This window comes from Ixodes scapularis, unplaced genomic scaffold (genome assembly GCF_016920785.2).
Source record: "Ixodes scapularis isolate PalLabHiFi unplaced genomic scaffold, ASM1692078v2 PGA_scaffold8__174_contigs__length_109621045, whole genome shotgun sequence".
Lineage (NCBI taxonomy): Eukaryota > Metazoa > Arthropoda > Arachnida > Ixodida > Ixodidae > Ixodes > Ixodes scapularis.
Genome location: NW_024609883.1, coordinates 73,187,589 through 73,259,183, shown reverse-complemented (window position 1 = coordinate 73,259,183; position 71,595 = coordinate 73,187,589). Strand labels below are relative to the sequence as shown.

The following is a 71,595-nucleotide window of genomic DNA, read 5'->3' as shown; positions in this document are numbered from 1 at the left end:
GCAGCTTTTTGGGAGTTACAAAAAATGTTTCATTTTTTTTATACTTTTAGGATTCACTGTGTGCCTTCAATGACCCACGACTTTGATTAAATTTGATGGTCGTGTCTAAACCTTAGAAAACTGCCTTGGAAAAGAGAGTGAGCGCGACTCGATCGGCAGTTTTCGGGCGGAAAGAAACCGAATTTCGAGCTGCAAATTTTGTTCTAGGTAGTTCGGCTCTCATATGTCACATAAAACTAAAAACCTCGGCGAGCATAAATACCCTGTCAGTGTCCCTTTAAAGGGTCCCTGAAAAGAAAAGTTTTTTTTAAACAGTCTGGTTGGGACACGCAAGTCAAAAATCAAATCTTATGCCAAAAAAAAAAAAATAAAATTTTTCTAGAGCAATATTGACGGCGGGAGTTTATTTGAAATTTTGTGTGCAAAGCCCATGAAGTCACGGGTCATTCCGGAATAACCATCTCGGTCGTGAAGGCAAAGCCGGTCCATTTCTACTCCATGTGCCCGAAACGCCAAGAGAAAACAAGTGGAAAGGAGGTAACTGCCGACTAAATGGCGTCTTGTGCCGTCATTATTGGTCTAAACGAATTTTTTTCGCATAAACTAATCTTTTGACACGCGTGTCCCAACCAGACTGTTCAAAGACTAACTTTTTTTTTTTTCTTTTCAGGGGCCTTTTAAGGTGGATTGCAGCAGATGCTACGAGCCAGCACAACTAATTCTGTGCTGAGAGTGTGTTGGGCGACCTTCCGGCTTGGCGCAGCAATGCGCAATGTCCATGACACTCTGGCCGGGCGTGATGGCTTCTAGCATCAGCTGCGCTCCATCTTAATGCGAAATGGAGTGTGATTACTAGTAATGCATTACCGGTCAGTTGTTACTTTTTCCAATAGCTTTGAACTGTAACGTGCTACTCTTTATTAGCGGTACTTTGTAACTGTAACACTTGCTTTTTTTATTGGGTAACTGCAACTTTTAAAGTGATGTTCTTTAAAGCCAAGTTCCATGTTCTTTAAATCCGAAAAAGAGGGGGGGGGGGGGGGGGGGGGGCTTGCTGTTTATTCTTTTCTTGCAAATTTGATGTTATTCATTGTCTATTTTTGCTGTTGACCGTAATGCATGCAGGGTTTCTCAGGGCTTGTGTCATAGGAGTGACAGCATATCTATAAGACCCATGGAGTGCTAAATGGCACACGTAGAAACACTTTTCAAAGGAGGAAGCAGCCTTGCAAACAGATCAGTGTAGTCTGTATTCAAGAGAACACGAAATGAAGATGTCAAGACAGGTTGTTTGTTGTAAAACTGGTGTTTTTCTTGTTAAAAAAAACTTGAATTTCTTATTTGCTTTTTTCCACCGATTTTGAGAAACACTTTTTAAGGGTTACTTTTCAGTGTTTGCCGTCATACCAAAAACCTAGAACTTTACCTATAGTACATTGTTTTGAAATAACCTTTTAAGCCACCCTGGGGTGCTGCCGTTTTGGTGCCTGCCACCTGAGCCTTTTTTTCCCTGAACACTCATCATAGGTTAATACTAACCCTCAAGGAGGGAAGCACCTTCAATCTGTTGAAAATGCCAAAGTATGACAGGTGAGCAGCAGGTAACAAGTGATGAAAATTGCTCATCTGGACAAAATGTTTTTGGAGTCGAAATCGAGAGAAACATTTTTATTAGGTTTTCATTTGGCTGCCCTTGCAACAAACCTTACCTTGATCTTGTGTTAAACAATAAAGCTATTTGTACTGGACCCAGTGAAGTATATGTGATTGAATAGAGGTGGAGCCATTGGAATGGAAAGGTCAAGGTCCTGTGTAATTCAGTTCACTGACCATTGCAAGAAAATGTAGCATCCGCTGGTGGATTCTGTGACCTTTTGCTACAGCAATTATTGATTATGTGCAGGTTCCTGGACCTCGAGACCGGTGGCCTTGGAGATGTCAGCAAGGCTACGGGGTGATTTGCTCACCGCGAGGCTGTGCAATTTAGTGGCATGGAACTAGTGCCTCATTTCGGAGATCTCCATGGCGAGTGAACAGTGTAAGGCTGGTGGGGCAAGAAGTTTATTGGAAGGTTTTGTCATGCCATGGTGATCAACATTCATGACAGGTTCATCTGCCGAACTAGCTATGCAATAGAGGCAAGCCTGCTAAGTCACTGGGATTAGTCGTCAGTGTGTGGCGCAGAGGACTTCTAGGGACAAGTCCAGGAGACGAACATGCAATATTTATATTCTGTCTATATTTTGGTGAACCAATGTTACTGTTGACATTTAAGTGTGGGACATTTCGCTTCTGCGGCAAAAGATATGTCAGGCGTGTAATGGGGTCCCACAAAAAATACCTATGCTTTGTCTTGAGCTATGTTCATAGAGACATGGCAAGGGGGGGCCAGAAGACTGATGAAAGTTGTGCCGGTGATGGTCACAGTTTGGGAGATGTTGCGGATGGCTATGTGATGGGGTGCTGTGACCTTTGATGGACAACTGTTTCACTGAGTCAAACTGTGGCAGTGTTTCTGCTATCTTGAGAGGCAGCATGGTAACGCATCAACACAGTGACAGATTTTACTTTAAACTCAAAATGGGGCACAGGAATAAAACAACTTGCTTGCCTCATCGAGGCACGTCTTCAAATGTGAACTAATATCTTGTCTTTTCAGTACCACCTTTTCTTTCTTTATTTTTTTTCTTCATATTTTTTTTTTTATGTCTAGGCAAAAGAATCATGTTAAGGTCCGTTCACACTCTTGCAACCGAGTACGACCGAAAGACACGAGACTGGTTTGTAAGCCTTTTCGGACCTCTTAGGACCGGATGCGCTGCAGTGGAGCTGGTCCTAAGACGAGACTTGTTAAAACCTCTTAAAATTTCTTGGGACGAGAGAACACGCTTTGTAATTTTCCAAGAAAAAACCGACCTGTGAATACACCTTTGACGAAAACTTTAGATTGCTACGTGCAGGCGTTAATTTTTACAGTCCATTTTAGGTCGAGCCTGGCGGCTTGGACCACCCTTTATTTGTAAAAGGTTCATAAAATTGTTCATTGCAAACGCATATCACCAATCTTAATAATTAATGAGTCATATTTTGACCAGTGGAAAAACCACATCTTTATTTTCACTCGATTTGGGTATGTTTACGATAAATATTGAGCGAGTAAAATACAATTAAAAAATTGGGTTTGTAGAACAAGTAATAAATAATGGGCCAATTGGTTACGGACGCCAGCAATTGACTCCGTAAGTGTGACGTCATGAGTCCAAACAAACCGTTGCTAGGGTCGATGTTGACAAATACATGTGGCTAGGTTTCGCTATGAAAACCCGACTGTTCAAAAATCAGGAGTAGGATTTAAACTTCTAAAATCACAGATATAGAAAGCTTGTATGTTTAAACAGAAGTGTGCAAATAATCGCTTGTTTCTGGAATAATTACAACTGCAACTTCCGGTCCTCAAGATGCCTGCAGCGGACTACGAATACAAGAAGTATGCCGTCTGCCACAAGCTGGCACCATCGTTTGAATCGTGTGAATAAAGACTATATTCTGATATTGTATTTGTTTGAAATATAATGACTTTCAGACACTTATAAGAATTCATAGTGGGGTGCGATGCAAAATATGGTTTATTGAAAGTCCGGTCGTCGATCGAGATGATCGTCTGCTAAAAGATTGCATTGCACCTGCGAGAAAAGCACTTCAGGCAACCGATTGAGATCCCAAATATTTTTTTTTTTTTTGCGGACTCGCGCTATGTAAAAGTGCTTCATAGCTGGTTGTAACCATCCCATGAAGAAAGGTTCTTGCAGTTTCTTCAGATTCCCGCAATACCCCAAAGCGTGAGAGAACTGGATAAAAACCATAAGGTGAGTACATGTAGCACTGGTGGAAAGTTGCCTCGATGTAAAAAAAAGGGCCAAACCAACCAAGAGCATGTAAAACCCATATTCTGTTCGGTCATATTGTTTGAAAATATGGCGGTATATTTATATCTTATTACTATAATATTGATAAAGTAGTTGCATGCAAGTAGTAGTGAGAGTAAAATCCAGATCAAACTTTCAGTAGTCTTAAAGGCCCGTTCACACTCTTGCGACCGAGAGAGACCAGACCGGTTTTTAAGCCTCTTGCGATCTCTTGGGACCAGCTCCGCTGCAACGCATCCCGTCCTAAGAGATCACAAGAGGCTTAGAAACCGGCCTGGTCTCTCGGTCTTCCTCGGTTGCAAGACTGAACGGTGCTTAAGGCCTGTTCACTCTTGCAATTGAGTACAACTGAGAAAGACGAGACTTGTTAAAACCTCTTAAAATTTCTTGGGACGAGAGAACACACTGGCGCCATCTGTGCGGCGACTTTGGAACTGCATTTAACAAAAAGCGAAGGTTTTGCGGTATTTCCGAGGTCAAATGTGCGTAATACCTTTAAGAAAGGCTTGTTTAAAACGTTGACAAAAGTTTTTCGAGCCAAGAAAGATAGGATAATGCGCGACAAATAGAAAATATGCCGGACCGCCAAGTTTACACTGCTACGCAATAGATGGCGCCAGTGTGTCTTCTCGTAAGAGGATTCAAGAAACCCAGTTTTAAGAAGTTGCAAGACTGTGAACAGGCCTTAACAATGTTATGGTAAAACGGCGTTCAGATGTATGCCTGTGTCCATGCGCTATCCGGTTATTTTGTTTACGCTTATATATCTACCTTTAATGACTTTTTCTTTTTTTTTTTTTTTCATTGTGCTCTTCATGTGTTCTCCTGTTTGGACTAGCTTTTTTTAATTTAGTACAATAATAATAATAATAATAATAAACGACTTCCCTCGAAGGTGTAAGATTGCTGGCCTGCACTACGCCGGTAACGCACCTCGGGTCGTCGTCGTAACTGATTTGATTGACGCGGGTTGATTTTACGGCATTTTCGCGCCGCCGAACAAAGCTATATTCTTCACAATGAAAAAAAAAAAAAAAAAAAAAGGCACATTGCCGAAGCTTTTACGGTCATGATGATGCACTTGTTTTCGTCACTGGTTTACAGAAGCAACTCAATGAAGATGCCCGCTGCAACAGAGGTAGGCCAGCAAATCTATTGTGTCGTCTGCTACCAAAGCAAAGCGGAATGGCTTTCCCCGTCGCAATACGACACAGAAACGACAAGAACATCTTCATAATTAGATATCAAGAAGTTAGATTGCTCACAAAAAATTATTTACTTGTAAGCAAAAGTTTAGCCTCATGTGGAGTCTGCATGCATTAGTCTATAGCAACGCCCCTAGCAACGGTTTGTTTGAACCCAAACGACATGTTGTGACAGTTTCCCCGCAGACGCTGGAGGCCTTTCAAACGAAAAAAAAAAAACGGTCGTTTTCACCAACTTGCAGCACGCTGAGGTGTCCAACGTGGAGCTGTTGCACTGGAGCTTCCTGGTCGCCTTGGAAATGGATTAAAAGTATGCTGTGTCTAAAGGTACGTCGGACGTATCTGGAATGGGGAGTCTAAAGGTACGTCGGACGAAGCCGCAAGTTCGAGTCTAAAGATACGTCGGACATATTGTAAGCGCCCCAATTCTGTACAAGGAATTAGAGATCGGAGACATGCGATGTCTGCTCTCCATCAAGGCCGAGCGTCTGAAACGTCGCTTGTTTCCTTTCCCCTTTTCTTTGCTCGTCTTATCCACGCTTTTAGTTTTGTGCCCACCTTTACGTGCCGGCAGCACACCACCTTCTGGTCCCCAGCACCCGGTTTCGTCATCAGTTGGTAGATGGCGGCACACAACGGCACTTGCGCTACCGCGCAGGCGCCTTAGAATATAGGCACAGGTAAGACGTTGTGTGCTCTGTTTTTGTTTCGTCGCCGTTCGTTCGACTCCGTCGTCTGACTTGCAAGCGCACCTCGTTTTTGTTTTTGTTTACGCGGTTTAGCCCATATGTTCAGGCGTTCATAACTTTGCTGTCCACCATGAGTGCGAAGAGGACTTTGTACACAGTGAAGTTAGAGCGGACGGTGATCAGGTATGCGAAAGACAACGGTAACCACGGCACTGCAGAGCATCTGCGATATCGTGTGATGCGGTGGAAAAGACAGCGGGTGTAGGTATTCAAGGGCGTCGCGATCCGTAAAAAGTGTTCGGGACGGCACAATAATGCAAAAGTCGACATTTGGAAATTGAGAAGAAAATTCGTGAGTTTGTTTGCAGCTAACTGGACGGGGCCACCGAGGACTCGTCGAGTCGTACTGAGAGCAACTGGTTGACCGTGGTGCGCGGTGAGAATTGACGGCGAGCAGGTTAATTCTTGTCGGGGTTATTTTTATTTGTTCTGCGACTTTTTTCTTATGAATTTCCTATAATCAATTGATATTTCTTGCACAAATGTTGTAATTACGGAGCATTTCATGAAAGTAAGCACCCCCCCCCCTCGTTGCACATTGCGGGTGTGAAACGAAAGGAGTGCATAGAATGAACTAATTACAGTAGCAATGAGAAATAAAGCTGGAATGAAAATTGACAGTGGGGTCTCAGTGAGGCATGCTATGACCCGCTGTGATACAACCTTTCCCTACCGCGTCTACGTCCGACGCATCTCCCGGTTCAGCGCATGTCCGTCATGCATCTTAAAGGCCCGTTCACACTCTTGCGACCTCTTAGAACCAAGTTCCTTGAAACCTCTTACGACGAGAAACCAAACTGGTGCCATCTATTGGGTAACAGTGTAAGCTTGGCGGTCCGGCATACTTTCTATTTCGCTCGCACATTATCCTTTCTTTCTTGGCTGGAAAAACTTTTGTCAACGCTATAAACAAGCCTTTCTCTTAGGTATTACACACATTTGACCTCGGAAATCCCGGAAAACCTTCGCTATTGTAAAATGCAGTTCCAGGGACACCGCATAGATGGCGCCAGTGTGTTCTCTTGTCCTAAGAAATTTTAAGAGATCTCGTCTCTCTCGGTCGTACTCGGTTGCAAGACTGGGAACGAGCTTTAAGGCTTCAGGGTCTGGATACGTCCGATGCACCTTTAGGCTCCTTGTTCCGGATACGCCCGACATACTTTTAGAGTCCTCGTTCCGGATACGTCCAACGTACCTTTAGACTCCTCGTTCCGGGTACGTCCGACACGTAGCTTTAGACACAGCGTTAAAAGTATTGCTACGTCTCACGCGTCCATCAGGTTGAAAACACGGTAGGTACCGGGAACCCGGGGTGCTATGTTGCGCTTTTTGCACTCCCAGGAGACTTGGAAAAGGGAAGTGACGTCAACGACTAGAGCAAATGCAGATTGGATGTTGACAGAAGAAAATAAAATCAACATCCAATCTGCATTTGCTGCGTTGTTGACGTCACTTCCCTCTCCCTAGTCTCCTGGGAGTGCAAAAAGCGCAACATAGCCCCCCTGAGCACCGGTATTAACGTGTCGGAACGCTTAAACGCCTGTCACCCGTCGTACCTAAGTAACTGAAAAAGAACAGTGATCATATTCAACTCGCATGCGTCCTAATAGGCGCCCAACTCGGTTAGAAAGTCTCAGCGCACCTCCCGCACTTGGTAGCCACGACCGCATAGTAGCTCAATATCGTAACGTGATAAGCGAAGCACTTTCACGTAGCCGAATTGAGGTAAGAGATCTTCACTATCTTCAGTTTTAATTTAACGTTTCGAATAATTATGTTCCTCGCACAAGCTCCGAGGCCTGTACGCGTGGAATGCCCAATTCGGCTTCTTGAAACTAGTAGTTCCATACGACGGTGTAATGTTCTTTTACAACGCCTACACACATGTAGATGTTACATGCTTACTGCATTCGCGGGACACGGGTCTACTTACCGATCTCTGAGGGCTGTAGGTGCGACGACGAAGATAACAGCGGCGAAAGGCGTCATCAAAACTTAGAACGCAAGGAAAAAAATCCACGGTGAACCGTTACAACATGGCGCCGGGACGTTTGTAAACATACTCTCGTTACCGTGCGCTGGTTCCCCACCGGTTTCGAAACAAAAATGTGTTTAGCATAGTTAAAATTATTTTCGCAACGTAGATAGCTTGATCATTTGAGTATATATATTGCCATTTTTTTCTTTAAGTTAAATTGAGAGCTTAATGACTTCGCAATGAAGCACACTCTCATACTCTCGCAGATCAGCATAGGTTTGCTTCACCGAAAGACACCGCTGTATTGCAGGGAAAGGTGCTCGCTGGCATTTGCACAGGTGAAAATGTCCTGTCCAAACACCCCTTCGGACAATACAGTAAATATGCACTGTTAAGGTACTGGTTGTGGGGGTGGCTTGTCTGTGGCCAGAAAGGCACACAGGGTCAGTTGAAAATGATTATTATGGAATAAAAATAATGGAAAGCAGCCTCAGACACAAGGATGAAGTAAAGGCGCTAACACGACAAAACAACGGATGACCTTCAAGTGTAGTTTATTTTATGAAAATGAAGCATCTAGTCTTATTACATTAACACAAACATGCATGCCAACCAGGCAGCTGGCAATCACAGGGATAGAGCCTTACAATGTGGCAGTGCTAAACTCCAATTTATGAATAAAGATTTTCTTTTTTTCACTTTGTTTTGTAGCAGAGGCTGTTTCCCATCATGATTAGTTTCGCTCTTACCAACTAGCCCAATCTACCACCCTACTTCAGCTCATTATGGGGGACTAGTTACACTTGAAGGATCTGCAATGGCAAGATGAATGCTAGCGAGTTCATTTCATTGCCAGAAAATTGATGGTGTTGTCTCAAATGGTAACAATGCACGCTCATGAATGAACTGTGTGAGACCATCAAAGTGCAGGCAGTGACTCTACTTGATATCTGGGGACTGAAAACAACTGCCTCAGGCTACTCTTAGAGGGAACCATAGCGGTGATCAAGGAACCGGTACAGCAACACGAGCCCAGATTACCTATGATATGTAGGTCTTCCATTCCCTTTGTAACAATATACAGGACACCAGATTTTGGGTCAGTACTTGTATTTCAGCATCGAAATACACATAAAAATATATTTCTGGTCTCGCAATACATTCAAGGGAATAATGTATCCCGTTACATTTTCAACTGGGCTTGCCATGTCATCGTCCCAACTACCAAAATAGTTATCTTCTCCAAATGCTTTATCAGCTTGCACAAGCAGCTGACACCAGTTGAGAACAAGCTAAAAGGTTGTGAGGAGATACTTCGTAAAATGGCAGGACGGCGGCTTGTGATACTACAAAGCCAGTTTCTTTTAGACAATATAACATAAGATTATCATATCAACCAAGTAGTATGCCTCCACTGTGTAGCCCTCGAGCTCGGTCGGGGATGCCAAGCTTCTTCGCTTTGCACTTGCACGCTCGCACAAAGCTCCACCGCTTCGCCCGACATGCTTGTATGAAGCTTCATACTTTAGCACTACAGCACTATGGCAAAGCATCTTAATATTTGTGGGGGGGGGGGGGGACTCAACATTTTGCAGACCTATTTCCAGACTTCGAAAATATTCAAAATTACCAAATAATCCTATTCGATTCAAAGTATGAATCGAATACGGCATTATTCTATTCAATATCTAAAAGTTATGAATATTTGCACAACCGTAGTCTTCAGCATTATTTACAATTTACAAGGAAGCTGGTATCATGTCTACATTTCACGGGATCTTCCGGGGTCTTTTGTTCAAATCGCGATTATAAACTTTTCGACTTTGACCCAATGGAGACTACCCATCTGCACACTCCGCAAGGACAATTCACTGAGGTGGTCATTGGCCATCATTGATCGAAGTCTGTGTTATGTCAATTTGGGCCTACTGAGAGAGTGTTCACCCCTGAAGTTCGCAACCATAAAAAAATAAAAATCTAAAATGGGTACATGAACACCTAGAAATGAGCCTCGAAGCTTTTCTCAGACTACAGTTTTGGAATGTTTCTTACAGAAGCCTTCCTTTTTGGCAAATAAAAGAAACTGTTCTAGTTCATCGGGGAAATCGTCCGACAGACCAGATTTATCCATTGCCTGGAATCACCACTGTTTCAACGAAAGTGTGCCGTGGTCGGCAATAAAAAGTAATTTGTAGGCAGACTTTGCTGTAAGCAGTGAAACGAGTTTTAAGTGAATGCAGAAGGTTGTCAATCATGCCAATATTGGTATCACAGTGGAAGTTCAGTGAGGCATCTTGAGGGTGAAGGTTGCCATTTGTGCCGATCGGTTTGCTTTCTTTTGATAGTTGCTTTGTATGTAGTTCCCAATGTTTCCTTCGCTGCCTGTTTCATTTCATTGAATCTTTCTCTTAGACCGGATACATAATCACTCAATAATTTCGTCAGGTTTACAGCTTTATTCAATGTGAGTGTCTGATTATGTAGCGTTCTTCTGATGGCATTGAAGCATTGCAACACCCTGTTCATGAACTAAGCTATAACTGTTGCAGTCATACCCATAGTCTTCAACCATAACCCATGTCTCTGCTAGTTCTTCCTGACCTTCAGACCCTCAAGGCGACCCTAATTTCCTGAGCGAACAGAGCTTCATAGCATCCGCTCGGGCTGACCACCACGTGTCTTGGAGTCGCATGGGCATGAATACCGTATCAATCCGTTTCAAATCAAGCCTGCAGAATATTCCGGCGAAGGGTAGACGCAGAAAAAACATTTATATACGCTGTACGCAACAGTTAACACAGGCCACTCTGCGTGTTCTGTGTCGAGCGCTCTCGTGCCAACGCCAGCTGCTTTTGATTCAGCAATGGCCAGCGGTTGTGATCAACCTGGCCGTGTTCCGAAATTTACCCAATCTCACTTTAGAGTAACATTTTCATACCTTGGTGTTCGAAAACCTTTTTGCGTCCAGCGTTGCTCAGCTTGAAATGTCACGTGATATGACCCGCAGGAGTAGCTGGGATCCAGTCGAGTAAGGTTTGGAACACGCCCCCTGTCAGGGGGAGATCCCCTCACAGAGGGCCCTATTCATTTGAGCAGTTAAATATGGGTAATCTGGGCTTGCCCCTGAAGCGACAAAAGGAATATGGTGAAATGCTGGCCTGTTACATGCAGGCGCCAATTGTTCCGTTTGATTTTAAAGCACTATCCGGCACCTTGACTCAATCTTTACAAACAAGTGTTCTCAAACTTTCTAGTGACAAGGAATCCTAGCAATCTTCAAAAGGTGCTGCACCAAGCACGTCATGCTTCGCACCATCGTGCTCACAAAAGTTTCAGTGCTTTGCTCCGCCACGCATGCATCACGCTTCACCGCTATACACCGGTGCGTTGCGGCGGTGTATAGTGGTGAAGAAATACTTTGAAAATATTTAAAGTTGCCGAATACTCCTCACCAATTCAAAGTGCGAGTAGAATATGGCGTCATTCGCTTCAATATTCTGAATTTTAGAATATTTGTACAACCCTAAAATATGTCGTAAAGTAACGCTCAGGCACCCTCTACAAATCCGGAGATCATCGCAAAAAAGTGGGAGACTGGCACTTGATATGCTATCAATGTTATCTATATTTCCACTGTCCATATTTTTTTAGATGTTACAACATTTAGGGGTGGGTGCTTAGTGGGGAATCGGCGGATGCTCGGTATTTCATGGTATACATAGCATTTGAGTACAAATATACAGTTCCTCACTTTCCCATAAAAAAAATGAAATATATTTGGGTGCTTGCGGAATCCAAAAGACCAGCCTATGGAACCCGGTTTGGGAACCCCGGGTATGTAATCTGCACCAGTCTGTAAAGAGCTTCTCAAAGCAATTTTTAAGAAAATAAAATTTAACCATCTAGAATGGCCTAATCTAAAAAAGGCTTCCAAATATTCTGTTTGTAGCATTCATAATTAGGCACTGAACTTTTCGCTTGATGCTTTGATTGACTTTGTTTCTTCTTATGGGAAAAAGTGCACATCAACAATGACACTCAGCGACATGGTTCGCAAGCTACCCAACCAATGGTGTGCGAGCCCCCCTATCAAGGACGGCGCCAAGGGAAGGCGAGGGGTGGAGGGCGCCTCCCCTAAAATTTCTTCTGCCGCCCCAAGGTGAAGCAGCTTTGTACACAAATAATTGCCTATGACGTCGGCTTGAAAACCCAATGTAATGAGTGTCCAGACTTTAGAGCTGTTCCTGCCTTTTATTATTTATATTATTTTTTTTTTCTATTAACTTCCAGCCACTGCAAGTCGTACCGTGGGCGAGTAAGCTATCTAGCGCCTTAGAAAAAGCAGCTCCCCTTTGTGACGCCTGCTGGCTTTTCTCTCCGCATTCCGCTGTGTGGCGCTTATCTTCAGCGGAGACCGGAGACGTGAACGAAGGGGAGCTTAGTTAAAGTCAAGGTCAGAGGAATTCCAGACTGTCTAAGAAAAGGAAGCAAAACCTGGTTGTGAGTCATGAGCACAGGGGGCAGAGGTCAATGCTGTAATAACCCCCCCTCCCCGCCTCTTCCTTCTCGTGTCTCCTCATTTCCCTTTTCAATGAGCACACCGCATAAGCTATAAGCTATCTTCGAAAAGCCCGTGGGCGACGGCACCTCAGAGCAACCCCCCCCCCCCAATTTGGTTGGCCTCCCCACTGCCCCCACCCATTATGAAGATGCTGGTGCCATCCCTGCCCCCTATAGTTGAAATGATATTAAAACAGCACAAAAAAAAAAAAAAGACGAAGAGAACACACACACAGCACTCACTTACAACTGAAAATTTTTCTTCTGCATGGTACAGTAAGTAAACATAAAAAGAAGCAGATAGATATTATTTCAAAATGACCAACCAACTAGCCCAACTACACAATTTGTTGCAGCCCTTCTATGGCCCTGAATTCATTCCTTACCATGAGAAAAGTGATGATGTTTCAAGCATCTCTGCAGATCCCTTTATTTCTAAAGCTATTTGGCATATACCACAAAATCCCGAGGTATGTACTTCCCAGTCAGCAACATTCACTTGTATCCCGCCACAACTAACTAGCCGCATTTGTGCCAAGGCCATCACTGATCCCAACACTGCTATTACTAGAAGTGGGCTATCTTTCAGAGTTTAAAAAAATAAAGCAAATCAAGCCAAAAATAGGGGTGGGCTACCTCTTGAGATTTTACAGTAGAGCATTATGACACATCAAAATGCAGGCACTGAGATGCTCTTTAGAAATAAACAAACTGAATTAACGCATCAGAAAGGTTCTATTGGCTGGAATTGCACATAGGGGAAAAGGGACACTAACTGCCGAATTCACAAACCTTTATTCCAATGGAGGCAATCCCCCCCCCCCCCCCCCCCTTTGTCAAGGAAGGCACAAGGGACGGCACTGGCCAATCGCGAGGACGGCTAAGCAGCCTAGGCCGCCTATCCGTCGTCGCGACTGGCCAGCACCGGCCCTCGCACCTTCCTTGAGGAAGTGGAGGGGTGCCTCAATTGGAATGAGGTTTGTGAATTTGGCGGTAACTTAGCTAGTGCTAGGGTCCGGCAAATTGGAGACATACACCTCCCCACTGGCCACAGGCTCCACCTGTGGACTTTGAAACGTCAGAATGGGGCACAGCACCCACCAAGGATAGAATTACCATAAAGTTTTGCGAGTGCCTTGCCGAGCGCAAATGCAAGGCGCTGGATGCCGCGGACACGGCACACGTTGTACTGGTCGGTAGCCAGCTTGTCGAGGTTGACAATGTTGCCTCGGTTGAGGAACAGGTGCTGAAACATCAGCGAATGAATTAAATAATAGCATAAAACAAAGCTGGGTTGTGACCACTCCTTGGAACCACACAGGACACATGTGTCTAACTTGGAAGCAGTCAATAAACATTATAGGTTTAGGTAGGGGTCAGTATTTTAGACCTAATTGTGCAGCTATTTTTTTGTGTGTGGATGTGTGCGTGCAGGGGGTGGGGGTTGTTAACTCATTGACAATGTTTTATGGGGCTGGTTGCTCATTATTGGGGTCCACCTTCGTTTAGTCAGGGGAGGATCTAACTGTAAACACAGACATTAAGGTGCAGTACTTGGGCTCGCCTTCTGAGTTAAATTTCTGTTTTCCTTCGGGACCGGTTCTCGTGTGCCGAGTTCACTGTGATTTTAAGAAGTGACTTGGACAGTTTCTTATCAAAAATGTTTCAGAACTTCCCAATGCATAGAGGCAGTTTCAAACTCTGTCAGAGTTTAAAACTGCCTTCTATACATGTTACTTTCACAAATGGTATACTCTTTTTTTAATCTATCTTGTTATATTCCTGACATATTTTCCTGTTTTTTGGTTTTTTAAACTTTCAAGGAACTTACTGTCTACAACTGTATCCATCGCTGAGTGCTCATAAAAGAACAGGTGTAATAGAATACATTTCGCTGAAAAAGAAAAAAGATAAATTTTCTGGTGTATATTAACTGATAAAAACCAAATATTAGATTTCGAAATAAAAACCGATAAATGTAGGCCGAATTCGAAAAAAAAATAAAAAACGAAAACTCTGATCTTGTTTAGTGTTTTCGAAGTTAATTTTTTTTGCTCAAATTCGGGGGTATTTCTTTTTCAATGTTTAATTTTTCCCACAGATTCTGTGTTTTTGTGTAAATTGGTTGAAGTCATAACCAATTTACACAAAAAAAAAACAACGAATCTGCACAAAAAATTACCCCTCCCCCCCTTCCTCCCAAAAAAAAACAATTTGAGGAAAAAAATACTCAGAAAACACAGAACCCAAGTTATCGGTAGGTTGTGACTTTCCAGTTTTAACCTAAAAATACTGAGAAACATCCGCCGATGACGAAAATGCAAAATTGGTTATAACAGAAAAACACAGTTTTTGGGGACGATTTGGCGCTAGGCGATTACTATTTTGGTTGAAACCCCGAATTCTAGGCATTTGCTGAGCCTGTTTTGCTACCAAGAATTAAGCAAACTGGGGTCTCCAATCAGTGGGATCGCTGACCCTGGAGGACAAGGGCCCGAGACGTCAGTCAGACGGTTACTACCAACAGTCACAACGCCCTTGTTGATTCATGTCAGAGGACGGCAGATAAGAAAGCAACTTGTCCCAAACCAATTTTTTTTTTCACCGATCATCTCTGTTTTTAGCGTCTACATCAGACAACAAGTCGAAAGCAGGGTTGTGCAGTATCGCAATACAAATGTATTGCAATAGTACTTCAGAAATACATTTAGTGTCTGCAGTTCTCTATTGCAACACTTTTTTTTCACCAGTATCTGTATTTCTGTATCGAAATGCATTTGGGATGTTTCTCGGTACCGCAATACAATCAAGACGGGATGTATTTCGTTACATTTCTTGAGAAATAACCCCCACCTCTGGATAAAAAAGATGACAACTTTTTTGTTTTGCTAGAGAAGGCCAGAGGGCATTATGAGGGGTATGTTGTGCCTTTGCTATCATGCGAGCCTAGGTTTGACCAGAACTATTTGTGTCGGACATTAGCAACCCCTTTCTTTATTCTGCAAAACTGAAGAATGTTTTCCACCATGCTTCTGCCCCCCCCCCCCCCCCCCCCACACACACAAAAAAAAAAAGTCTGGACGTCTTTTTTTTTTTTTAAGGGGACGCGGGGCATTGTTACTATGCTGACCAAGGTTCATTCAAATTCCCAGAAATATTTGTCTATGCGACCTCTTCTCTATTCTGCGAAGATAAGAAATGTGCTGTGAGTGGCACATTTCTTAAAGGGTAACTGCAAAGAAAAAAAAGTTTTTTTTTAAATAGCCTAATTGGGACAAGCATGTCAAAAAACAATTTTTCCGCGAGAAAAAATATTTTTAACAGCAATATTTATTGCGTGAGACTCGTTTTAGTTTGCGGCTATTTCGTCTGTTTTAAATCGCGCGCCACGAAGTTGTGATTATGTGACGTCAATCCCAAAAGGTTCTCATTGGCTAAGAGTTTGATTGACAGCTTAGGTCTTGGTTGTTAAACCTTTGTTATATGTTGCAATTTCCTTTTGAGCGGCATATTTTTACGTTTAAAGAATAACCCATGTGATGAGAGTTATTATTCTTTACAAAAGGTTTACAAGACGGGCACTTCCGTTTGGATTCATACAAACAAAAGCTTCGCCATTCTTTCATGGCCGCCGAAGTCTGCTCCCGCCTGTCTCGCCTACCTCGACTAATCGTTTCGCCGAAGTGATCAGTGTTTCGTCGTTTCGTGCTAACCCAGGTGCTTGAGTGAGACTTCTTGAAGTGAAGTAGTGTGTGTTTAGCAGCTGTCGCAGGTGTTAGTGATAGGAAGCGACGCGGGGTTTTGGCATTCATAGCGCGGTTCTTGCGTTTTCCTCTTTGCTTGCTTAGCGTGCTTTTTTTTTTTTTTTTTTTTTTGCTTGTTTGTGCGTGCAAATGCTGACTTTTCGGAGATGTCAGATGCGTGATCCCGACAGTGAGCCTTCCAGCAGCCATGTCGCCCCGAAAGGAATGCTATTTGGCTGGAGGCAACCGGGCGTTCGCGTAGCGACCAACGTGTCTAGTTCTCGTCATATCGCTCTGGAGGCCGTCGAGATTCGCCCCGTGTGCACCTAACGTCCGCGACTAGACAGAAAATAAAAAAAAGCACTATGTCCACTACATAAAAATGGTCTCAGTTCATGCATCTGTAGGCAGGTACGAAATCGTGCCCAAATTTATTCACACCGCAAGATGCAACACGTCGCTGTGCAAACGCAGTCCAACACGAAGCATAAAAACGGCAGATTTAGGACAACAATGCGGAGTCCATTGTTCAATTAAAACGACGTAATTTTGTGAAAACGCCCGCAGCTTTTTACTCACGGTATGCGTCGGGAAACTTCCACATTTTGAAACAGAACGAGGCAGATTTACTTTTAAAAACGCTCCCAGCGTCCTCCCGGACCAATTTGACTGGATCAGCTGACGACGACGGGACTTAACTGGTTGAACGTCAACCCCACAACAACCAATTTGCGCTCCGTGTTAGCACCGCATTACACACACCACAAACGTTTCAGCTCTCGCATCGCCGTGTTGCACCAAACAGAACGAGATCGCCGAAACCAACGCAGCGCTGTCGTGAACCTTGGCTCGTGGTTGCGCACTCGTGGATTCTGTGACTCCCTTCGCTTTCAAAGCGCGCACGACGATTACGAACGATACTTTCCATCTTCCGGGAACATCACAGGGGCACTTCTCCGGTCACGTCTTCGCTACATGTGCAACATGTGTTCGCAAACCGCGTCAAACCAAAAAAATACCGCGGCCTGGCGTGGTTGCCAGATCTTGCCGGAAGTCGAGACGCTGCGTCGTTCAACTCCGCAACGCAAGGAGAGTGAGGGGCGGGGCGTACTCCTCTTCCGCAGGGGTCGAAAGAGCGGGAGTTTCAAATGTGGAGAAATTCTGACTCTACTAAATTACGTCCTGTGGCGTAAATATTGATAAAAAAAATAATTTTTTTCGCGGAACATTTGTTTTGTGACATGCTTGTCCCAATTAGGCTGTTTAAAAAAAAACTTTTTTTTCTTTGCAGTTACCCTTTAATGAAAAAATGTGGTTCCCAACTGTGAAAGCAATGTTTCTTTGATTTAATATGAACCTGTATTCCTCAACAACTGTTGAGCAGCTATTTTTTTTTTCTTTTGCCAACATGACGTTGCGTTTGAATGGGCAACGGCTCACAGGTGGGCTATTTGAGAAGCTCCTGCTCCTCAAGTGTAACTGAGTTTAGCACTTGCATGTTTTTCTTTTGTATCGCTTCAGTGTAAAATAACAGACAAAGCAAGAACGATTTTTATTGCACCTCCCAACTAATTTGTTGCCTATGATATGACAGTTGGCACCTCAAGCAAATTGGAAAAATGTATTTCAGTATCTGTATTTCTGCCATCCCTAAGAGGTATTCCTGCATTTGTATTTCCAAATACGTTTTGCTCCTTGTTAAAACGCATTTCCGATGCATATCAGAATAATTTTTACAGATATATTTAAGTATCACTATTTTAGCTATTTTTATGTATCCCAGCATTTGTATTTCCAAGTACATTAAGTATTTTGACCCAACCCTGGTCGAAAGACACCAATGTTTGAAAAATAAATAAACAATGAAAAACATCCGCCGATTTTTCTCATAAACAAACACCGGAGGATATACGGCCTAGTTATAGGTTATTTATATTTACTAAGTAAAATTCATTTTGGGTGTGTTTGTGGTATAAAAATACAATCAAAACCCAATGTAGCTCCTTAATGTTTTCAATTAATCAATAAACTGAAAACAAAAAATAAAGCCTTTTTTTTTTTTTTTCTTTAGATGAGTGGAGACTGTTGTGAAGAGGCCACTGAGGCTTTGTTACCTTGCGGACCAGGATCTGATCAGAGCATTTTGTTTTTGTCCATGAGGACCCTCAGGGTATAATTAATTGATTATGTAACCTCTTAACGGCTTATGAAAAGCTCAGCTTGCCATGAGTTATGTGCCATTTTGTGGTTTATGACGAGTGCACCTCATCACGTACTGCTTTGTGCCTTTTGCAAGGTTTGCAACAAGGTCAGTGAATAAAAACAGTATGAATTATCTTTATGATAGAATAATAAATAAAAGAAACTTTCGTATAAGGTCTGCTTAAAAAATGTAAAGCATTATAAGGTTAATCAACAGGCGATGCTATTTTCTATTTTAAAAGAATAACAAATGTTTTCCTTGAAACTTCATCTAGATTCTGAACATCTAAGGCACTGCAAGCACAAGCTTTACAGGTGTGCTCTGCACTTTCGTGCCATATCGATGGATGGGAGCAGAGTTTATGCTTTCAAATACTATCAATAGATAAGAGAACAGCGATTCCTTCCATTGTGACGTCACAAGATCATTACTGAAAAGGCGACCTCACCAAATCAGAGCATGGAGGCACCTCAAGATAATTTAGGAGGACCAAAAACTGATCTGGAGATGAAGTTGGCATTAACAATTGTGCAAGCTGGTTGACCATAGTAAAAGAAGCAATGCGTAAAGCATGGACAAAGATTAGAAGACAAACAAACCACAGAACACCATTTTTATCAACACCTGTCGAGAGCGTATTTACAGCCGCTAACATAATGCTCCACAGCCCTCCACCCAAATCGACAGGTGCTAACTGATTGAACATCACTTGAAAAGCTCATCCACAAATGCAAGTGAGTTCAGCAATTGTTCTTTTGGTCTGTGTTGCTTGCATACTATATGTAAAAAGTAATATACATGGCTGGAGTGATCTTTCTTGATATCGTTAATACCTGGTTGTCAATAACACAGAAGACGACATTTACAATATCTCAAAGTATGTATAACGTGATACCAATAGCAGAGCTAGCTGTAGAATTCTCTGGAAAGAGTGGCACCTGCACAAGGCAAGCTTGAAGGTTCTGTCAAACTACATTAGTGATGGGTGTTACCTTGTAGAATCGAAAGGTGCAGCTTTGTTTTTGCAAAGCATTAGCAACCTGTGTCAGGACGCAGATGGCCGAAAGCAATGTTTGGTGCTTCTGTTGGGAGATGGAGCGACGTGCTGCAATTAGAAAAACTCGTGATGGTGAGTCCGACGAGGCTGAAGATAATCTTGCTGTAACACAGCTTTCTTCTAATATTTTCACAGACGTTGCTGAGCGAGCGCGTACGTGGCCAAATGGTTACTGCACTTGATTGTAGCGCAGAAGATTTGGGTTTGATTCCAGGCAGTGGAATGTTCTTTTATTTATTCTTTCTACTTGGCGTTCTCGCAAATTCGAGAAATTGCTTGTCTGGCCGAGTTACGAATATTCTACGCACTGAAATGTCTAAGCCGAATGTTCCAGAGACCCACGCCAGAGACCCACGCGACTACAAAAGGGACTCCGCATGGTGAGCTAAGTCAGACTCTTCCCAGCGCTCAATCCTGCTGTTTTGACGCCTGCGACGCTAGCCTTTCTCTATTTTGTTTTGGGCACAAGTTCGCCCCATTAAGCGTTTAGTTTCTTCACTTATTCGCCGCCTCACCATTTGTTATTTGTGACAATACAGTATAGCCATGCACGCAGACATAAAAGCCACAACAGAAAAACGCAATTGGGGTCGACACACCCTGCCGTAGACCCGCTGCTCCACAGTGCAGTCTACTTTCCGTGATGTGCTCTGCCATCTCTCAACATGAGAATGAAATACAAGCCTCGGCCGTCAACATCAGCATTCATAACTGAAAATCTTGCATATATTCTTCCGATTTTTCGAACAAACAAATCAGTGCCTTTAACTTTCACATGGTAACATCCACCACTGCAATACACCTGTGACAGAATATGAAGCTTGCTACACCCAGACTATAATGTTTTGCTTCATTTTATAGCAAACCCCGCTACTGTGGCAACCTACATTTTGGGATCTGTTTTGTTTCATCGACAGACATCTCATCGACAACTTTTAATCAAACGACATATTGACATACATTTCGTCGACACCAGGGGCGGATGCAGGAATTTCCTGAGGGGGGGGGGTCAGGTGTCGGTCAGCGTACCATATGTTTAGGGACCCCCTCCCCCTCTCCTTCGTTTTACGTCCTAAAATTTACACAAGCAGAAATCAAGAGGGGGGTCAGGACATCCGGACCCCCCTCTAAATCCGCCCCTGGTCGACACTGACATGCCATCGACAATCGTTACGCTAACTGTACGATGTTGTGATGTTTCGTTGTGTGTGTCACTGGGGCACGCATTAACTTACCTGGCCCGCCCGTCTACGTCATTTGCAGCAACCGTCTGTGGCGGCTCACTACAGAAATATTAACACACCAGGCCTGTCGTAGCAGTTGTTCAGGTATAACAAGAACAGTTTATTGCGGGTTAAAGGCAATACGTGTAGTCAGCGACACACAGCCATGTCCTCGCATGGTTGTGCCGTTCTCCCCCGTCCACTGGCCTCCCGGAGCGAGAGTACTCCGCGCGTAGGCGCGTCACGGCACAGCAGTCGGCGGTCGCTCGCAATGCCACTCACGACACCCCCCTTTCTTAGGAGTAGGGAGCCGCGCTACAAGTCCAACCTGTACGGTGGTCTGCTTGGTCGTCCGCTCCTAGTGACCGCCGTTGGCTGCATGTGACTCCCGGTGCGTCGTGTTAGTCCTGTCGATGTGCTTACAATGTAGGACCTTGGTTGGGCTGCTGGCCGTGTCACTGTACCGCAGGATGCCGGACCACTCCGTTGCTTTTTCCACCTTCTTGATGACTCCCATTTCTTTCATCCTTTCCAATTCATTCTCCACTTGTGAGAGCAGTGGAAGAGGAACTCGCCTTGGGTATGTAACGGCATAGGGCTTGGCGTCATCCTCACAAGGCCCACCCACTGATCTCCACTAGGGGGGGCTGGATGTATGCGCATTGAGCAAACAAGTATGAAGCCACTGGAGGTGAGCAGCTTGTCCCGGAAGTGAGTGCTTGGCAGGCTTTGTAACCCTTCCGAGTGCTGGTTCGAAAAGCGTCGAGGGCGCTGGATTTTCGCTTGTTCTCTCAAGAGAATCTGCTTGTTGCACAGTAAGAGTGCATGCAGACCCGAGAAGTATCATGGGAAGCCATTCAATGTAAACATTTTGAGATTCTAGTTGATCAAGTTGTGAATATGTCTCAAGTTCAAATGCCTCATTCTCAGGATTTAATCCAGAACGGGAGCATTAAAACCCAATCAAAGAAACAAAAAAGCATGGTCCAAAATATCGACTGAATGCACTAGGAAGCTTCCGGGACAAGAATCGAACTTCCGGTGGCTTCACTTGCGCCAGGCTCGGAGAGCAGCTAAGCGCCATCCAGCCCCCTTTAGTAGAGATCAGTGGGCCCACCCACTCGACCTGCTTCGCGGCAACATTCTGCGGGGAGTCACTACAGAAAAAAAGCTTATCTGAGCTGTCGATGAAACGAACTGTCAATGAAACGTCGTTCAATGAACTGACTGCCCCCCATATTTCAGTATCAGGATTTCTCCTTCAAACAAAACATATTTAAAGATACTTTGTCACCCATTTTTTTCGTCATACATATTTGAATTGTTTTGCAATGCTCCTTTTATAAATGTATTTTAGTATCAGTACTTTAGCTGTCACTGCTGTGTATTCCAGTATTTGTCATTTCAAATGCTTCTTAGGTTATATCCGCCCAACCTTGTCACTCAATGAACAGCATTCCAGAGGCATGTCACATGTCACATGTAACTCAAAAGGAGCATGTCACATGTAACTCAAAAGGACAGTGCACCAGGGGTGAAAGTTCCATGTACTTACGTCAGTCGACATTCACGATGGTAACGCCGAGGGCAACACCTTTTTGTACTAGTAGGCGGTTCAGGGACAGCCTCTCATCCTCCCTGGCATGCCCGAAAGGCCCACCTCGTGGCACCAACATGAATACGAGCACGTAGCTCGTCAAGCCTTTCAGGGTGGTCACAAGCTCCTGAAAAGTGGAAAGGACATTGACTTATGCAGAGGACAAAGCAAAACTACCGTAAAATCCCGTAAGAATGTCCACCCAAAATGAAGAGATAAATTGGGAAAAACGTGGGGTGGGCTATCTTTGGGAATGCGACAGCAAAAATTTATTTAAAGAAACGCGATAAGCAACTGGGCTATCCGCTACAAACCACATAAAACGGGAACTGATACCGCGGATTGCGGACACGGCATATTTGCGTTTTATGATGTGATGTTTTATGATATGAACACGTAAGACTCTGCTACGACATCCTAAGTCATGGTAAAAGGGGTTGAACACGCAGCAGATTCACTTTGCCGTGTTTTCAGGATTCTAACGCGCAGGCTGATTTAGCTTTCAGATATTGGCCGGTTCTACCGCGCAGGTAAAGTAATGAAGATTGAACACATACCTTATAGACGGGTTTTATGAAACGAACGCCAACAAAAAATAAATGCCGTGCACTAGTCGCCGTTGTCACAGTGCGACGATGTTTCTTCGCTGTCCACAGAGGTGAGTGCGCGTCGTCGGCTTTGGGAGGGTCGTCTTCCGAGCACGCTTTGCGAGCTCGTCGGGTCGCTGGGATTGCGAGGCCACGCAGTGCTACTCCGTTCGTTTTGCCATGACTCCCGTTGAAACAGTTCAAACCTGTGGTGCCTGTGGTTTAACCTGTGGTTCAAACAGTTCAAACACGCCGCTCCGGCAACCTGAGAACCGTTGAAAACAGCAAGGCCAGGGTGGCGCCAGTGGGCAAGTCAGTCATGATGTAGGATGGTCGAGAAATAAACCAGTTAGCTGAGTTTGAGACGTCCCTTTTTGTGTCTGATCCTTCTATTAAAAAGTTTCCAATTTCTTCGACCACAGTCTCAGGTGTTATATGACATGATTATCATCATCATCACTACCATTAGAACGGATTCCCTACGAGCGGTTTTTCCCTACGCTGGCGTTGTCCCCAGATCTAGGCACGGGCAGATCTCTGGATAGGCGCTCGCGGTGGGCGCCCCACCGGGTGGGGAATACGAAACTGCCCAACCACCAGATTTCCGAGATTTCGACAGAAGGGAAGTTAATGCAGCGTAATGACTTTATTGCTTTTTATAAGCGTTAGAATAGCTCAGAATTTAGTTTACAACGTTAAATTATCACTGTTTATATTGCTGAGAGTTTTCACTCTTCGCGTTTACCATGGCAACGTTGCTTTCTTTCTCTCGTGTTCTGTCGCTCTCTTTTGCGATCGTTCACTCGGGACCCCGGGTGTCGGCGCACGGGATTTGCCACTCCTCCTCACCCACCTTTACCCCCCTGGTTCTTAACGCCAAAATAGAAGTCACGTGCAGTTCCTCGAGTGGCCGCTGCGGGAGAAATGGTGTCGTTGTGTTCGTCATTAGCTCGGTGCTCGGAGACAGCTTGGGGCCACTTTTTCAAAGCTGTCTCTATGGGAGTTGATACCGTTCTCGACAAACATCCAAAATAATATAAACAAAGCGGAAGATTTTATTTAATACTATCATATTATATTGCAACATTATTTTGTGCACTTTGTAGAATTTAGTGAATTTAAAATCACAAAAAGTTGAAACACTCATCAACGTGATCTGGCAACCATGGCAACGCTCCGAATCTTTCCGAACTTTTCCGAATCGCTTGAGATACGGCCATTCGCGCCATTCGGCTGATTCGGTCATTCGGCTCCGAGGCATCCGAGGCGTCCGAGCCGCCGAATCTCGATATCTGCGTTGGGCCGCAGGAACCAGGCACCTCTGCCTCTGCTACCTCTGCCAGGCACTGCAGCTGACTGCAGTGCAAAGTGCTGCAGTGTACAAACAGTACAGAGCTCGGATGGGTCGAAAGCAGGCTCCCTATGGCAAGCGAAAGCGTCGGAAGGTTTGGACACGGCCACTCGGTTGGAAGTCCCAGATTGAGAATACTTGTAAGCGACCGTCGGTATGTCCCGTGGCAGCGGTGGTCGGACACAGTGAATGGGTCCGAGCACGGCGTCACGCGACAAACCCAGTGATTGAACATGTGTGCGCGCCGAACGATGACATGCGCTCGTGTCCAGTTCATTCAGGTACTCAATCTCGGCCTGATCTGGGTAATTTTGGCGTCTCAAGGTTCTAACGGTACTAATGCGCCAGAACCAAAAGTGGGGCGTACAGTCGCGGCCCTTAGCGCGGCCGTTCAGGACTAGGGAAATGGTCTTGAACTGAGAAATGGTATCTTGGTGCTCTATAATAATCACATGTCGTTAGTATATGTTCTGCTTGCTAAGCCAAATAAATATTTGCAACTTGTGAGAATATGTTTGCGTGACGATTTACCGGAATTCGCTCTCCTGACGGATGTTAGCGAATCTTTACGTCCGTGGCTATGAAAATTCGGAGGTCGCTTCGTTAGCGAGCGCAGTTTCCGCGTGCAGGCGATATGAATTCGTGTTTCGGGCGGGAATATTCACTGGCGACCATACCTGAGTCTTTTACTGCTTATGGCAAACTTCCACAGTGTGTTTGCATCATGCACTTTTAAGGTTGGGGGTCCTTACTAGCATATAAGTGGGAACCTGTTCTAAGCTTGCGCAGTGAACAGTAAACTCAAATATGGTGTCCGATGAATATATTCAATGGACACCATATTTGAGTGCACTGTTCACTAGGCATTCTCAGAACAAGCTCACACTCTAGGTTCCCAAGACTGGCAATCTCAATGGTGCGCAATGCATGTTGCAACAACCTCGTGGAAGCTCGCTGTCAGCACGCGCTGAGCAGCTATGCACTCAGCTACCACTGACAGTCAATACCCCCTACAATAAACATGTCTGTCTGATAGCAGCAAACAAAAAAAAGAGAAAACAGTGTACAAATGACGGACCTCGTCGGCTTGCCACCTGCTCATCCAACTTCACTGCTCACTTCTAGGCCGCAATCGGCCATCGGAGACCTCTACCGACATACGGAAGCACACCCTAACAGATGCTGTCCACCCAGGTACTGTAAAGAATGTGAGGCCATACAAATCAGTGATCCACCTTTTCAATCCAGTTTCCTGATTACCCATGTTCATCTTGTCAATGCTTACCTAGATCAGCCGGCTGCCCAGAGACATGCCCCTGCACTGGATTGTGGCAGTGGCGTCAACCTCTTCGGTGGGGACGTCCCTACTGCCGGCAGCCCAGGTACTGTTAAGTTCCATGCTAATGCTGTCGGTGCACGACCGCTCACCCCATGGCGCTGCATGTCCATCAGCGCGCCATTAACACAGAGCGTCCAAGTTAGCCAGGGGAGCACGCATGCTGATTGGCGACGAAAAGTGCACAGCAGACGAAAAAGGGAGCAGACGAGCGGCTTGTGTGCTTTTGCATTCACAACTCATAAGAAGTGCTTAGGTGTACCTTGGTTGTTTTTTTTTAAACTGGTATGCTTTGCCCCTTGTGGTAATTGGGGGTGCATCAGTCATTTTGGGAAATGGTGGCGAATATTGGATAAAGTCAAGTAGTCGCAGAGTAGTTATTTTCAGAAGTGGCCCCGAATTTAGAAGTTTCTTTGACTTTTTAATTTGGCGCTCCTTGCATTGGCTTGCACCCATGAGGCTTAAACATACTAGGAGAGAGCATAGCGTCAGCCCCGTAGCTTCTGCAGGCAATCCTCTCATGGAGGAGTGTCCTCTCCCAATATTTTTAACCTCCCGCGCTGATTGAGCGAGATTTTGAAAGTCTACAGGAAAGCCGCCCCACGTAATGACAATTCCCCGCAAGATTTAGTGGGGAATTGAATTGGTGTTGGAGGTCAGGTGACGTATATTTCCCGCTAAATTTAGCAGGAAATTGATTTGGTGTTGAGGTCACGTGACATCAACCTTCCCGCTAAATTGAGCACGGTGACACCGACGCCATAAACACGGAAACGAGAGCCTAAGAGCTGTGCTCTAGAGACGCCTTTATCAAAGGACTGAAGAACTCCGCTTCATTTTTGTTTTTGAAAAGAACAATGAGTCCTCTTCAGTATCACCTAGGAAGACCACATGTCAAATATTACGACGTTCTGTCTAAATGTTTCTTAAATGGTCTGGCAAACTTTGCAACTCTTCAAGTCGCCGAAATCAGCTGACTCGAGCGGGCGAATTAAGGCGTAATCAACAGCACAGTCAAGGCTACATCATGGGCGTAGCAAACATTCTGCTAAATGTCATCACCATTGCCCCCTTTGGCTTGTTTTTACTTCTCCGGGCAAGTGTAACGGGTGATGTCAGCAACGTTTCCTTTTGGCGCGCCTGTGCAGCGTGCTTCTTGGGAGCCTTCCGGCTGCCCCGTGTGGTCCTGCCATCTTTCGCGTCACAGCTGTCGTCATCGTCTCACCGTTTGTGATTATTAGGGAACTGTAGTAGACCGTTTCTGCAGCCCGTTAAGCACTCGCATAGCGCTCCGTAGTCTGCCACAATACTTTAACCTATTGCAGACAAGGCTGGCGGCGCACATGCGCAGCTGCGGCTTTTACTTTACGGATATTGTGGCGGAAGAAAAAAACAATCTACTAAAACTTCCTATTGTCTCTCGGAGTTTCGTCCACACTACGGATGCTACATGCGTACACTTGTGCCGCAGCTATTCAGATGTCGTCGAATGTCGTAGACACCAAAACGTGATGAAGAGTGTGGTGCAGACGAGACTTGCGCCTGGCACACGCCCCCCCAATCCCGCCCGTCGTTGCGTAGAGGACCACGTGACATTTCGTACCACGTGATAGCCATGTTCTTCGCGGCCTGAGGCCATTGTTGCCGGACGGAGCCGAAGCTTTCGTTTCGATTTCTGCTTGTGTTTAAAATCAGATTTAATAATATATCTCCCATTTTTCGCGAAGCAAATGATGTAGTGTCTCTTTTTTAGGGCTTTTTATTAAGGAATCGCTCATTATCCAGAAATCTTCGGAATTGAGCGGAGGAGTTGCCCTTTAAGGCCCCTTGGTGTGCTTGTGTCTGTCTTGCAAGTAGCGTCCAATGTGCCAGTGCACGAGGCCCGTGTTTCGAGTGGCCCTTAAAAGCGAATGGCAGCGGAGGGCCTGCTCATGGCACACGTCTTGCTCGCTTCTGCAACAATGGTTGGCTGTACTTGAATGCATAAATTTTATCAAGGGACTTTAGAATCGTGGCTGCTGGAGCGGCGCCTATCGCCATTTCAATCAGGCTGGAGCGCGTCGCGTAGAAGCGAGCTAACAAGCAGGCCAGCAGATAAGAAAGGATGCGCGTGCGCACTGCTCTGGTCTCGGCAGCAGGCGGTGCGCCGTCAGGGAGCGCAGCGATGCAATTCGATCAGTGCTCCAGTGTTATCCAAACTTTTGCTGCCTACAGTATGTTCAAAGTGACTCTTGAAATAGCATCATTGCACTTAATGTTGCTGATGTTAAAAGTTTGACCGGCTCATATGCTTCTTCGAAGATCATGGTCGCTCCCTCACTGAAGCAACCAAAACTGGAAAGTTGTAGATGGACAAGATGTTGTTCCCGGTGCCGCGAGACACGACAAAGCGACTCCTGTGTCCATACACGATTGCACCACCGGTCAAAGGCCGCCGGACAGGAGCAAAGTCGTGCCACCTGCCTTTCTTGGATGGAGACCTTTTCACTCAAGAGGCGCACGTGGAGTCAAAAGTGCCATAACTGGCTCGCGTTTTCGTGACACACATCGATGGATGACTGCAGCGCCCCCGAGTGCTTTGTGTAACTATACTGCACGGTCTAGTAGAATCACTCCTGGGGGGATGCGTTTTGCATGTTTTTGAAGTTGTCAATACTTTTCATGACGTCAGCCTTATGCTGCTTTTGCTGGCAACAAAATGTATAGCTGGCAAGAGCCATCTTTCATGTTTAGGGATATACTTTTTCCAAAAATTCCCTCATGCAACATAGCATGTGTTGCATTATGGGACCTCTTTGGCCATGGAGTGAAGTAGGCATGTTTTAAATTTTGATTGCCCCATTGACAAAGTAGTACATCTCAGCATTGCATAAATATAAAGGCGGCGCTCGCTTGCATTGCACCCGTTCATCTTCGTGGGAGCCCAAGTTGAAATACAAACCTCCAGCGGCTGTAAAGACCTGCAGGAGGCACTCACTTGATCGAATGACGTTTTAGCAAACGCCCACGTTTCACCGAATGACACTTTAGCGAATAGTCGGACGCCGCGCAGGCTCACATTTTTTTAATGAGCCGCCGCAGACTGTTGTCGCGAAGCGGCGTAAAGCACAGCGCGGCGGATGGGTTAATGCGCGCCTCTGTTCCTAAAACGTCGATTCGCTCAAATGTCGCTGTTCGCTAAAACGTCATTCGCTCATGTGATATGGACCCAAAGACCTGCCTGGACTGCCTGCCATGCATTTCTGGCGGCCCAGCTGTCACTCCAGGGTGCAGCATGACCCTCCTGGATCACAGATCATTTAAGAAGCCCAAGACATTGAGACAATGAAACACAATGAGCAACCCAGTATACTTCTTCCTGCGTTTACGTGCGCGCAAACTCTGGTACGTCAGGAGCCCCCTAAGAAATGTGTCCTAGCATGTTTCTTGGGGCCCCCAACGAACCAGTGTTTTGTGTTTTGGGCCTTGCCTACCGTACTGGTAGGCAACACTAAAGTGTTGTAAATATAAGGAAAGTCACCCATTTGAAGATGCATGTACTTACTGTATTTGGTTGTGAATTGAGGTTGGCAAATGGAAACCAAAACTGTGACTAATGGGTTTCCGAGATGCTTTGCGCTTCACTATGCCTCTAGGAACGCTTCGATTTTGCGAGGGGCCTATTCGACGACTGAAATGACACGGTTCAGCCATTCAGGGAGTGGAAATGGTCCCAGTGTCTTAATTCATAAAAGTTAAAAGGGATGGAATTATTGGAAACTAAAATTCCACGTAATGGAGTTAGAATAAAATGGCAATGCTTATTCCACAACACGGGTATATATTATGGTTTAGTGACTAGTACACCCTTCTTGCAAATACCGAGCGCTCGTAGATTTGGAACTCCTAGTTCACAGTCTCAGTGGTGGAGCGGGCGAGCGACGGCTCTTGAGCGCACGCAACACAGCAGAAGGAAGAGGTCTGGTCACTGGCATTTCCGCCGCACGGCGGCATGTCTGCCATGGTCGCTGCAGTGCTGCAGCCTGCTACGGCGCTGTTCCGGCAGTTCTGTCCACCACCCCCCACTTCGATGCCTCGCCAGCTTCGCTCGCGTACAGCACGAAAGTCGCTTTGCTGGACCAGCATAGCTCGTACTTACCACCTTAGCTAATCAATGTACACTTGCCACAGAATAATAAGTATGTTTATTTTTTTTCAATGTCTGTATTTTTTCGTGTAACATGGGTGCTCCCCCTTACGTGGACCGTTAAAGGGATACTCCGGCAATTTCTTCATATTCTCCGATTTGCCTGAAAACTTACTAAACACTCCAACCAACATCACTGAAATAGTATCCCAAATATTAAGACAAAATATTTTTTTTTTTTGCCAAGTCATTGGATTTACAATCTTGGTCCTTGCCATACTTTTTCAAACTGAAAGCCTACTGGCAACAATGAAAAAGTGACGCCAGCGGAAGGCATGAATTCTCTCTTTCGACTGCAGATTTTGTTTCCAACTAATCACAGGCAGCTTTATGGTGTCAAATGAATGCTTTGAAACCTTGCTCCAGTACTTGTGCACCAGCACGGAAGAAATGCTTGGCATAGTCCATATTTTAGACCGCTTGCTCGACTGGCGAGCCTGCCCCTGCCTTCCACTGACGTCACGGCACTGAAAAGTAGGGGTATATTTGAATGTTGGTTTTTGCAACATTTTCATTCCCCAATTTTACAATAACTATTATAAATTTCAGGAAACTATATAGCATACTGGATAGGGTAAACGCCAAGGATTCAGAAAATATACGGTAGTTAGTTGGGGTACCTAAAAAAAATCCCCAGAGTACCCCTTTAAAGGAGCTGTGCAACAATTTCAATGCTTTGCTTAAATACTTTGGGAGTTGGTGTCTCGACTTTTCTGAAGTAAAGAGCAAAAAACCGCTTTTTGCCTGCATGTCCTAGTTTTTACTTTAAAAATGGACAAAGGTTGAGGTTTTTGGCACCTCTCAACTCTTTCACCATCTTCCGAGTCATTTGCGCTGTGACGTCAATGGGGGTCCCGAGGGGGTTCCGGTGAAGCTCTCTCTCGCAAGCCATCAGTGAGCAGCGAGGACTCATCCACTCGCGACCGCGTGACAGCGTGCTGGCACCGTGCGAACAATATGGTGAAAGGAGGAAAGTCTCATCCGGGTCCGGCCATCCCCGTCCGGCACTGCCCTCATTTCCTTCCGGCTTCTGGCGGCCGTTCGCGGTAGCAGATAGAGCCGACGGTTTTGTGGATCTAGTATAGATGGCGCCACTATAACTCCATATATAAAAGTTTTGTCGATGATACCAGGCTTTTGACGCATTTATATTTATGTTGGAAGGACAAGATTTATAGAAAAGTTACCTTTTATCGAGCAGGTATTTGCACAACTTGCTGTCTTTCTATAAAACCCCCATTGACGTCATGTCGCGTAATTCTCATGGCCGCCGCTCGTGGCTGCAGGTCGGGGAATATTGTAATTTTTGCCTCGCGATTACACGGCAGAATTGCAACATTTCGAAGGAAGGAGGTGTGTTTTCGGTCCTTTGTGACAAGATAAACAATTCAGAAGTAGACGATGCCAATTCTTTCAATGTTAAAGGAGCCCTGCAATCATATTTAAGCGTCTACCTTCTTTGCAGTTTCCACGTCTCTTGGGGTTCGGGCAAGCCAGCGGGCACGAAGAGAGTAACTAAATATCAGTGCGTCATATTTTAACCAGACGGCACGGAAACCTCCTCCACCGACGAGGGCGACCCGCGGTACCGAAAGCGCGCAAAATGTGACATCTTTGGTCCTGGGCTTACTACTGGTCAGAGTCGCTGAAAGCTTCTTTTTAGTCGAAATACAAAATATAAGTGGCGCGAACCGTTTCAATTATTTATAAAAGTAGTTTTTGTTCAGTATTTTAGGTCAAAAAAGAAACGAATGCAGTTCATAAAGTGCGGAAACAAGAAATGACCCGTCGACATACCCGCCACCAAGTGGTGGAAAAGGCAGCGCATACTAGAAAGGAGTAGTGGGATCAGGCGCCGACATGGAAAAGTCCCAGATGCACGCGGCGGCGCTGCAGTCGTATGGGCAGGAGGATCCGACCGGCTCCGAGCGTTCCGAAGGCCTTCGGCGAGAAGCTTTGTCTTGCGGTTTGGCCGTTTCACGGTATGGCAGCGCAAAGTAGCTCCCATTCTGAACTGATCTTTACCCCGTGTTTGCTGTCGTTTGTGGCCAATGAAGTGTCACGCCGAAGTAGTATTTAATCGCGCAGCAAATGCAATGAGAGCTGCTCTGGCTGCCCGCTGCATACAGCCTATCCAGGACATGCTTTAGTGGCGCCCTCTCGCGCCGTCGACAAGGAGTGCGGCAGCCGTGAGCGCTCGATGAGCTCACTACTTCTCCTCTAGTTCACGGCCACTCTCAAGCAACCAAGGACATCATTAGGGAGGTTGTTTTTTGCTTGTTTTTGTAATTTTAATTTGCCTATAACTTCTAAAATAAAGGGAATTTCGAGAAAAGAAAAGTTTCACTAAGTTACTACGTTCAGTGCGCTCAGGTTCGGTGCAAATTAAAAATTAGTAAAAAATTCATTGCAGGGCCCCTTTAAAATCGTTGCACAGCTCCTTTAAAGGGACACTGACAGGGTATTCATGCTCCCCAAGCACACCCAGAACACGATTTACGGCTCGAAATTTGTTTTCTTTTCGCTTGAAAACCGTTGATTGAAAACTGGCCGTTTTGAGTCGCGCTCACTCTTTTCTGTGGTCACGAGCTGTTTTCTATGGTTTAGACCAGTCGTCCCAAACTCATTTGAGAGTGGGGGCCAGATAGCCGACACCGGAAAGGTCGAGGACCAACGTAAGACGAGGGTGGACAGGGGGCAGTCAAAAGATGTTTTTATTTAAAGAGACGAGACCTCGTGCACCGTGCTTTTTTGTAAACTCGCAGTTTTCTCCAGTGACATCTTTAGATTTCAGTTGTTTATATGACTACTTTGGCCCCTGACCTGATGTGATAACAAGGATTAAAATGACACCAGCCCGCCAACCTGCTGGCATTTTTAATAGCACAAAAGACCAATTACACTGTCATTCCTGTTGTTCAGTTCGCTCAGGAAGTAATCAAGCTACACATGTCTTTAAAAAGCAGTCAGTTATTTTGACAGTTCTTGCTTCTCTAAATTCTTTTTAATACAACACTTTGAACAAATACCTGTCTTTTTATTACGTGGGGATATTTTTTTTGACGTGAGAATCCTGAGCTCATAGTTTTCCTGGCTATTTGCTCCTGCTGATTGAGAGTTTGCGCAGTTGATATGCATCCTTCAATGAATAGCTCGCATTTGCAGCCTAGTAGCGGAATTTTTGAATATTACAAAAAGCTGGGAAGCAAAAAATAAATTGAAACAAAGGGCAAAGGAACGGAGATAGGTATAAACTATGGAAACGTTAAAAGAACAGAACTACTTTTCGAGCGAAAATGGTTCGACGAGATGAGATCACTCTGGCGCCTGCCATTGCTAGTGCTCGAGACATGGGAACTGGGACACGTAGCTGGTCGCCTGCGGGCCTCATCACAGCAAGTTGCGGGCCGAGTGCTTGAGACCGCTGGTTTAGACACAACCACCAAAGATGATCAAAGTCGTGGGTCATCGAAGGCGCACACTCAGTACTAAAAATAGAATGAAAATAAGACACCCATTTTTGGTGGTTTCCAAAACGTTGCAAATACGTTGATTATTGAAAAAAAAAAAAAAAAAAAGAGAGAGGTGCACGGCCACGTGACTTCCAGTAACTTTCTCCTCCTCTATACAGCAAAACCCGTTCAGAACGAACCTACGTACAGCGAATTATTGTCGATATCGAGCTCACGGAAATTTTAAATAAAAATACATGTAAAAAGTACTTTTTATAACGAACAACAGATTGGCTATATCTAACTTTTTCCCCCGGGAAGGCTTCTAAAAACGCGCAAACAATCGTCTTCTAGTCTGTCCTCCCCCCCCCAACCCCCACACACACACACCAAAAAAAAATGCAGGAAAGAAAAAAAAAATCCAAAAACACGAGCCGCGAACAAAATTCAGCGAGAAGTGATTCAAAAGGAGAGAAAGCTAAAAAAAACACTCTGCATGCACGTACAGAAAAAAACCCTTTTCATCCCAAAGCGGTTGCCCACGAAGAGAAACGATTTAGAAGGGAACATAAGCTAAAATAACAAAATCTGCACTAATGCAAAAAAAAATTGCGCGGTTTTATTAGGTGTAGGCGAAGAGGTGGGAAAGAAAGAGAAGCTCTCGTCTACAACGGATGCATCGTGGAAGTTTGTTGTAAATGGTTTTTGCTATATCGAATTACTTGCTATATCGAACTGACCGTAGCGTTTCCTGCTGTTCGCTATAAACCGGTTCGACTGTATTTCTTCCTCCTTCCTAGTTAAGTTTTGGTTTTGAGGAGTTTTTTTGATTTCATTAAAAGTATAATGTGACGCTGTAGCAAAATATTGATTGGGTAGTCTTCCGACACCATAATAAATTGCCTGACAAAAAATAAAAAGCAGTCTTTGGGCGGTGTCAATGTCATTTCAAAGGGATTGTCCGATCGAGACCGGAAGTACTTAAGCTTTTGCACTCGTTACGTAGAGGGAGCCTTGATATAGGCAAACATCATTTTTATTTTGTTATACAATCTCCCCTTATTCATTTTAACCTTTCATGAGCGTATGTACGAAACTGCACCCCGAATTTCGGCTGTGTTAATGGCTGACATCCATAGCTGCTGCATGACGTCACAAAACCTAAAGGTTTGTCAGATGGTCGGGATAACAAGCGTTGGTCGATGGATGTCTTGTATTTTGTTTCAAATTATATAGTCTCCTTGGCTGTACCCTACTGAAATGCGTTTCTTTTAATGCAGTTCCCAAGCGTGTGCAAAAAAAGTTGCACCTTTTAGCAGGTTATTTTATTACTTGAAAACAGCCATAAGCTTCGGGCAGACGTATGGCGTTTCGCGCAAATACAACTACGACGGCCACTGATGAAACTAGGAGCGCTTGCAAAGCGCTCCTAGTTCCATCAGTGGCCGTCGTAGTTGTATTTTATCCCCCTAGCTTCGCTCCACTTTATTTGGAGAATATATGGATTATAATCTTAGTTCCTAGCTTGCGCCAGACCTCGTCGGAACTGCCAAGGGTTGGCCATGCAACTGCTCTCCCCTCTCGACATCGACTGCCAAACCGGCGTATCCGGCTTTGGCGAGGAACCCGACCGACGCAAAACGGCTTCGTGCAAGCTATTTTGCATCAGTTGGGTTCTGCTTTCTCATCTTGTGTGAATAAAAAAACGCAGAATTTTCTCGCAGCACTTGTTCAAAGTCAGTTGAATACTGTTGAAAAATGTCTTCGAAACGACCTGCATTGGTACATTTCTGGAAACATACTGTAAAACAGTATCTCAGTGTATGCATACCTGCTCATGTAGTGCACTAAAAATACCATTCCTCGTCCAAAGTGCCCTATTACCGTCAACGCTGATGAACGTTCAGCAGTGCGAGAAACATCAGAAACATTTGTGTCTGCAGAAAGCGACTCTCGGAGCAAGCTCCTGGTCTGTTTATGGCTGATCATTGTTTTTGTTTTCCTTGTCCCGATGCACACAACCTTGTCTTTATGTTTGCAGGCGACAAATGGACCTTCCCACCAAAAGTCGCCAAGGGCCTCCAGTTCAAGTGCAGTTTCTGCTACTACATCACCAAGAACAAGCATGGAATGGTCAGCCACCTAATTCACCATGCGGAGGGACAACGGCTCGAGTGCCGGCACTGTCCCCAGCTTCCTTCAGGTTTGGAACTTCTACCACAACGATCCGGATTTTAAGCCATTCACAAGTGCCAACAATGCAAACACATTTGGCTTAAAAAAAAAAAAAAACTTGCACAAAAAAAAAAAAAAACAAGAAAAAAAAAAATTTCAAGTATAAGGAGTGTTGCAGACTCGAACGGGGTACCCCTCCGACCACCCGCACGGACCGCACCGCACCGTCAATGCAAACAGGACATCAGCACTTTTTTGTGTTTTCATGTGGAAATGGTATTGTGTTACTTCCGTTCCAGTTTCTAAATTTGTCAGGTACATTCCCCTGCACTGACACTAGTCGCAACGTCTTTTTTTTACCTTTCTGAAAATAGTGAGACTGTGCGTTCATAGCTTTGATAGGCGCCGAAGATGCGCGAGAGCGGAAATTCCGAAAGCTTTGGATATGATGTCACGCTTAGGGAAAAAGGGGGTCAGCGGTACTTTGGTAATGATTTTCTGCAGCCTTCGTACACCAAATTGAAAAATAATCGATACTTGTGATCCTGGAGGCAAAGTGAAGATGATTTAAGTGTTTTTCTTCAAATACAGAACCGCTTCAGTTTCCTTTTAATTGGAGCATTACTTTGCTGAACCACGCCCGTAGGCATGTGGGCAAGAAACCTTGTACTACTATATATCAATTAGGTCCCAAACCTTGCTGCAGAAACTGAGATGGCTTTCCACATCTGCTTCCAGGGCAAAAAAAGTTAAAATTATGAGCACTGTCCCAAAGCTATCGGGGATCTCAAACTCATTTTAGTGTAGTTGCCAGATTGCCCATTTTGGAAAGTTCTAGAACCAACGTAAGGCTGGAAGTTAAAAGATCTAGAGAGGAGTTCGCATTCTGCTTTTTGTGAACTCCCAGTTTTGCCAGCGATATCTTTCGCTTTAACTTATCTGAGGACTACTTTGGGCCTTTACTTGATGTTATAGCCAGAATGAAACTCTTTCTGCAGTGTGGCCAATTATTGCATAAGGGTGCTCTTAAATATTTTTTCTGATTTAGTAATCACATTCATCATAAATATGCCTTGTTTGTAACTAGCTCCGTCCGCCAACTGTTTCAGGAATTGCCAGAGTAAACTGAGCTGCGCTAACTTTAATTGGTGGTCAACACAGGCTGCTGTATCTCCAAAACAAAAAGCTGAGACTGTGCTACACTGCCAGATGTTTGCGTTAGACGTGTGAAAATGTTCGGCGTAGAAAAACATCAGAGTAGTTCGGTGGTCGGAGGTTTGCACAAACTACTCGTTACAGCAACGAAGCGTACTTTGCGTTTGCAGCCATCTTCATCAATTTTAGCACAGAATCTGTTAAATTGCTGGCTCCTAGTAGTTTCCTTTAATACGCTTCCTGTAATGCTCCTACAACGAAAAACATTGAATTAAAATTGATTGCATGCGAGCCCTGCGTCAGCGTTTTGCTAGAATTCGCGTCCTCAACGATTAAACGCAAGTCCCGGCAGAATGCTAGTGCAGCACTTAATGTCCAATCTGCACTGTGCTGGCCTCTGGTAAGTAAAATAGAGAGGCCAGCATAACAGCCTTGTTGTCTTGGAGGCGTTAAATAATAGTGTTCACACATGTGGTGGGGGAGCTTTCGGGAGGAGAGGGAAGAGTGCCCGCACTTGCTTCAGAGGAAACAAGAATTTACGAACTTGACGCAACCCTTGGCGAAGGTTTCATTCAGAGGTGCCATGCATAACAATTTTTGTGGTATCGAGGCACAAAATGCTTACGAAGTTTATCTGTACAGTAACTCCGCAAAGTGACACAATGCATTCTGTGTTACCACCGCCTTGCCCGCTATAGTGGGAAAATATGGCACATTGTTTTCCTTTCTCTTTCATAATACACACGGGGATGTCTATTTCCGTAGGTTGGAGAAGTGCCTGCTCGAAGGACGTCTGCTGCCTACTGGAAACCACAACCAACAATCTCTTCAAATGCTGTTTGTGCACCCACTTAGCTGGCGATCAGCGTGAAATGCTCAATCACCTCTTCCTTCGTTGTGATGAACGACTTAAGTGCCAGCAATGTTCAAAATCCTTTTCCAAAGCAGAAGACTTAAGGTAGTACCACACAGAGGTTCACAAGCCAGAAAGAACTTGCAAGTATCAACTGTGGTAACAGCCTTTCAGAAACATGGTCATCTGGTAAATAACATTCCCACCAACGAAGGTAAAAAACCTTTCAAATGCCAGGAATGCCCCAAAGCGTTTGCTCAAAGTGATATTGTACAGCCACATGCAAACCCACACCGGTGAGCAGCCTTTTCAAGGCCAGGAATGTCCCAGAGCATTTTCTCGTCTAAGTAAGATGAGTTGCGACTTTCGAAGCAACAGAGATGAGAAGCCCTACAGATGCCAACTGTGTCCCCAAGCCTTTGCTCGTAGTGGAGGCAGCACATTCAGACGCACACCGGTGAGAGACCTTGCGAATGTGAGCAATGTCCCCTGAACCTATTTACCAGAGTGGGAATCTGACAGAGCACATTCGAATTTACACAGGTGAGAGACCCAACAAATGCAAGCAGTGTTCACAAATCTTTACTGATGGTGGTGCACTAAAGCAGCATATTCGAAGGCACACAGGTGAAAGACCTTGCATATGTAAGTGCTGTCCTCAATGATTTAGCGCACTTGGCACCCTGACATAGCACATTTGAACACACACAGGCAAGAGACCCTACAAATGTGAGCAAAGTCCCCAAGCCTTTAGTCACCGTGATTTGCTGACCCGCCATATTCGAATGCACACTGGCGTGAGACCGTACAAATGCGAGCAACATTACAAAACCTTTACTCAAAAGGACACCGTGACATGTCACATTTGAAAGCACACAGGGGAGAAAACTGTGAGCACCGTCCTGAAGTCTTCACTTGAGCGAGAAGCTGACGGGGTACATTTGAATGAACACAGGTGAGAGATCTTGTAAATCTGAGCAATGTCCCAGGGTGCACGTGAGAACCTGTGTAGCACATTCAGATGCGTTCTGTAGAAATGCCGTGTCCTATATATGGTTTGGGTGAACAAGCCTGAGCAGAGCGATGTGTTTTTTGTTGAAAAAAGAAAGCAGACCGTGAATAGTTTTTACAGATATCAGCAGTCAGTTTTCCTGTTGTCAGCCACAGACGTCCTGACAAGGGCTCACCTGTGTGAGCAGTTCAAACAAACTTTTTTTTTTTTTGCAGTGTTTTTTTTTTTTTTTAGACATGTGAAGGTGCATGACGAGCAGAGGTATAATTTTAGCAGCTTGGTTGTCTCTCCTCGAAATGGTCCAAATAGCAAATGCCCTTCACTGACTTAAGTCTGATCCATATCAAGGTTATTCATCTGAAGGAACTGGGCCTTGTTGGCTTCTGTTATATCCAGGCTTTTCTCATTTGTGTGGAAGGAACTGTTACATATAATAAATGTTCATACAAACTCAGTATTTCCTTTTTCTTGTCGTTTTTCATGGACTGGCTTCAGATCTTGAATCTGTGAAAATAGGTTAAAAGAAGGTTTTTTGACGGTGATACACCTTTTACAGATTGCAAAAAGAAAAAAAAAAAAAAATTATATTTTTTAATAATTATTGAAAATATAGAATAACAGCAGCAATCATTGTTGCAAAAGGTGAAAACTGACAATCTCTTTAAGCAAGATATGAAAAGTTTCATTTAGAAATTCCCCGCTAAACTTAGCGGGAAAATTCTTTTTGCTAGATTTAGTAGAAAAAATTATCCGCTAAATTTAGCGGAAAAGTTTCCCCACTAAATAGACCCTTTCCGAAATTCAGTGCCATCTGGTGGCTGAAATGGCGGTTTAACTTTTGCCATACGAATGGCGGCAATGAACCCGTAGCCTGCAGTATTTTATCGGGCACCGTCACTTTTGCATGTCAACGGCAGACGCCTTGATAAAGTTCTATAAGTCAAGGGGTTTCGAAGTCGATTTTGTGCCACTAACAGGTTCACTGGGCCCGAATTAGAGGAATGAACGCTTACGCAGCGCTTGCATTCAATTCCGGCTTCACTACGTGCCTCGAATCCTCAGCTTAGGAGTATCTTCAACATGTTCCTTCATCAGTAAATAGAAAGCCGCCATTGGTATGGCACATATGCCATTTTTCAGATGATGATGATAGTGATCAAAGTGGCCAGACTGAATTTCGGAAAGGGTCTATTTAATGAAAAAATTTCCTGCTAAATTTAGCGGAAAAAATTTTCCCACTAAATATAGCAGGGAAAATGTTCCGGTAAATTTAGCAGTAATTTTTTCCCCCTAAATTTAGCAGGGAAATTTTCTGCTAAATTTAGCATAGAATTTTTTCCGTTAAATTTAGCGGGGAAATTTACGCATCATGCAACACACGGTGACGTAACTCGCGACATCACGTGTGACGTCATTATGGGAAATGTCCCATAATTCAACGCGCGGTTACGCCGATTGTGACGCTGCTCAAGCCGGAAACAAGCGCCTAAAAGCTGCTAGAAATATATATATATAAAGAAAAGGTTATCATGACCTTTTACTCTTTTTTCGTTGAGATCAGGACGGAAGTCTGTCACGATGTTGATATAGCGAGATTTATCACTCTCCGTGCGTGCCGCCGCTATGGCTGTACCGTCTTGCACAATCGGCGCCACCTGTGGTCGGTTCAAGAACTAATGGTATGTTCGCACGTGGAAGCGGCGGCTCGCGGCTTGCGCACTTTTGCATCTCAACAGATGACATTGTAAAGGCCCGTTCACACTCTTGCGACCTCTTACGAGAGGGCACACTGGCGCCATCTATTGGGTAGTAGTGGAAACTTGGCGGTCAGGCATTATTTCTATTTCTCTCGCGCATTATCCTTTCTATCTTGGCTCGAAAAACTTTTGTGAACGTTATAAATGAGCCTTATAGGTATTACGCACATTTGACCTCGGAAGTCTTGTGGGTCTAGTACATTGTACCGTGAGTGATATTTTGTGCTTGATTGAAGTTGTTTGACGAAGCGGGTTCTTGAAACCTGACGTGAACGGTAGCCCCATCTTTGAGGACCGGGCGAAAGTTCTACGAAAGCGCAGCACTGGGGGAAAGCAGCGCAGCTCGCATCGAATGCAGACGCCATGCCGGCGTCTGCTTTCGATGTTTCTTTTGATGCGACTTTCGATCCGTGCTGTGCTGCTTTTCCCCGGTACTGCGATTTCGTGAAACTTTCACCGGGTCCTCTAAGATCGAGCTACCGTTCACACCGGGTTTCAATCATATGTTTCGTCGAACAATTCAGTCAAGAACGAAATATCGCCCACGGCTAATTTTATGGCAGCCTGCCACCACAACTGCCACAACGCTGTCTGCCATGGATGGATGATAGTGGCTGCACCAGCTGCACATTGGCTAGAGGTAATATAACTCTACCAAAAAGATGGCCGCCAGTGACCGCATTCACAGAGCAGGCAAAAACGATCTAGCAAATAGAGATGGAGATCAGTGGTTTATACTATTATCCAGTGCTTTAAGTGTGTTACCTTGTTCTAAAATGACAGTGTAAATTATTTTTCTTTGTCATGCAAATGACTGAATGTGGAAAATGCTGCATCTGTTTAGATTCCTTGGAAGACGCCGACGACAAGTAGCGGGCTGTCAACTGCTGGACTCCAGGTAAGCAAGCAGCAGTGTTGCCAGACGGAGAAAAAAATGTAAGCAGATTCATCCCCAAAAAGTCAGTAGATTTGCTCAAAAATCAGTAAATTCTACGAAATCTGTGTTTTGCCATGTCTTCCTATTGCCATCAAACCACACTTCGAAGAAATAATATAGAGTAATTGATTTGTGTGGCGATTTCGAGGATTATTCTTTGAAATCGGGACTGAGCCACTTTTGGAATCAACAGATGAGGGCGACAGTGCGACATACACCTGTCGCTATTTTCGAAACCAAACCAAAACAAGATGTTCCAGCAAGTGCGCGCGTACATGTCCAATGGAAGTCCTCTGCAAGCTGCCAAAACCTGCGCCTCCTTCCCTTCAGAGCGCGGCGACGTCGCAAGATCAACGAGCAGGCTAGGATAATCACATTCACGCTGATCACCAGGTCATTATGAACTCCTACCGTCTAGACAGCGAGTGCGGAACGGAAGAATCTAACGAAGAGCAGACGACGAAAGAGCGGGAAAACCGACGGGAGGCGCGATCGCGGGATCCAGTGCTGTCACGTGACGCCTGCAAAACGGAGGCCAATGTGGACTCCTCGCGTTAATGGTACGTTTACACCTGAGAAGAAATCCGCTGCCGCGGGAGCGGATCCGCTCCCGGCGGCGGCGGCGACGAGCGGGTTGCGTTTACATCTGTTTCCTTCGAGCAGTGGCGGCAGCGCCGGCTGCGGCAGCGGTTCCCGCAATGTCTCGTCAAATATGACGAGAAGGCGCGAGAGTTCCCGCCTCGGCTCTCTCTCTCCCGGGCTTTGCTGCTCCCGGAAGAACGCGTACTCGTGACGTAGGCAGCGTCGCGCCGCGCAAGAATGTCATATCCGGTCAGCGAAACGCCTGGTTCGGCGGCAGAAATAGATCCCGGACCTAAACGGCTCGCCGCCGCGTTTTCCGCCCAGCGTTTCGCCCCAGCGGCGAAAGCTGGGCGGATTCGCTGGCGGATCCGCAAGTGTAAACGTACCATAAGACGCCGGACGGCGGTGCCGCCCGGCGGCGCCGTTCACGTGAAGGTCGGGTGCGTCTAGTCATCGTGGAGGGCGCCGTCGGCGTGAAGCGCGTGTAACCGGAGGATCTGCGCGGCGCAAAGCGAGTTGCGCTGAAATCGACGTCAATCAATCCTTACTGGGCTGTGGAAGGTTTCTGACGCAACTCTGTCGGCGCGGAGCACTGTTGAGGCTACGCGTCGTCTGCTACTGGCTTATTTCTTTTTCGCCTGACTGAAAGTTTGCGTTCAAACGTGGAGGAACTTAATTCGTTAGCTTCTTAAGCCACCGAGGATTAACATTAATTATATCAATTTCTTGCCAGAGCCTGCCAAATAAAAGTAAAGAACCAAGATTTGGATGTCGGGTTCATGCATTCCGCCGGGCGAATTAATGAAAATGGCGGCCCTCTCCGCTCAGCTGGGAACATATGGCTGGGAACAGCCGAGAGTTCACGCGCATGCGCTCACGCCTCTCGCTCTGCGCCGTTAGTTTCAAGGAACCGCTCCGTTGGGGAAGGCATCGGGGGGAAATAGGGGGAGCAGACGACACGAAACACGTCCTTCGCTTCGAGACGCACCGAGGACCGGCTTGAGCGTTGCCATGGCATCGCGACGTCACTATCTACGCCACCTCCCATTGGCTCCTCTCTTATGCGGCGTGCGGCGCTGAGCGCAGAACCGCGCACGGAGCGGTTGGGTGTGCGGCGCCGCACGTCGTGACGTTGAAGCCGAAAACTGGTTTCCGCCGGCAACCGGCAGCGACGACCGTCGCGCCGCAGGCCTCCGAAACGCCAATGTGGTCTGCAAAGAAAAAAAAGTTTTTTTTTTTTTTTTAAATAGCCTAATTGGGACAAGCATGTCAAAAAACAATTTTTCCGCGAGAAAAAACATTTTTTACAGCAATATTTATTGCGTGAGACTCATTTTAGTTTGCGGCTATTTCGTCCGTTTTAAATCGCGCGCCACGAAGTTGTGATTATGTGACGTCAATCCCAAAAGGTTCTCATTGGCTAAGAGTTTGATTGGCAGCTTAGATCTTGGTTGTTAAACCTTTGTTATATGTTGCAATTTCCTTTTTTTTTTTTTTTTTATTCAAGTTCCCTTAAAGAGATTGTCCGGTCGAAACCGGAAGTACTTAAGTTCTTGCGCTCGTTACGTTGAGGGAGCCTTCATGTAGACAAACGTCATTTTTATTTTAAAATATGATCTACCGTTATTAATTAAACCTTTCATGAGCCCATGTACGAAACTGCACCCCGAATTTCGCCAGTGTCGATGGATGACATCCGTAGGCGCTGCGTGACGTCACAAAACGCAAAGGTTTGTCGGATGGTCGGGATAACAAGCGTTGGTCGATGGATGTCTTGCATTTTGTTTCGAATTATATAGTCTCCTAGACATTACCCTACTGAAATACGGTTATTTTAATGCAGTTCCCAAGCACGTGCAAAAAAAAGTCGCGCCTTTTAGCAGGATATTACTCGCAGACAGCCATAAGCTTCAAGCAAACGTGTGCCGTTTCGCCCAAACACAACTATGACGGACGCCGATCGAACTAGGGGCGCTTGCAAAGCAAAGGATGCAGATTTCGCCTTAATGCGGCACCTGGGTACACGAAGCGGCATCTGGGTACAGATGTCGGCGGATCCACTGGATCGGTGATGAGGCTGTGGGTCATTTCCTCAGAGGCGATGTCCACGGGTCGAAGGCAAACGGCGAACCGTTCAAATGCATGTCGTCACTTGACTTGGACGAGCTTGGTGAATCGTAGTCACGCTCCATTTTCACACGCGGGTCAACCAGAATCGGGCTGCACGCGTGCTAAATACAACTTCAGGTATCGTTTCGAGATGGCCTAGCTGTTGGTTTCGGTTTCGGCTCTTGTTTCTCCACGCCACGTTGTATGCTACATTTAATTAGTCGCAGTTTGATGACACCATTCGTGTTCCCTTAGTTTTAAAGTATAATAACGGAATCTTTTCTGTGAATATTTTTTATTCGAGTGTACTAAAAACGTTTTCTGCACGAAATGTTTTTGTCTGCATTTTTAACGGCCGCTCGGTTCCTGTCGTTTCCATAAGCGTTCGTGTCCTTCACATTCATTTAGCAATAGTAGATTCATTCCAAATCTCTGGAGTTTCGCATTTCGACGATAAGTTCGCGGCATCAGGATGATTTTGCGTCGGGAGTCACTGGCGGCAGCGCGCGGTCGGTATACCGGTCACATCGAAGACGAAGGCCTGACGATAGCGTCTTGGCCAAGACAGTTATCGACCGTAACTTTGGCGTCAAGTTAAATCGAGAATCGGCAAAAATGCCGATTCTCGGCGTTTTTCCCAGGCCCTTTAGTGGGCGTCCACAGGTACCAGCGGATAAAGCATGCAGTATTATGCTCAGCTACGGGGGCATGCGAGTGCCAACGCACTAAATCCCAGACCTCTGCAATGTGTCGGAGTCATCAATATGCATCCAAGAGCAACCAAAGGCGGGGACTATCAAGAGGGCAACACCTTTCCCGTGTCTGTAAGAATATCAACACTGTGGATCCCCACATAGCATCAAAAAGAAACAATTTACGTCAGCCAATATTTCAACACTCACCACAGGGAGCCAAACCTACACGAGTAGGTGCCCAAAACGCTTTCAGAATATCATAATCAAGCAAATTCCTACCCTTGGTTCCGCGTCTACCGCGGGTACGTTATTATCATAAATGAGAGGAAATGCAACCTCCGTATCGGCGTTATTGTTAAACATCGCAGACATTTGAGCAAGAGCTGCGAAAAATGGCACCACGAGCAGAGACGGACGAGGAGTGTCGCCTGCTATCGCCTAAGCTATAGCCGTCTGGTCTTGTTGTCTGCTTCTGCACGGACGCTGAACTGAGTCCGGAGCCGGTGCAAGATTTTGAGGAACTGGGTCTGAACTCGTTCAGAACTGGAATCAATCGAACGCGCCAATGCAGCGGTCGTGCAACTTCCATTGAATCGAATGCACCAGTTCCTGCACTGCTGAACTAGTTCAGCCAGTTCAGGCGAATCGAACAGACCTAAATTGACTGATCCGATTTGGGCGAGGAGTGGGTGGACGTAGTTTAATATTGTTGGCACAGCATCACACCTCAGCTTACAAGCCTTCTGTCCGCTTAGAGCTCAGCTCGTAGCTCTCTTCTGTGAGATGATTGCTGCATAAGCGAGATCTCGATCTGGACGGGAACCCAGTCCCTACGCACGACGACGATCCACTTTGCTCGTCACTGCACGTCTCGCGGAAAAGTGTGGAACGTCATGTCTTGGCTCGCATGTGCTGCCCGGTGGTTGTGGCACCCAACCGCGCAACAAAAATCTCACCCAACCACGAAACAAGTCGAGCACAACAACAAAAACGAAGCACGCCGAGGCGTTCACTCTCAGGCAAAGGGCAAACGACGAGACAGAAATGCTCGCTTTGTGTTTTGTGACGTCAGAACTTCAATGTTGCCAACGAAAGCAGCGTTTACGCTAGAATGAGATTGGAGCAGTATAAATTCAATTACTCACGCAGGGGGGCATATAAAATTCAGATATTGCACATACGGTGCGTCTCGGGGCAATAACAATGATAGTCAATTGTTTTCTCGAATACAAAATATCACCGGACAATCCCTTTAAAGGCCCTCGTTGAGGGCATTACATAAGGGGGGGTCATATCACGAGTATAAAACAATAACAACGACATATGCGAATACATGGGGTGCTGCAAAACAATGTGGCATAGCCACGAGCAACGGCAATACACAAATTAGTCTGGGTACATGGGGATGTAAGGGGATGAAAACATTGATACAGTCAGTAAAGCTCAAGACAAAAAAAAAAAAAGAAAAAGGCACAGTGGGATTAACAGAAATGTGCACAAAGAGCGTTGCGAAATGCGTGGGATCCGTCTGGGTCACAATAAGTGAGGGGAGGTCGTTCCAGTCTACAATAGTACGAGGGAAGAAGGAGGAGTTAAAATAGGTTGTGCTGCCTGAGACGCGGGAAACGTGACACGGGTGACTTAGCCGCGATGAAGATCGCCTGGGGGGTAGGAGGAGCGGGTCTCGGAGCGCAGGGAGGTAGTAATAAATTTTGTGAAAGAGACAGAGTCGCGCTATCTTACGGCGGACGTTTAGTAATGGAAGGTTCAGTTCGCTCTTCAGCGCGGATACACTAACCGACCAATCGTATTTCTTCAAAATAAACCTGGCAGCGCGGTTCTGGACTGCCTCGAGATGATTTAATAAGTATATGTGGTGAGGGCTCCAAATGGCCGCAGCATATTCTAATTTGGGTCGAATGTATGTCTCATAAGCCAATTTTCGCACGAATGGGGGAGCCGATTTCAGGTTCCGTCTTATGTAACCGAGGCAGCGAGACGCCTCGGCGCATATAAGTTCGATGTGAGCGTTCCAGGTAAGATCGTTAGTTAGAGTCACACCGAGGTATTTATAGGACGGGACGGCTTCGACTAAGTTATTTTCTAACTTGTACGAGAACTGAGATGCTTGCCGTTTTCGTGAAAACTGGACTAACTTGCATTTAGATTTGTTTAGCGTCATTAACCACCTGGTGTACCATGCCTGGATTTCGTCCAGGTCTCTTTGAAGTAAAAGATGGTCTTCAAAAGAAGCTATTCTTCGGTATAGGACGCAGTCGTCTGCGAAAAGGCGGATGTTAGAGGAAATTTTGCCTGGAATGTCATTAATAAAGATCAGAAAAAGTAGGGGACCAAGAACCGAGCCCTGGGGAACTCCCGAAGTAATTTCAGCGCGGGCGGATGAGGAACTATTTATTGTGGTGAATTGAGTGCGAGAGGAGAGGAAATCCTGGATCCAGGAGAGAATGAGGGTCAATTCCGAGGCATGAAAGTTTGGCAAGCAGGCGACATATTTGCGGCATATTTTTACGTTTAAAGAATAACCCATGTGATGAGAGTTATTATTCTTTACAAAAGGTTTACAAGACGGGCACTTCCGTTTGGATTCATAGAAACAAAAGCTTCGCCGTTCTTTCATGGCCGCCGAAGTCTGCTCCCGCACGTATCGCCTACCTCGACTAATCGTTTCGCCGAAGTGATCAGTGTTTCGTCGTTTCGTGCTGACCCAGGTGCTTGAGTGAGACTTCTTGAAGTGAAGTAGTGTGTGTTTAGCAGCTGTCGCAGGTGTTAGTGATAGGAAGCTACGCGGGGTTTTGGCTTTCATAGCGCGGTTCTTTCGTTTTCCTCTTTGCCTGCATAGCGTGATTTTTTTTTTTTTTTTTTTTTGGCTTGTTTGCGCGTGCGAATGTTGACTTTTCGGAGATGTCAGATGCGTGATCCCGACAGTGAGCCTTTCAGCAGCCATGTCGCCCTGAAAGGAATGCTATTTGGCTGGAGGCCATCGGGCGTTCGCGTAGCGACCAACGTGTCTAGTTACGTTCTCGTCATATCGCTTTGGAGGCCGTCGAGATTCGCCCCGTGTGCACCTAACGTCTGCGACTAGACAGAAAATAAAAAAGCACTATGCCCACTACGTAAAAATGGTCTAAGTTCATGCATCTGTAGGCAGGTACGAAATCGTGCCCAAATTTATTCACACCGCACGATGCAACACGTCGCTGTGCAAACGCAGTCCAACATGAAGCATAAAAACGGCAGAGTTAGGACAACAATTCGGAGTCCATTGTTCAATTAAAACGACGTAATTTTGTTGAAAACGCCCGCAGCTTTTTACTCACGGTATGCGTCGGGAAGCTTCCACATTTTGAAACAAAACGAGGCAGATATACTTTAAAAAACGCTCCCAGCGTCCTCCCGGACCAGTTTGACTGGATCAGCTGACGACGACGGGACTTAACTGGTTGAACGTTTACCCCACAACAACCAATTTGCGCTCCGTGTTAGCACCGCATTACACACACCACGAACGTTTCAGCTCTCTCGCATCGCCGTGTTGCACCAAACAGAACGATATCGCCGAAACCAACGCAGCGCTGTCGTGAACCTTGGCTTGTGTTTGCGCACTCGTGGATTCTGTGACTCCCTTCGCTTTCAAAGCGCGCTCGACGATTACGAACGATACTTTCCGTCTTCCGGGAACATCACAGGGGCACTTCTCCGGTCACGTCTTCGCTACATGTGCTCGCAAACCGCGTCAAACCAAAACAATACCGCGGCCTGGCGTAGTTGCCAGATCTTGCCGGAAGTCGAGACGCTGCGTCGTTCAACCACCAACTCCGCAACGCAAGGAGAGTGAGGGGCGGGGCCGCTACGCACCCCTCCCCCCCCCCCCCCCCCCCCCCCCCCCCCCCCCCCCTAAAAGAAAAAAAAAAATGGCGGCGCCGGCGGCGCGCCGGATTTTTTGTCCGGCGGCGGCGGCGGCGTGCTGGCTCTGGGGATTCCGGCGGCGGCGCGGGGCGGCGAGAGCAAAACAGGCGGCGGCGGCGGCGGCGTCGCGGCGCGGCGGCGCACAGGTCTAGGGATTTCGAGAGCCTTCGTCTTCGCAAACGGCTAGCTCGACCGTCGATGGAGTGGTCGACGGCGTCAAAAGTTATAATCAAAACGTTTGCGATTCATTTTATGAAAATGGCTTTTGTTTATTATTTTAGTTTCGCAATTTATTGATAAAGCCACGAGTGGCCGATTCGTTGCAGCACTCGGCGCCTCCGACCACGGAAGCAGAGCTGGCAGAGCGTTGCTGAGCGCCCCCAGAAATTGACTCCATTGGTACTCGCCACCCCTGGCACGCTGGCCCACGTCGTGCGCTGGCCGGGCATTACCGGGCGCCATGGGTCAAAAACAGCCTCGCTATGGCAAGCGGAAGCTTCGGAAATCCCTCATTGAAAATACTCGTAAGCGACTGTCCGTGGAAGCTTCGCACGTTGAGGTTTCTGGTGTGATCGAGCCATCGTGTTCCAACTCTGATGGTATTGTTTGCGAGAGTAACGAAAGTGGTCCTCAAGCCGCGTCCGTGCAAGGAGGTGTTGGCAAGACTCGCCGTCCACTCTCGGCGAAGGGGACCCGGTCTGTCCCGTGGCAGCGGTGGTCGGACACAGTGAATGGGTCCGAGCACGGCGTCACGCGACAAAGTCAGTGATTGAACATGTGTGCGCGCGGAACGATGACATGCGCTCGTGTCCAGTTCATTCCGGTATTCAATCTCAGCCTGATCTAGGTTAGGTTAGGTTAGGCTAGGCTTTCCGCTGTGTCATAAGGTACTAACGGTACTAATGTGCCAGAACAAAATTGGCGCGTACAGCCGCGGCCCGCAGCGTGACCTTTCAGGACTAGGGAAATGGCCTTGAAGAACCGAGAAATGGTATCTTGTGCCCTATAATAATCATATGTCGTTAGCATATATTCTTATAAATATTTGCAACTTGGAAGAATATGTTTACGTGGCGATTTAGCAATCGCGCTCCTGACGGATGTCAGGGAATCCTTTATTATCCGTGGTTACGAAATCCACGATTTGCAAAAAAGCTGTCGCGCATGCGCAACCAGAGTGTGTTGTTGCTAGCGCCCCCTGTCTGGTTGGAAAAGAAATGGGCGTGCCGGCTATTCCTATTCTGCGACAGAGGCGCAGAAGCGAGTACGGCCGGGGCCCGGGAGAGAGCTCGCGAGTCGCTTTGTTTGTCGCCATGCCGGCCCACTGTGTTGCGCTTGGTTGCATGAATTACTTCTACGGCAAAGAGAACAGAAAGTTTTTTAGATTTCTTTCGGCCAGGCTGAATCCTGCGAAGAGAGAAGCCTGAATAGCTGCCGTGAGGAAAAGAAACACGACGGCTCACCATGGCAGCCGAACGAGCACTGCCACTTCTGCAGCAACACCCATCCCGTGGCCCAAAACGGGAACGGGACACTGTCCTTTTCCATCATTTTGAAGCACCCGGAAAGGGAGAAGAGGTTGCACGGACGGGCAGCTTGCGTGCACGAGCTTTACGCCCACGTGTTTCAAAGCAAACCAAAACCGTGCATCACGAAGCCTAGTTGTTTTCCAATCACATTCCAGCTTCGCACCCAAAATTTCAAAGTTTCCGGCGTTGTGCGAGAGGTGGCACGCACTATTTTGCGAATCTTGGATTCAGAGGTCGCATCGCTTTGTGAGCGAGCGCAGTTTCTGCGTGCAGGCGATATGTATTCGCGTTTCGGGTGGGAATATTCACTGGCGACCATACCGGAGTCTTCTACTGCTGATGGCAAACTTGTTTGCAACGTGCACTTCATTTGCTCAAGGTTAAGTGTCCTTAGTAGCTTTAAGTGTGAACCTGTTCTGAGCATGTGCGGTGCACAGTGAACTCAAATATGGCATCCGGTGAATATGTTTACCGGACACCATATTTGAGTGCAGTGTTCACTACGCATGCCCAGAATGAGCTCAGACTTGTAGGCCCGTAGCTCTCAAGTTTTGAGCAGCGCTCCAGGCGAGCAAAATAGAATATTTGGCTCGGGTTTCGAACATGCGTCAATACGCTTCCCCACTAGAGTTTTTTTCCATTCCAATCCATTCTAAGTGCCAATGTAGCAGAGCCTACAAGAGTGAGCTGCGAGCTTTCAGCGTCCCTGTCAAGCATGTGCGCTCGTGCAGTGCGAGCATCTTTCAGGAGGGCATGCTTTTGCGAGTAGCTTCGGCTTCGCTATCACGTAAAGTGAAACACACATGCTCGCGTAAGCTATGAACGAAGGCAAAGATGAAAGGAATGTTTAATGGGACGCTGCGGGCGCGAGCTGCATAATTCTTTTTTTAATTTAAATTTTTTTAGATGTTTTGTTATCGCACATATTCAGATGCTTGCATTAGAACGTGGCACGTGCAAAATCGAATGTTGCAGGGCCACCTGGATGGTTCAGCCATCATAGCATGGTCGCGTCTTGCGGGTGCGCTTGTGCCCCCTGCTCCAGAGCACCGGGTCTATAGGTTCCTGAGACCGGCAAGCTCGATGGTGCACAATGCATGTTGCAAAAGCTCCGTGGGAGCACGCCATCAGCACGTGCCGAGCGGCTACGCACTCTGCTACGGCTGACAGTGAATAACACCCCCTATAATAAATGTGTCTGTCTCTTCTTGTTTCTCTGCATGGCAGACATCAGCAAACATAAAAAAAAAAGAAAAAGAAAACGGTGTACAAATGACGGACCTCGTCAGATCGTCACCCACTTTCCAACCTCATTGCTCACTTCTAGGCCGCAGTCGGCCATCGGGGACCTCTACCGACGTACGGAAGCACACCCTAACAGATGCTGTCCACCCAGGTACTGTAAACAATGTGAGGCCGCACTAATCGGTGATCCACCTTTTCAATCCAGTTTCCTGATGACCCATGTTCATCTTGTCAATGCTTACCTAGATCTGCCAGCTGCCCAAAGACATGCCCCTGCACTGGATTGTGGCAGTGGCATCAGCCTCTTCGGTGGTGACGTCCCTACTGCCAGCAGCCCGGGTATTTTAAGTTCCATGCTAATGCTGTCGGTGCATGTCCATCAGCGCGCCATTAACACAGAGCGTCCAAGTTAGCCAGGGGAGCACGCATGCTGATTGGCGACGAAAAGTGCACAGCAGACGAAAAAGGGAGCAGACGAGCAAATCGGAAACGGGTTACCCGTTTCCGATTTGCCCGTTGCCCTCATTGCTGAAACGCTTTCTGGATTCAGAATGAATGCGCTGTTGTTTGAGATTTTGGTCTGTGTCAAATTGTTTTCGGCATTGCTGTGCCTAAATAAATTCCGCCGGAGCACCCAGTGTTGTGCCTATCGATGCACTACGTGATTACGAGAAGCCGTAAAGCAACATTCGCAAGTGACTTTGTTTTGCTTTCCGCATGATAAACATCGCTGTTGTCACCGTCGCACATAGACTGCGACGTAATCGCGTCTCGTTAATGAAACGTAGCCATGTTGACGAGACGTCGCTGGACATAACGTATGAAACGAGTGCCGACGAGCCTTTCGTAGTTGAAATGGGACGTCGTGTCTCCAGGCCAATAGGTTTTATTAGCATACTGAAGGGACACTACAACGAAATTTCGGCGCTTATTTTTTGGTCTCTATGTGTTCAAAGGAGTAGTATCACATCGAACACACCAATATTTTGTTAAGAAAGTCACGAAAAGGAATTTTAAAATGAATTAAACGATTAGCAAAGGGCACCTGGCGGACGTTACTAACGCCTCGTCGGTAATGCCCATCTAGGAACCTTGAGAGGTAGTGATGGTAACTGTCTCGCCTCCGGCCACGACGAGAGAAGAGGGGAAGGAGGAACTCCCCTCTTCGAATCCCGTTTGTGTGGTCCAAAAGTCGCTATTGTCCCTCTACAAGGTTATAGAAGATTAACCCGTCATTCAAAATTCATACAAAAGCAGCCGTTTCGGTGGCTGGAACGACTAGGTCATTCTCTCGACGTCAGCCTCGCCATAGCTTTGCTCGTCCCGACACGAACTACATAATGATTGCGTTGGATGTCACGTGTTCTCCGCTGGCTGTTCTTCGAGCGCTTGCCAGAGTGGACCGTTTATAACGAAAAATACAGCCATTAGGCCCAAAATAGAAACGTGCAATTGTGACTTATGGATATTGTGGATCATATTCAACCTAATTTTGAACATGACGGGTATATTTCAAATTTCATTGAATTATCCCTTTAAATCCTTCTGTTAGCACAAAGTTATCAAGAAACAACAGCCTTACAGTTTTTTTGCTTTTTTTTTACGTTGTGTCTATTAATTTATGTTTTGTAATGATGGGCCATTGTAAATTATGAGGAAAGTGAACTGTTTCAGGGTGACTTACCTTGTAACATACAATACGCAGAAAGGACAGTGCCAGTTTGTTCTGCAAGAATTCATACATTATACGTCTTGCTAAATTTTTGTCCCGCGTTTATGCGTCTTTAAAGAAAAAAAAGTTTTTTTTTAAACAGCCTAATTGGAACAAGCATGTCACAAAACAAATGTTCCGCAAAAAAAATGATTTTTTTTATCAATATTTACGCCACAGGACGTAATTTAGTAGAGTCAGAACCTCTCCACATTTGAAACTCCCGCTCTTTCGACCCCCGCGGAAGAGGAGTACGCCCCGCCCCTCACTCTCCTTGCGTTGCGGAGTTGAACGACGCAGCGTCTCGACTTCCGGCAAGATCTGGCAACTACGCCAGGCCGCAGTATTGTTTTGATTTGACGCGGTTTGCGAGCACATGTAGCGAAGACGTGACCGGAGAAGTACCCCTGTGATGTTCCCGGAAGACGGAAAGTATCGTTCGTAATCGTCGTGCGCGCTTTGAAAGCGAAGGGAGTCACAGAATCCACGAGTGCGCAACCACAAGCCAATGTTCACGACAGCGCTGCGTTGGTTTCGGCGATCTTGTTCTGTTTGGTGCAACACGGCGATGCGACAGAGCTGAAACGTTTGTGGTGTGTGTGATGCGGTGCTAACACGGAGCGCAAATTGGTTGTTGTGGGGTTGACGTTCAACCAGTTAAGTCCCGTCGTCGTCAGCTGATCCAGTCAAACTGGTCCGGGAGGACGCTGGGAGCGTTTTTAAAAGTAAATCTGCCTCGTTCTGTTTCAAAATGTGGAAGTTTCCCGACGCATACCGTGAGTAAAAAGCTGCGGGCGTTTTCAACAAAATTACGTCGTTTTAATTGTACAATGGACTCCGAATTGTTGTCCTAAATCTGCCGTTTTTATGCTTCGTGTTAGACTGCGTTTGCACAGCGACGTGTTGCATCGTGCGGTGTGAATAAATTTGGGCACGATTTCGTACCTGCCTACAGATGCATGAACTGAGACCATTTTGACGTAGTGGACATAGTGCTTTTTTATTTTCTGTCTAGTCGCGGACGTTAGGTGCACACGGGGCGAATCTCGACGGCCTCCAGAGCGATATGAGGAGAACGTAACTAAACACGTTGGTCGCTACGCGAACGCCCTATTGCCTCCAGCCAAATAGCATTCCTTTCGCGGCGACATGGCTGCTGGAAGGCTCACTGTTGGGATCACGCATCTGACATCTCCGAAAAGTCAGCATTTGCACGCGCAAACAAGCAAAACAAACAAAAAAAAGCACGCTAAGCAAGCAAAGAGGAAATCGAAAGAACCGCGCTATGAAAATCAAAACCCCGCGTCGCTTCCTATCACTAACACCTGCGACAGCTGCTAAACACACACTACTTCACTTCAAGAAGTCTCACTCAAGCACCTGGGTCAGCAAGAAACGACGAAACACTGATCACTTCGGCGAAACGATTAGTCGAGGTAGGCGAGACAGGCGGGAGCAGAGACTTCGGCGGCCATGAAAGAATGGCGAAGCTTTTGTTTGTATGAACCCAAACGGAAGTGCCCGTCTTGTAAACCTTTTGTAAACCTTTTTTAAAGAATAATAACTCTCATCACATGGGTTATTCTTTAAACGTAAAAATATGCCGCTCAAAAGGAAATTGCAACATATAACACAGGTTTAACAACCAAGATCTAAGCTGTCAATCAAACTCTTAGCCAATGAGAACCTTTTGGGATTGACGTCACATAATCACAACTTCGTGGCGCGCGATTTAAAACGGACGAAATAGCCGCAAACTAAAATGAGTCTCACGCAATAAATATTGCTGTAAAAAAGGTTTTTTCTCGCGGAAAAATTGTTTTTTGACATGCTTGTCCCAATTAGGCTATTTAAAAAAAAACTTTTTTTTCTTTGCAGTTACCCTTTAAGAGCATTCGTACGTGCTGTCAGCATGGCACATACGCAGATGCTTCACTGGAGTCTGGTTTCTGTGCAAGTGCGATTCCCATAACTACTGTAGGTAAACGTTGACTTGTTTGTAAGCAGCGCGTCGGCCTATATGGGAATGTGCACGATACTGCACGTTGTGACTGTAACCTAAAATTAGAATGACTCCTTTCCGTTTAGTCGGAAAGTGTGTACCGTAATATCCCAAAGGATGACCCACCTAAAGGAGAAGCGAATCGGGTGAAACTGAGGATAAAGCTAACTCTCAGTGTGAGATTGAGAAAAAAATTTTTAAAATGCCATTTTTGTATTATGTGACCTGCCAAATTTGTTTTCACACTGGGGGACATTGGAGCATAGACAACTGTATTTCTCTTCCCAGTCAGTAATGTTTGCTCATCTCCAGCCGTAATTCACTACCCCCCCCCCCCCCCCCCCTTGTTTCGGCCGAGTTCACCATTGGCCAGGGCACTGCAATTACTAAAAGTAAACTATCTTTCAATGGTTTTTCGAAAACAAGAATAGCAAATCATGTTAAATATTGGGACGGACTATCTTTCGGGATATAACGGTAAGCAGACCAATCAAATTAAGCCAGTAATGAGGACATTCCGGAAAGACGCCGCACCACTTGCGTCAATGTTAACGGCTTCGCACCAGTGTGCGCACTTCAAGCTTCACTGCTTTGCATTGGAGCATGTGGTTAGAGCCTCACGGTTTTGAAACGGCGTTCTAGGAGCAGCAGCTGATGCAGGGGAACGCTTTCGGTATCTCAGTGGGCTCGTAAATTATGCTTACTAGTTGTGCAGGCCGACCGACGGTTACAAAAGTTTGTTAGAAAAGCTAAGAAAGAAATATAGGCCTATATTTTAGTTCTCAGCTCCCTTGCATCAGTCGAATGGCACGTCGCTGAGCTCTGACTCAACTTGGCTGCAATGCTGCTAATGCTACAGAATAATGCACGACTTTGCCTTCTAGGCACATGTGTAAATTTTCACAGTGTTTTGTGGGTTGCAGTTTTCATATAAATTAGTCAAGTCTGTTTTCAAAAACCCCCATTTTAGGGAATATGGTGTTTTTTGTTTTAATTTCACTCATTATTTGAGAGAAACTGAACTGAAATGGTGCTCAAGAAATGTCGCACAAGCATATTATTTGAGAGAAACTGAACTGAAATGGCACGCAAGTACAAAGTAAGTTAGTAAGCATCCCAGGTGCAATCTACTTGAAGTAAAGTACTATAAGTACAAGGTACTTTCAAAGTAAAGTACTAGTTCTTTTCAACACAATCTTTCATGATGCCCTTTTTTTCCCCTTTGATACAGTGTTTTTTTTGTTGTTTTTTTTTTATCTGGTATGCTTTGCCTCTGCAGTAATTGGGGGTGCATCAGTTATTTCGGGAAATGGTGACGGATATTGGATAAAGTAAAGTAGTCACAGAGTATGCAGTTATTTTCGGAAATGGCACCGAATTTAGAAGTTTCTTCGATTTTTTTTTTATTTTAAGCACCTTGCATTGGCTTGCACTGAAGGGGCTTAAACATACTGGGAGAGCATGGCATCAGCCCCGTAGCTTCCGCAGGCAATCCTTTCATAGAGGAGTGTCCTCTCCCAATATTTTTAACCTCCTCGCTTGTGCTGACCGAGCGAGATGTAGCAAGATTTCCAGAGTCTACAGGAAAGCCGCCTCACGTGACATCAATCATCCGCTAAATTTAGTCGGGAATCGAATTGGTGTTGAGATTATGTGACGTAAATTTTCCTGCTAAGTTTGGCAGGAAAATCGCTGTTGAGGTCACGTGCTGTAAAACAGTACCTCAGTGTATCCATACTTGCTCATGTAGTAGGCTAAAAATACCATTCCTAGTCCAAAATGCCCTATTACCCCCCATGCTGCTGAACATTGAGCAGTTCAGCACTCTGTGAAATGTCAAACATTTGTGTGTGCGCAAAGTGAATCTCTGAGCAAGCTCCTAATCTGTTTATGGCTGATCATTGTTTTTGTTTTCCTTGTCCCGACGCACACAACCTTGTCTTTATGTCTGTAGGCGACAAAGGGACCTTCCCACCAAAAGCGCCCAAGGGCCTCCAGTTCAAATGCGGTTTCTGCTTCTACATCACCAAGGACCAGCATGGAATGGTCAGCCACCTAATTCACCATGCGGAGGGACGGCGGCTCGAGTGCCAACACTGTCCCCAGCTTCCTTCAGGTTTGGAACTGTACCACCACAACCATCCGGATTTTAAGCCACTCAAAAGTGCCAACAAGATGAACACCTTTGGCTTTGAAAAAAACATATTAAAAAACACACCATAAAAAAAAAAAAAAAATTCCCAAGCATAAGGAGTGTTGCAAAGACTCGAACAGGCTACCCCTCTGATTACCCGCACGGATCTGGGCATGGGGGCAAAACGTCTTTCGTATCCCAACGGCACCTCCAGTCCTTCAGTGAAATTGATAATCCGACCAAGCGCACGTTCCAAAGCTTCCGGACGAGAAACGCCACAGGTACAAGAAGTGGCCCCAAAGCCTTTACTCACTCTTACAATCCGGTCACCCACCTTAAAGGCTAGTTCACACATTTGTGTTTGATTGTGATAGATTGTGTCGTATTTCCTCATAACTGTTTAACACACTGGTGTCATCTACCAGGTGGCTCTGGAACACTTTCATCTGTAGTGTAACTAGACAGAAGTCAGTGCTTCAAGCAGTTACAAGGAAACTTTGCGCTCCATCGCAGTGAAGTGTAAATGTGTAAACCAACCTTAAGTTGCATTGGCACAGAAGACCCCGCAAGTGGTGGCGTTGTCGCAGAGCCTGGAGCTATTGGAAGATCTGACAGACAGCATTTTAATACATCCGACGGTTAATAGTCGCAAAAGCCTGCAATGCCCTCAAGCACGTGCCGCTTGTGTGGGCAGCACGTGCAGTTGCAGGGTAAACTTCGGTTTCTGGCCTGCAAAACACCCTCCAAAAGAGGACCCTGCTTAAAGGGTGAGAGAGAGGGAGTCCCACGCTGATTGCAGCGATAACATAGGGTCTAGAACCAACGTAAGGCTGGAAGTTAAAAGATCTCCTAGAGGGGAGTTCACATTCTGCTTTTTGTGAACTCACAGTTTTGTTTTGTTTGTTTCGCTTTAACAAACTCTTTCTGCAATGTTGCCAATTATTGCATAAGGGTGCTCTTAAATATTTCTTTCTGATTTAGTGATCACATTTATCATAAATATGTCGAGTGTGTAACTAGCTCCGTCCGCCAACTGTTTCAGGAATTGCCGGAGAAAACTGAGCTGCGTCAATTTCAATTGGTGGTCAACACAGGCTGCTGTATCTCCAAAACAAAAAGCTGAGACTGTGCTACACCGTCAGATCTTAGCGTTAGGCCTGTGAAAATGTTCGGCGTAGAAAAACATCCGAGTAGTTTGGTGGTCGGAGATTTGCAGAAACTACTCGTTACGGCATCGAAGCATACCTTGCGTTTGCAGCCATCTTCATCGATTTTAGCAAAGAATTTGTTAAATTGCTGGCTCCTAGTAGTTTCCTTTAAAGGGCAACTCCGCTCAATTCCGAAGATTTCGGGATAATGAGTGATTTCGCATTAAAAAGCCCTAGTAAAAGACACTACGTCGTTTGCTTCGCGAAAAATGGGATATATATTTTTAAATCTAATTTTAAACATGAGCGGAAATCGAAACCGAAACTTCGGCTCCGTCTGGCAACATTGGCCTCGGGCGGCCAAGTACATGGCCATCACGTGGTGCGAGATGTCACGTGATCCTCGGCCCAATGACGGGCGGGATGGGGGCGGGAGTGCGGCAGGCGCGAGTGTCGTCTGCACCGCACTCTTCGCCACGTTTTGGTGTCTACGGCATTCGACGACGTCTGCACAACTGCGGCATAAGTCTGCGACTCTGCGCACGTGGTGTCCATAGTGTGGACGAAACTCCGAGAGGCAATAATCACAAACGGTGAGACGACGACGGTGATTGTGACGCGGAAGACGGCGGTAACGGCGGGACCACGGCGGGCGGTTGGTCTGCTCCCAAGAAGTGCGCTGCGCAGGCGCGTACGCCAATCACGTGGACACCGCTGAGCGCCGAGAGGAAACGTTGCTGACGTCATGCGCTACGCTCGATCGGAGAAGTAAAAACAAGCAAAATGGGGCCATGATGATGACGTTTAGCTCAATGTTGGCTCCGCCCATGCCGTAGCCTTGACTGCGCTGTTGTTTGCGCCTGAATTCGCCCGCTCGAGTCAGCCGATTTCGGCAACTTGGCAAGTTGCAAAGTTTGCCGGACCGTTTAAGAAACATTTAGGCAGAACTGCGTCGTAATATTTGACGTGTGGTCTTCCTAGGCGATGCTGAAGAGGACTGCATTGTTTTTTCCAAACTAAAAATGAAGCGGAGTTGCCCTTTAAAGGGATGGTGAACCGAAATTCGGATTTTAAGAAAAACAATGCTGGAGATGTAGGCAGGACGCTACATTCCCTACAACAGTTCTAGTAAGGTGTTATATCAAATGGACGGCCATATTTATGGAAAAGAAGTTGAAATTGAACCAGGCCGACGAGGCGCGTGACGTCAAGATACCTAGTTTCCTCCTCTCTTCGCTTTGCTCCCTCAAGGCCACGAGGCGGAGAAGACGCGAGGCCGTTCCCTCCCCTTCTCGGAAAAACATGACGTCAACATTCCTGCCAAATGCGTCTTATTTTTTTTTTTTTTTTTAAATACGGTCATCCGTTTGAGACATCGCTGTACAAGTGATGCTTTGGTGTTTGTAGCATCCCGTTGCACGCTTTTGCCGCGTGTTTTGGGGAATCAAGATTTCGGTTCAGCATCCCTTTAGCTCGCTTTCTGTAATGCTCCTACAACGAAAAACATTGAATTAAAATTGATTGCATGCGAGCCCTGCGTCAGCGTTTTGCTAGAACTCGCGTCCTCGACGATTAAGTGCAGCACTTATGTCCAATATGCACCATGCTGGCCTCTGGTAAGTAAAATAGAGAGACCAGCATAACAGCCTTGTCGTCTTGGAGGTGTTAAATAAGGGTGTTCACACATGTGGTGGGGGAGCTTCCGGGAGGAGAGGGAAGAGTGCCCGCACTAGCTTCAGAGGAAACGAGGATTTTACGAACTTGACGCAACCCTTGGCGAAGGTTTTTTTTAGAGATGCCATGCATGACAATTTTTGTGGTGTCAAGGCACAAAATACTTATGAAGTTCATCTATACAGTAACAACATAAAGGGACACAATGCATTCTGTGTTACCATCGCCTTGCCTACAATGGTGAAAAAAAAATGGCACATCGTTTTCCTTTCTCTTTCATGATACATGCGGGGATGTCTATTTCCGTAGGTTGGGGAAGTGCCTGCTCGAAGGACGTCTGCTGCCTTCTGGAAACCACAACCAACAATCTCTTCAAATGCTGTTTGTGCACCCACTTCGCTGGGGATCAGCGTGAAATTCTCAATCACCTCTTCCTTCGTTGTGATGAACGACTTAAGTGCCAGCAATGTTCAAAATCCTTTTCCAAAGCAGAAGACTTGAGGTACCACGCAGAGATTCACAAGCCAGAAAGAACTTGCGAGTATCAACTGTGGTAACAGCCTTTCAGGAACATGGTCATCTGGTAAATAACATTCCTGCCAATGAAGGTAAAAAACCCTTTCAAATGCCAGGAATGCCCCAAAGCATTTGCCAAAGTGATGTTGTACAGCCACATGCAAACCCACACCGGTGAGCAGCCTTTCCGAAACCAGGAATGTCCCAGAGCATTTTCTCGTCGAAGTAAGACGAGTTGCGACTTTTGAAGCAACAGAGATGAGAAGCCCTACAGATGCAAGCTGTGTCCACAAGCCTTTGCTCGTAGTGGGAAGTTGAGGCAGCACATTCAGATGCACACAAGTGAGAGACCTTACAAATGTGAACAATGTCCCCAAGCCTTTAGTCGTAGCGCGAGGCTAAGGTAGCACATTTAGAAGCACACAGGTGAGAGACCTTACAAATGCAAGCAATGTCCCTGAACCTTTTTACCGAAGTGAGAATCTGACGGAGCACATTCGAATTCACACAGGTGAGAGACCCAACAAACGCAAGCAGTGTTCGCAAACCGTCATTGATGGTGGTGCACTAAAGCAGCACATTCGAAGGCACACGGGTGAAAGACCTTACAAATGTAATCAATGTCCCAAGCCCTTCGCCAGAGCTATGGGGTCTTGCAGCTCATTGGTACACACAGAGGTGAGAGACCTTACAAATGCACGCAGTGTCCTTAATCCTTTAGCGCACTTGGCACCCTGACGTAGCACATTCAAACACACACAGGCAAGAAACCTTACAAATGTGAGCAATGTCCCCAAGCTTTTAATTACCGTGATTTGCTGACCCACCACATTCGAATGCACACTGGCGAGAGACCGTACAAATGCGAGCAGTGTTACAAAACCTTTAGTCTAAAACACACCTTGACATGTCACATTCGAAAGCACACAGGGGAGAAAACTGAGAGCACCGTCCTGAAGTCTTCACTTGAGCAAGAAGCTTACGGGGTACATTTGAATGAACACAAGTGAGAGATCTTACAAATCTGTGCAATGTCCCAAGGTGCACGTGAGAACCTGACGTAGCAGATTCAGATGCGTTGTGTCGGCAGTTCAGAAAATTTTTTTTTTTTGCAGTGCTATTTTTTAGACATGTGAAGGTGCGTGAGGAGCAGAGGCATAAGTTTAGCAGCTGGTTGGAAATGATCCAAATAGCAAATGCCCTTCATTGACTTGCGTCTGATCAATATCGGTGTTATTCATCTGAAGGAACTGGGCCTTGTTGGCTTCTGCTATATCCAGGGTTTTCTAATTTGTGTGGAAGGAACTGTTACATATAATAAACATGTTTACAAACTCAGTACCTCTTTTTTCTTGTTCTTCCGGGTCTGGCTTCAGTGTTATTACACAGCTGCAGAGCCGTGTATAGAGAGACTTTGCTCAGTCGGAGGCACGGGCAGAACCAGGGCTTGCATCAGACACAGAAAGAGGGCTTGACATGCTCTCTTGACAAACGAGAGGGCGAAAAGAACCCCCTAGCGGTGATAGCGAGAACCAGTTTTAATCATAGGTGTATGGTTCAGTGGGGTAAAGGTGAGTGAGGAGGAGTGGCAAATCTGGTGCGCCGACATCTGGAGAATATGGTCAACGTTACGATATGGTTTTAATAAGTGCCAAAGAGTTAAACGTAGTAACCCTTCCTGGTTAAAAGTAGTGTGCATGTGATGTTTTGATTATGATCATGCAGCAAGATGTAAGAAACGAATGTGCTGTTCGAACTCTGTTTTGCTCGGACAGGGAGTGAACACTTGGACGGCAGATTCCTATCTTGGTCCTCGGCGTCTGGCGTATGGATTATGTCGATCGTTCCTCTAGTTGCGCTCTTCCACCATGATCTTGGATGACCGTGATTGAAGCAACACGTGCACCATATTTTCACTCCCCGAGAGTTACTCCTACGCACTTACTACGTTTCTCGCGACCACCGCCAGGGTTTTATTTCCGACTCCTGGTTGGCCACATTCGAGTTTGTGAAAACGACCTGGAACACGCCCAGCCCGCTTTTGACCAATGGTGCCTCATTTGTCTGGTTAGCACAGTTGTTAGAGCGCTCCACTGGAAATGGACCAGGGGGATTTTTTCGGTCGCGCACCTTTCACCTATAGTTGTGTTTGGAGATTGGTGTTTGTCCTTTGTTCCCCTCCTCCAGGGATTATTTTCGTCAAGAAAATTCTGGTCGAAATTTTCGGGCAGTAATGGGGATGTGGATCAGGATTAAAGCAGAGAGAGGGTATTGTGGAAAGGGGATGCAGACTGAATCGGCTCTGGTGAATGTAAATTGTGAACATTGAAAGAAAGAATGCTAGGGGCGTTTCAGCAGGAGGCCAGTGGGGTTAAGACAAGTAGGACAAGCTCCTCTCTTGAAATCCACCACCTTTTAAAACAGCAGAGCGGAGGGGAGGCGAGTCCCCCTTGCCTTGTCTCGTCTCTCCGTTACACTCCTCCGCTAAGTGGAAAGAATACGGTGGTCTTCTGTGGAAGGGCTTGTCCTGCTTTCTTTAGTTTCACGGCATAGGGTGGAGCATGTGGGGAAGGACAGGAGACGGCTGAATTCTTTGTTGTAAAGGGCTTCACCCTAGTTGCCCAAGTTATTGCCGATTTACGAAAAAATTAAAATTATGCAAGCTTCATTGTGCCTACAAAGACGTAAGCACCGATTCTGACGGACGTTTCATCTGCGAAGCCTCTGGTGAACGCTCTTCCTGTTGCTGCTGCCGTTAGCTTATTTGGATATCAAGGGAGCATATACAACGTTGTGAACTAGCAAAAAGTCTGGGATAACTTAGATGCAGAAGTGACTAGGTTACTTCAAAAGGTGCACACATGAGGGTAGTTATAATATGGGAAGCAGAAACTCTGTCATACTTGCTTTTCAAGATATACTTCTAAGTGGAATGGAAGTAGAGCAGAGCGATTTAGGTTTAATGTTATTTATCCGGAGGGGGGAAGAAATGTCCCTAGTAGCACCGAATGTTGCCACAATGTTACTGGAATGTGGTCCGCCAACGTTGTGTATACGTGGCTAATGTCCGCAAAATGTCATGTCGCTGGAACGTTATCTGAAAACATTCCCGTAACATCACAGTAAACATTTGTGCTATGTTATGCCCTCAACATTTGTGCTATGTTATGCCCTCAACATTTGTGGTATGTTATGCCCTCAACATTAGTGGAACATAATTTATTAACATTGTTTATATATTTCCAATGACCACACAGCAAACATTTGTGGTATGTTTTGTCCTCAACATTCGTGTAACATTAACTTGGTGTCTCAAGTAGCAGCCAGGCTCTTTAAATCAACCGCGAAATTTGGTTTCTTAACCTATTGCGCTAGGAGTTTTTGCAGCGTTGCCCACAGGCGGTGCATTTTTTTATTATAAAAATTGCAAAGAGCGAACTTACCTGAGGAAAAAGTAAAGAAAGAAAAAGGGTTAACTCCTTTGGAAATTCAGCGAAGGCACCAGTCTTCAAACAATAGGGCGCCTTATTTTTGAAGACCGTTGGATTCGGTGCATTTCCATAGCAGTTAAGCCTTTTTCTTTCTCTATTTTTTCCTCAGTTAGTTCGCTCTTTGCAATTTTTATAGAAAAAAATACACCACCTGTGGGCAACGGTGCACAAAATCCTAGCGCGACAGGTCAAGAAACCGAATTTTGTGGTCGATTTAAAGAGACTGGCCCCTATTGGAGACACCCAATATATTGCCAATTGACCACTACTTTTCTACATGAGCTACATTATAAAAAAATCAATTTAACCACAACAAGGACAGCAAATTTAGCAGCTATACTCCGTTTCACCTTCAGTTGAAGCGCAGCATACACTACGAGCCATCCCAGTCAATTTAGCGTCAAGTCTACTGCGACTTTGAGCTCTGCCTCCCGTTTCACACAACTGGAAAGTCATGTGATAATCTTGCGGCGCTGGATCAGCTGGGATGGCCCATACCGTTCACTATGCTTTAACTTAAAGTGAAACGGAGCATAGTGGAGACAGCACTGTAACTATTCAGACTCAATATTTCGAAATTAATTAGTGTTGATTTTCATTTCTTTTATATTAAACTTTCACAACCCACAAAAGTAAAAGGTTCCATGGATTACCAGTATCCCCAACCATTGGGCAATTGATTTGCATGATAACTTCTACAATTTTTTCTCCAATTGCAAGATTTTGAATTATTTTGGAGTGGATTATCTACTCTCTACAGCAGAAGACTGACTAATAGAACATGCATATCACAAGATGCATCCCCCCCCCCCCCCCCCCCCCAGACAGTATAATTTCAGCAATATTTTCACTTTGTGACACAATTTAAAGCAGTCCTCCACTCCACTTTTCTCTCTCGCATCTGCTCGTGGCAAGCAGAGAAGGAAGCAGGGGCTGCTGGGAAAAGTATGCACATCCGTCTCCATCACTTCCTTCCAGCCAATAGGAAGTTACAAAAAGAAAGCTATCTCCTTGAAATAGCAACCACCTTTCACGCAACCATGTAAAATCAGTCTTGCCAAAATGAGTCTTGCGCCCTAAATAGTTATACTTTATTTTTTTTTTCAAGGAAAATGCATTTTATGACATGGGAGTCCTATCCATGTCGTTCTAAATTGTTCTAACTTTTTTAGTGGCCCTCTAAGAGGCACCTGTCACTGACCATAAAGTAGGACACTTAGAGGAATCCAAAAGATTTGTTGAGATAGGGTTTATTTTCATAAATCTTCCAAGTTTTACATTGCACTCAGTAAAAGCTGTAAGCTCAGCCAACTTGATTAAAATAAACTGTGAGAAAACATCACGAAAAAGGTTGCAGCAACAGGACCAGACATATACTGCGGAAACATTTGCAGATTCACTAAGAAACATATTCAACTTCTCAAAAAGTATAATGAGTGGTAACAACCAAGCTTAAGTTAGCAGAAGAAACATGTAGTTTGAAAGTAACTTCGAGCTAAATAAAATTGACTAGATATATAAGCAAAGGTGTGTTACAAACGGATCATTCTTGCATCCGTAGGGCAACTGCAAGAGGAAAAAAAAAAGTAATTACACAGACGAAAATTATAACAAAAATGTTTACCTCCTATTCATAGGCAGTATCCACGTTTACCAGGAATAGGTGTGACAGCTACTCGCTTAGTTCTATATACACAGATATTAGATTGTGAAAATAGTGGTAAATAAGTTCAATAAAAAAAACCACTAGAGTAACCTGCCACTGATGTTACCATATCTGTTGCTGCTCAAAGTTATCATAAAACAAACATATGTCATATTAATGAACAGAGAAGGAAGAGGAACAGTTACATAAAACTAGAGGGCACACAGTCCCTTATCGCCATCTTGAGCGGAGTGTCAGCCTTTCTCTACACCAACTGTCATTATTAGCTGTAGATTACTCCCAGAAGTCAAAAACTTATTTTCGGAAACCTCAATGAGACAGGCAAATGTCTTGCTTGTCCTCTGTCAATAACATAAACGTCATAATTATTGTGATCAATAAATTACATGGGTCCCCATCCCCTAACCTAAAAAAAGCTGTGCACATGGCAGGCTTCATGTTGCTTGGTAATGACATTAACGAGATAAACACTCACTTTTCTCAGTACTGTTTCTAAAGTGCAGTCAAAGTCAGCAAAACAAACTGATATATTAAGGAACATAATTTCCACATCAAAGGTCACTCAATGCCTGGAAAGTAGTTATAAAAGGGAAAGTCAGAGTGAAAGAAGCTGACTATAAACATAATAAGAGTAAAAAAAGTGCTTGCCTCTTTCTACAAAGTCACCTCTAGGCAGAAGCAGTGCCCTCCTGCAAAAAGCATATTAAAGAGTAAAGCTATACAGGGCGTTTCTTTAATTCTTTTCGGAATTGAAAAAAAAAAAAAAAAAAGCTGATAGCTACGTGGATTCGCCTTCAGTGTATGTTTGTGGGGCTTGGAGGGCATTATATGAGGGGATAAATGTCACAGTATGTTGGCTAACAAAATTCTGTTAATTAACTTTTTCATAAACGGTTTAATGGGCCACGTTGCAATTGCAGTTTTAAAGGGAGCCATTAGTAAAGGCTAACCCAATTTATACATTAAGATATTTATTGTTGAAATTTTGCCTTTCTTCGCTTGATTAGAAACCGCGTGCTGAAAACCGCGCCTGGTTAGGATTCGTAGAATAGTGATGGATTTGTTTCTGGTTCATCGTCACTATCTCTACAGCGTGCCTTTCATAGACGCGCCGGCGTCACTCTTCTGAGATTGTGACAGATGGACAGAAGTGGCTATGTCACTCTTCTACCAAGCATAATCAGGTGCGCGTTTTGAATCAAGCGAAGAACGGCAAAATTTTAACGACGAGTATCACAAAGCTCATTGTATTTTCGCAAATTACCTCCATTGGGATGGGCTTTATTGATTGCTTCCTTTAAAACTGCAATTGCAACATGGCCAATTAAGCCATCAAATAAAAAGTTAATTATCAGTTTTTGTTAATTAGTGAACATACTTTGACATTTATCTCCTCACCTAATGCACGCCGAGCCCCAGAAACATACAGTGAAGCGGCATTCACGTAGCTATCAGCTCTTATTTATCAGCTCTTATTTTTGACTTCTGACCTCAATCAAGCTTTCGGTTGCCTCACCTTCTGTCGTCACCGGAGGAGCGCAAACGTCTTCATCGGTGCTGGAGTCCACGGGATCTTCTTTGCAGTACCTTTTTAGTTCCCTCCGAGCGTTTTGCGCGATTCTTCTTTTCTGGCGATCGGACAACTCCGACAGCGAACGCTTAACGCGCTCCATTCTCCACAATAACAAGTAACAAAATACCACGTGCCTTGTTTTGTGTTATTTGCAGGGAGAATGGCGATTGAACGATAGGACGATGGTGACGATGGTGCGGATAGCGCTTTCAAAAGCCTCGGCCTTGCGCGGGAACACTACCGGCTGCGCAAACAAAAGAAAAGTGCTACTTCTGGCTATGGCTAGAGACGAAAGGCCTAGAGCCCGATAGAGTCCAGAATGGCCCCGCTTTCGATCATTTTATTAATGAACAAAATAAATAATTTTATTGTATATAGTACCAAATAACACGTATAATTTTTTTAATTATAAAATTGTTTATAATCACTTTAGCACTTTAGTCGATAATAAAGTTTGGTTGTGTTGGTGAACATTGGTCGACGTCGCTAGGTGACGCAAGCTACCGCTCGTTACTACTCGTTACAAAGGGTATTTATCTATCCATCCAGGCAGCGTACACAAAATGGCAGCCTTGTTTTCCCGTTCTTCCTAAGCGTTTTTCCAAGCGTTTTTCCGATGACACCGATTGAGAGCAGACGAAGTGATCCGCGTACAAGCTTTTCATCATCAGAAGTTTAAAAACTCAAGTTTACGAGTGCTACATCTGTGCATACTCTTTGATAGGCGCTTCAGATGTGAGTTCATATCGCGCGTGACGAAACTGTAGAACGGAAGCTCTGCGAGCGCTCTACACGGCCCTCGTACTTCCCATTTCGGACTGGAGTATTGCTCGGCGACCTGGTCCCCGCCCCAGCAGCACCTCTGGGAACGGCTCGAAAGTGTGCAGCGCCGTGCGACACGGATCATCTGTGGCACAGCGGACGGCTCGTACGATGCACGCCTGGTGTGGGTGCCCTTGGTCGGCGACCCCCCACGAGAGGGGACGGGCCTCACGGATGCGCGCACTGTGCCGGATGCTCGATGGACCGCTTTCCGGGATCTCGTTGTACTCCGCAGTGCGGTCAAGCAAAAGAACTGGGCAGCCTGAGCCTCTCCGTGGGAGGACCACCCGCCACTGCTAGCTCTTCTCTCGCCAACTGGCTTTGAGCTCGTGACGACCAGTGACTTGCACCATTATTTTTCTTGTTGCTGTGTGTGCTTGTTTTGTTTTACCCTACTGAGTCCCCTTTCTCCTGTCTCCTGCACTGTAGGGGGCGGCCTGCTAGTAGGCGCATATGCATAAGGGTTATCACCTTCTTGTCTAGCCTTGCACGTCGTCGCATACACGTCAAATCCGTGTGCAAATAAATTACAATCGCAGTTACAATTACAGAAACAAAAACAATGGTGACAAGTATTCCTGCACAACTATACACTGCATTGACCCTTAAATAAGGTGCAGCGAAGGCTACAGCCACTAGACCGCAGCTTTGCAGCGTGAGACGGCCCTTTGGACATGAGTGAGCGAAAGGGCACGTGGTGCATGCATCCTGCTTCGTGGGCGCTTGCTCACTGGGGCCATTCGAAAGCTTTTGAGCTTGCTCGTACTGCATGCAGGTGTAGCTCTACCAAAACTGAAGCGGCAATTGGGGAGACTGTGCATTCCATTTACTATTTCTGATTACTGGGAGGCCATGCTCCGTCCATTTTAATTACATATTCATTAGTTAATTCAGAAGTTACTTCAGTAAAACCAAACTGCTACATCCATTCAATGCAGCCCTTTACACACAAAAGTACAATACTTCCCAGACCATAGTCTGCAGACTATACATGCCTAAAAGTTAATATTTCACTCTGCAGACTATCTGCAGGTGCAGAGGATACAATACATTTTGTGTCTTTCGTTCTAGATATTTTACAATACAATATTTACAATATGTTTTACTTTGCTTAAGTGAGAAACAGGTCATACTGTCAGTGTGTCGTCCAGGCCTTTGATGTCTTGGGGTTGACAGGCTGTTAGCTTAAGTGCCTCCAGGCAATCTTTGTTTGTCAAGCTTAATCCTCATGAGCTCTGTGATTCACCACGACAAGCGGGCTCAAAAGGACCTCTCCCCATAATGTGGACCGTCTAAGGAAACAGATATTCAGTTTGAATTTGCCCCTGTGGTCTATACACCGAGTGGGGACTGTATAAGAAAAACACTTTTCGAGCCAAAATTAACCCTTGTGGGCTTCACGCCGGGTGCGGACGAAGAAATATTGTAGCGGTTTATTTCCTTAGGGCATTGAGACATTACAGAGTGGAGTGGACAGAAATATCTAATTGCAAACCAACACATTAAAAACTAAATCAAAATATTGTTAACAAGACCCCGAATTCATTATCACACTGCATCTTTAAATTCGGTGCAATCAGCTATGCCAGCGATAAGTACGGGGAGATGATTCTTGCCTAGTGATGACATAGGTGGGAATGACTGACAATAGGTGGAGGTGTGACAAAGGGGGATGTCATTGTGGTGGTGGATCTTATGAAATAAATACAGGCGAGATATGTTTCTGCAGACAGAAAGGTGTGTTGTCCTCTGACTCCTCTCAAGTTGCGGGATGTTTTTGTAACATTTTATAAGTTATCACAGATGCATCTCCTTAATGTTACCTTTGAAACATAGGCTCTTTGTTTCTGGATTATATTGCCCTAACATTTCTGCAGCAACATTTCAGTAACATACGTAAAAGTAGTGTAACGTTGCATCTCACTTGTCTAACATTGTGTTGATGTTTCGAAATAATGTTTTTGCAATATGGTTTTAGTAATATTGTCGTTACATTGTTACACGTTGCATAACATTGCACAACATTAGCCACGTTGCAGTAACGTTCCTGCAACATCTCGTGCTACTAGGGGTAATACAGGTACTCTCAGGAATAATATTGTCTAAATCGTTTAGGACGAAGTCGGATCGAATTCTGAAAGTTTACGGAGTCGCAGACCGCCGCACTTTGCTGGCGCGGCCGAGCAGCCACCGAGCCGCAGACGTGCTGCAAAGGCCGCCAGCGGCAGCCTCTGCATCGTCGTCTGCTCCCCGGTCCTTTCCGCTGTCATCGCCACAGAAAAGTACCTCAAACCATCGGGGCTCAAGTGCGCGCCAAACAAGGCGGAGCTTCTGATTCTTAAAAACAGCAAGAATCGGAAAAAGAAGGAACAGGAAACTTTAGAGCTTAAAATATACACGGAAGACGGAACCCAAGTACCTGTAGTGCAAAAAGTCAAAATCCTAGGAATGCACATCCAGCGCGACGGAGGAAACAAGACCGTGCTAGAAACTCTCCTTATCGGAATCAGCAACGCACATAGAATGATCAGAATTCAAAAGTAAACGGTCAGCTAGACTATAGGGACAAAACACAGACAGGGAGAAACAGACATACACAGCGGTGTGTATGTCTGTTTCTCCCTGTCTGTGTTTTGTCCCTATCGCCAGTGATGGAAGTGCTGCGCCAATTGCGTCAAATTGCGCCAAGGACGCAATCCTACATGTAGCGCTAAATTGTCATTTTACCGACGAATTGCGCCATGCCTGCGCCGAGATCAGATGTAGCAAGAAAGAATAAAAATTGAAGTCTTGTCCGGAGCGCGTGGCGGTACCGCGGTATTTTCCGCGCCGCAACTGTTACGCAAACCGAAACTGCGAGGGCGCATTATCATCACCATCATTGAAAGGAACAACGTTAGCAACATCTGAGACCAAAGCCGCAGAGGCTAAGCGAGGAAGCATCCCACAGAGCAGAATATTTAAAAATAATAAAAAAGGCCGAGCTTGTGGATGTTTTTAATGTTGGCCCGCCCTGTTCAGTCAAGAAGGTAGGAGAAGCTCCTCCCACAAGTGTGATGCGCCTGTTTCAAATCTCTCCGCAGTCGAAAGAAGAGTTCACTGGAAACGCTCCTTGTTCCGCTTCAATGAATTCCCACTTGTCTCCGATCCCACGTTTTAAGAAAGCGACCTTTGTATTCTTCGGAGAGGGAACCGAGCCCCTGAAAGCAGCCTTTGTATCCACCGGAGGGGGAAGCTAATCCCCGAAAGTCGTATTTGTTTCCGTCGGTGGGGGAGAACTCTAATCTCCCTCTCGTGGCGGAGGGATATCTGATTCCCTTTGAGGGGCATTTGCTGCTACCTTTTTAACCTGTAACTGACTATACCAGCGAAGTCAAATCTAGCGCGAGCCCAATGCTCTGTGTATTCCTGACTCGCGCGTGGGCTCGTGCAGTGAGTGCACCGTTATGGGCTCCATGCGCGCGCTTGTAGCTTCGGCTGCGCTCGCACCGAAGCTGGAACGAAGTATAGTTGAGTTGCACCAAACTCTGGATGTAGTGCTGGTAAAGCCTCACCGTCCTTTTCGGAGCACAAAGCACTGCGCGGCTCGCGCAACTGCGGTGTCTGCTCCGCGGGTGTCGCTTCTCTGCAGCGCGTCGGTGCATGCCAAGGAGCGCACTCAACGGGTTAACTCGCCGTGATCCGATCGTGACTTCGCCAGCACATCGATAATGAATCGGAATTTTTGAA

At 45.7% G+C, this 71,595-nt stretch overlaps 1 protein-coding gene, 2 long non-coding RNA genes and 1 other non-coding gene across 10 annotated transcripts in view; 3 read left to right on the top strand and 1 right to left on the bottom strand.

Moving 5' to 3' along the window:
• The window catches only part of LOC120845814, a 14,179-nt gene extending 11,546 nt beyond the window's left edge, over nt 1–2,633 (top strand). For 2 of the 3 annotated variants that reach the window (XR_005716905.3, XR_006076677.1), the window contains one exon: nt 1,904–2,633. This is a non-coding gene — a long non-coding RNA (uncharacterized LOC120845814). Of the gene's footprint in view, nt 1–670; nt 931–1,903 lie in introns of those variants that run through there. The other variant, XR_006076678.1, reaches the window with a different exon arrangement.
• A 9,504-nt stretch (nt 2,634–12,137) lies between these two features.
• LOC115312899 lies at nt 12,138–23,277 on the bottom strand. Of its 5 annotated transcripts, XR_006076707.1 has the most exons (4): nt 22,799–23,277; nt 22,200–22,368; nt 19,357–19,469; nt 12,138–13,664 (listed from the first exon to the last, which is right to left on the bottom strand). It is a non-coding gene; the product is annotated as an uncharacterized LOC115312899 (long non-coding RNA). The 5 variants fall into 5 exon arrangements; XR_006076708.1 differs by lacking the exon at nt 19,357–19,469; XR_005716906.3 differs by lacking the exon at nt 12,138–13,664 and having other exon boundaries at nt 18,935–19,469.
• Nucleotides 23,278–24,066: 789 nt separating this feature from the next.
• On the top strand, nt 24,067–38,805 carry LOC115332425. Its single transcript, XR_005716904.1, has 5 exons — nt 24,067–24,319; nt 25,305–25,373; nt 25,469–25,561; nt 35,195–35,356; nt 37,249–38,805. It is a non-coding gene; the product is annotated as a zinc finger protein 85 (transcript).
• Nucleotides 38,806–48,487: 9,682 nt separating this feature from the next.
• Nucleotides 48,488–61,653, top strand: LOC115332652 (zinc finger protein 792). The gene is made up of 5 exons (XM_040217370.3): nt 48,488–48,879; nt 51,212–51,280; nt 51,376–51,468; nt 56,797–56,958; nt 60,108–61,653. The coding sequence occupies exons 1-5, from the start codon at nt 48,816–48,818 to the stop codon at nt 60,353–60,355; spliced, it is 636 nt and encodes a 211-aa protein (XP_040073304.1). The 5' UTR covers nt 48,488–48,815; the 3' UTR covers nt 60,356–61,653.
• The last annotated feature ends 9,942 nt before the right edge of the window (nt 61,654–71,595 follow it).

Excerpts from the sequence above, each read along its gene's own strand:
- LOC115332652 (XM_040217370.3), top strand. The coding sequence starts at position 48,816 with ATGGGTCAAAAACAGCCTCGCTATGGCAAGCGGAAGCTTCGGAAATCC. Across the intron at positions 51,469-56,796 it reads CCCTACTGCCAGCAGCCCGG|GCGACAAAGGGACCTTCCCA; the intron begins GTATTTTAAGTT and ends TTATGTCTGTAG. Across the intron at positions 56,959-60,107 it reads CTGTCCCCAGCTTCCTTCAG|GTTGGGGAAGTGCCTGCTCG; the intron begins GTTTGGAACTGT and ends CTATTTCCGTAG.